This window comes from Suncus etruscus, chromosome 1, assembly GCF_024139225.1.
Source record: "Suncus etruscus isolate mSunEtr1 chromosome 1, mSunEtr1.pri.cur, whole genome shotgun sequence".
Taxonomy (NCBI): Eukaryota; Metazoa; Chordata; class Mammalia; order Eulipotyphla; family Soricidae; genus Suncus; species Suncus etruscus.
In genome coordinates, this window is record NC_064848.1 from 122132343 (window position 1) to 122204431 (window position 72089).

Genomic DNA, 72089 nt, shown 5'->3' on the forward strand with positions numbered 1-72089 from the left:
ATTTGACTTTGGTCAAATGTGAACACTCTGATTGTGAACACTTTTTGATCTGAATCTTAAGATTTTATTTTATTTTTTCATTCTAGTTTGATCAGATTTTAAAATATCTTGAATGTATTTTTCCAATATCTTTATATTTACAAAAGGCAGGTCAAACATTTTGATTAGATATTTTATCCAAGATACTTTAATAAAGGAATCTAAATGTTATGAGGAATAATCTTCTGTTATAATTTCATAAATTTATAATAATGAATTGCATATGTTGTGCTTTTATTGCATCATTATTTAATGAATTATTTTATATCCATAAAACTTATTAAAAGATCACTTAGGTCAAACTGTGCTTTTACCTAGTATCTGAAAGGTAGGTAGTGTGCAAGGCAAACACTCTACCCACTGTACTATGGCTCTGGCCTTAAGAAAGAAAGAAGAAAGAAATAAAAAAAAAGAAAGGAAGAAAGAGACAAGAAAAAAGAAGAAAGGAAAGAAAGAAAAGAAAGAAAGAAAGAAAAGAAAGAAAGAAAGAAAGATAGAAAGAAAGATAGAAAGAAGAAAGAAAGAAAAATTAAGAATATAATAGTGACAGGCTAGAATGATGGCGAAGTTGGGTAGATAATAAAAGAAAAATAAAAAGTAAATAATGCAAGGAGCTCATAAGTATTACAACAATTACATTTAAACTGTTGTCATGCTTTTTAAGCTCATGTTCTCTCTTGCAAACATAGCTAACTACTTATCTCTGTGTATCATTAATTGCTTTTTCCACTCTGCAGGTGTTCATGTATTCTCTTGAACATGTACATCGTCTTCTTTTCTCCTTCTACACCCTTATACATAAGTTTTTTTCAATAAAAATTATCTTTGTGGGGTAAAATTATCTTTTGTGGGGAAAAGGAATTTGGGCACACCCTAGGGGTATTCAGAACTTTTTAGGGATCATTCCTGGTGGGCTATGGGACCAGATGGGGTACAAGGATTGAACCTAAATTGGCCACATATAAGACAATTGCTCTACCAAATGTATTATCTGTCTGGCCCCAATTAAAAAAAATATCTTGAAAAAGAAATTATGCAATGATCTGAGGCTTGATTTAGAGAATAATTTTAGCATGAATTTTTAGGAATTCTCAACATTGGGAAATATAGACTTCAACAGACTTTCAAGATTTATGAAATTTAATTAAAACATCTCATTTTATGTTTGATAGACAAATGGTTTAAAGCTCTTATTAGATTCTAAAGGAATCTACATCTCAAAATATACTAAGCCAATTATTTCAGGGAAATTTTTTTTTCCTTTTTTGGTTTATGGGGCAGACCTAGCAGTGCTCAAGGTCAGAAGGCATCTATAGTCAAAAATCACCATTGGGAGGCTTGGGGGACCATATGGAATGCCAGATTTTCTGTGTGTAAGGCAAATGTCCTACCTGCTGTACTATTGCTCTGGACCCTCAGGAGAGTTTCTTATAAATATTATTTTTTAAGCTATATTTTATTTAGAATTTGAAAAAAGACAATGAATGAAAACTTACATTGGTAATAAACTAGAAATACATGTTTAATTAAGTATAGTATTAAAATGTTTAATAATAAATCTATTGCTAATATGTATTAGTCAGAGTTGATGACACAATCAGAATCAGTCTTGGCCATAACCAAGCAGTACTTCATTACTGGTGTACTGCATACCAGATTCTGTGTTGTGTCTAAGGTAAAGCATTATTTGTAACCAACTACAAAGAATAAAACTTTAAAATAAATTTGTAAAGATTTAGAACTAGAGCTGGAGAGATAGCACAGGAGTTAAGAACACTTGCCTTGAAGGTAATTGACCTCATTTCAATTTCTGGCACCAAATATGACTCTTCCCAATCACTTCAGTAAGTGGTCTTTGAAGAATAGTGCTTAGGATTAAGACCTTAGCAAAGCTGACTGTTGCCCCCCAAACAAATATGCAAACATATAGGAATGATGTCTACATATTAGATAAATTCATATTGAGTAGTTTGTTTTCTAAAAATTTCAAATTATGTAATATTAAAAATGATTAACACAATATAGACTGAGCCACAAAATTAAATCCATGCAAGATATGTTTCTTTGTTAGCTTTTACATTAAGTTTCATCCAACTACAAACCAAGTGTAACCCCTAAATCTTGCCGTGTGGCCTCAAAAAAAAAAAAAGAAAAGAAAAGTAGGGGGTCGGAGAGATAGCATGGAGATAAGGCATTTGCTTTGCATGCAGAAGAATAATAGTTTGAGTCCCGGCATCCCATAAGGTCCCCCAAGCCTGCCAGGAGTGACTTCCAAGCATAGAGCCAGGAGTAATCACTGAGCACTGCTGAGTGTGACTACAAAAGAAATAAAATAAAAAGTAATGGTCACTAATATTTTTCAGGTCCAAGCTGATACCTCTGCGGCATTCTCAGAAAGGGTCAAGGGTGGGGCATATTCTCCTTTCTCATGAACTACAGCTGCCAAATGATGCTTTTCTCCAGAAAAGTTCCAGCTCTATGACTTAATCTTATCACACTGCCACCTAATTTGTTTTCAATATATAAATCCTGAACCATTCATCCCTCTAGTGTCAGTCCAGTACTATCACAAGAAATCTGATGGGAAAGTTAAATAGTAATATGCTCACCTCAACGAGCCTAAACACAAATGGTTCAACTCTCATTAACCATAGTCTAGTAAATCCTTAGACATTAATTTTAGTAAAACCATGGAGAGATATATAATAATCATTTTAAATTGACTTGTTTTAATAATTCCATTTGCCTTTGCTTGTCACAAGCAATATTAAGTAAATTTATACCTGCATAGAAGCAGTGGTGGGTGTGTAATTTGGGACACTGGAGAAGGGAAGGTCACATAGTGGTGAAATTGGTGCTCTAACATTTAATACCCGAAATGACTATATTATGAAAAATGATAATAATGGTGTTGTAATAAAAATTTAAAAATATTTTTAAATTGTTAAAAGTAGAACTCATCTGGGTCTTTATTTAAGAGATTGATGAAATACAATGGCATTTAAGAACTTTGTTTTATATAAACATTTGTTTCAAAACCTATAAAATTATTATTAGGCTATTGGGGCTGGAGCGGTGGCTCAAGTGGTAGGGCGTTTACTTTACCTCGCTGATGAACAGTGGTTCGATCCCCCGGCGTCCAATATGGTCCCCCAAGCCAGGAGCAATTTCTGAGTGCATAGCCAGGAGTAACCCCTGAGCGTCACCAGGTGTGGCCCCCAAACCGAAAAAAAAAATATATATTCTTAGGTTATTTACAAATCTATTACCTTCTCTTATAATTTTATCTACACTATTAATTTGCTTAACAGTCATATTTTCATTGTATAAACTGAAAATGTAATGATCATCACTCTTAAATTGGTGTAATTTAAAAATGGTATAGCTCAAATTAATGAGTATTGATTTTATTTAGTAATGAACATTTTTGAATGAAAATCATCTCTAAATTGATGAAATGTAGATCTTTAGAAGAACATATTTTTATTTTAAAGCTTATTAAGATCTATCTCAACTGGCACAGGTTTGTGAACAAGATACATAAACTTAAGCACACCTTTTCTTCCAAGCATGCATTTATGTTGAACTATTCATTCATTCAATAAGCATTAATAATGTCCCTTGGGTTTCAGCCATTATGCTGAGTGCAGAAGATTCAAGAGGGAACAACATATAAATCTCTACTCTCATTGAAAGTGTTTCCCATTGAGAAGAAACAGATAGTAAAGTAGAGAAAGATAAATAAATGGGCACAATATGTTTGATGGTTATAAAGAAGAGGGCAAAGGAGAAAAGTAAGATTAATACATGGGGAAATAGTAAATAGATTAAAAAGGTAGTATATAGACAGCATCTCCAGGAAAGGATTACTAAAAGATGTATTTTTTTAAATGAGAGAAAGATGTGATTATTCTTAAGCAATAACCTTCTAGCATAGTAAACAGCAAGTGCCTCACCCACTGCACTATCTTTATGACTCCATTGTAGAATTTTGCATGGTTTATTAATATGGTCTGACTTTACTTTTGAGCAAATTACCATTATTGCTAACTAGACTTAGAATAGACCTAAGGGATAAAGGGTAAAACCAAGAAGATAAGCAGGAAACTATTATGATAATCAGGATTGAGAAAAGGGTGATTTAGTTTGAGAGAATAGCTTACAGGAGAATTGATTGGATTCTAATTATATTTTTAAATGAATGAACACGAGTTTGATGATGTATTAGACATGGGATGTGGAAGTAGCAGAGGAGACTGAATAGAATGAATTACTATATATTTAAAATGCACTTTTTATCTCAGAGTAGTAGATCTGCAAATACAGTTAAACTAGTTCACATACATCCTACACCTAATTTCCCCTAGTGTTGACATATTAGTATTATATGGTATAAATATTACAATTAATGAACCATTATCAAGACATTATTATTGGTTGAAGTCCATATTTTATTCATATTACTTTTTTTAGCCTAATATCCTACTTTTATTCTGGGATCCTATCTATGGTATCATCACATTATGTTTCCTTTAATTCTTCTTGGATCTGACAGTTTCTCAGACTTCCCAAATTTTTTTTTATAACTTTAGTAGTATGCTGGTCATTTTTAAAATGTCACTTATTTGGGATAGGCCTGATTTTTTACCATGGATACACTGGAGTTATATTTTATGGAAAGAATATTAGCAGTGCAGTACACATTATGCCATATGTTACATTCAGTAAATGACACTAATCACAACTGAAATTTAGCATAAGCCTTTGGCTAAGAGTAATCATGTAAAGTTTCTCCACTTCAAAGATGTTCATTTTCTTCTCTTACCATGTTACGCTCTTTGGAAGAAACATAGAATGTGCTATCCAAGTGTAAAGGGTAAGGAATAATGTTCTACATCCTTCAGAGAAAAATATTGACATAAATTATTTTAAATTTTTATGTAAGATATTAATCTCTTAATATTTTGGGGGTGATCAAGGCTTTCTCCTGGTTCTGCATTCAGGGCTTGCTCCTGATGGGGTTTGGGACCATATATGGTGCTAAAAATTGAATCTGGGTTACAACAAGGAAGGCTCTACTCTCTGCTCTATCCTTCTAGCCCTTTTTTATTTAATTATTTTATCTGTATTAGTATAGACACATGAATATTTATTTAGTAGGTTTGATTCAAAAATATTTATTTTACTGTTTATATTATTTCAGCTCTACCTACTAGGAACTTTTTAGGTTGACTCTGTCCCTTTGACATCTCTTTATATTTACTTTAGCGATCCTTTCTATTGATACAAGATAATTTAAGCTTATATCATAATTCTTGATTAATAGTGGAGTCAATTATATTTTCAATCTGGTTCTATTTTTCTATCATTCCTATAATTGGAAAATGAATTTAAATCAGATACACTCATATCAGGTGTCATTACATGTAGGTCTTCACATATGACAGAACAAATAAATAAATATGCTCATATTAACTACTCTTTAAATGAATGTCTTCATTTTAAGTTATTTTTAAAGAAAGAAAGTTTATATTAAACTTATTTAGAAAGATGTGAGGGAAAAGAAAAGGAGAAATGCATGTTCAAGAGAGAACATAGGATTCTACATAGTGGAAATAGACAAAGAAACAGAAACAAAGAAGCAAGTGAGATGTGTGTTCAAAGAACATGACTTATAAACTGTCATTAAATGTTTATGTATTTGGCGACATGAATATTTATTAGGTTAAATATGAGTTCACATTAACATATTCACCTCTTATATTAATATATAACATGTAGATTCCAGTTGATCCTCTCTTCAGCAATTGGAAACTAGATCATACTATTTGCCATCATATATATATGTATATGTTTATATATGTATATATATATACAGTCTCTGAAATATTAGTCTATACCAGTGGTTGGCAACCTGTGGCTTGCGAGTCACTTGTGGCTCTTTACACTTTTAATTTGGCTCTTCTGTGTGCCAGGCGGCTGCTCCAGGTGTCAGGACTCTGCTCCTAGCCTCTTTTAGTGCGCACCCTGTGTGCAGCCCTGGCGGCCTGCTCCACACAGCTCCAGTAGTGTCATGTGGTATCGGGGGGTGTGACTTTCTATGTGGCGCCACACAGCTCCAGTCAGGTCATGTGGTATGGGGGGGCGTGACTTTCTGTCTGGCGCTGCCGAGTTGAGGCAGCATCCTCTCTGCACTACAGACTGAGGAGCAACAGAGGAGAGAGCTGTGTATGGGTCAGTGGCTGTATCATGGTGCCAGGTGAGTCACTGTTCAGCCTGGACCCCCCCTCCCCTCCCCTGTGGGACAATATATGCATTGGAGTCCTGTGAGCCAGAGCTTCATGTATTTTTTTTTAATCTAGGAGCGAGCAAAATAAGTTAGTGGTTCTGAGGTCAATATATAACAGTACCAGTGAGGACTATTTGCTTAAAATATCCATGATGAACCCCACTAATTTTATAATACTATTTACACACACAAGATGCCATATATGCGTCATCCACAGATTCCCCCCCATAACAGTGCATCATCCACAGATCCCCCCATAACAGTGCGTCACCCTCAGTTCTCCCATAATAGGGCGTCATCCACAGATCACCCATAACAGTGCATGATCCACAAATAACAGTGCCAGTGTGTCTTCCACAGATAAATAACAGAGGATAAATAAATAACAAGAGGAAAACGTTTTGAAATGTTTTGCTTCCTTATTATCAGAAATCAAAGCATTTTCCTTGAGAAGGGTGTTCACGTTCCGAAATTAACAATCAGTGGGTTCAAAAACTGTATTTCATGGTGGATGTTACTTCACATCTAAATCAGCTTAATCATAAACTACAAGGGAAAGGAAACACAATTTTTTTTATGTTAGAAGAAGTTATTTCATTTGAAAACGAATTATCTGTTTTTGCTCAAGATTTTGCCAGAGAAACTTTGATTCACCTTCCAAGCCTGTTGAAACATAGCCAAGAAAATAATTCTGATATTGACATTACCTATTTTAAAACAGCACTTTTAAATATGAGGGAAGCTTTTCTCAAGAAGTTTCAGGATTTCAGAAACAGCAAAGCGACATTGGCCTTTGTTAAAAAACCTCTGGATGCCATTGTAATGGAATTAAATTTTCTTCCTTTAATATCAACATTGGCAACTTTGAAATGTAATTTTTGGATTTAAAAAACAAAGAACTGTGGAGCTCGAAGTTTGAATGTCTTTGTGCTAATTTAAAAAGATTGGAGAAACACAAATGTGAACTTAGTTCACAGCACAAGTGGTCTGCTTCGAAAGACCTGGAGAAGGAAGATATGTTGATTTTTAACACCTGGAATAGTATTCCTGACTCATATAATCAACTAAAAAAGCTAATGTTTGCTGTTCTTTCCTTGTTTGGGTCTACATATTCATGCTAACAATCATTTTCAAGCATGAATCTTATCAAGAGTAAATTGAGAAATTATCTCATCGATGAGAACCTGGAATTGTGCCTAAAATTAAGAACAACATACAAACCTGACTTATTCAAAATATTCAAGGAAATGGAAGGCCAATGTTCACATTAGTGTTTGTGACTTTGTCAATCATTGTCAGGATGTAATTTTCTCTACATTGTAAGGCAAATTTTATGGAATTTAATGTTTTCAATAAATAATATCATTCTAAAGTTTTTATTTTATTAGTTGTATTATTTGTATCCTCCCAACCTATGTGGATACGTCCATGCAGTATATTCTCAATAAAAACTTATTGAAACTAAAAACAGTGTACCATCTTATGTATTTTCAGTTTTAAAAATGTGGCTCTCAGGGCCGGAGGGATAGCATGGGGATAAGGTGTTTGCCTCTCATGCAGAAGGTTGGTGGTTCGAATCCTGGCATCCCATTTCGTCCCTTGAGCCTGCCAGGAGTGATTTCTGAGCATAGAGCCAGGAGTAACCCCTGAGCGCTGCTAAAGAAACAAACAAACAAACAAATAAATAAAAAATAAAAACAAAACAAAACAAAATGTGGCTCTCAAAATAAATTTTAATTGTGGTTTTGGCAAGATTTGGCTCAGTTGAAAAAAAAGGTTGCCGACCACTGGTCTATACTATTGTGAACTATAACTTAATAAAGAGTCCTGATTAAATGTAATTCTTGTGTCATTGATCTTATATGTCCTATGCATTTCCAATGTTATTGAAAGGTTTTTCTTCATTATTCAAGGTTATTATACTTTATAAAGAAATTATGTCAGTACCCTTCACAAAACTTGAAATAAGAGATAGAAAAAAAGGAAAGGAAAAAGGGTTATTGGACAATATGGTGCGTAAATGGACAAATAGATCAATGTTACAAAATGAAAAGTCTATAAAAATCTAGATGAGTGTAGTTATCTGGTCTTTGACAAAGGAACATCTAACAAAGATAAACTTTTTGCAAAAATAAACAGAAACGGAATCTTGTATCTTTTACACAAAAGAAACCTAAAAATGTATTTCAGACAAAATATGAAAAATAGAATTTCTGAAAAATATAAAGGAGAAAATATAGTTAATTTCATACTTACTAAAATTTTAATATGACACCAAGCTCAGGGAAGTAGTGCAAAAAGTTGGAGTGTGTGCTTTGTATGTTAGAGACCTGGATGTAGTTCCTGGCAATTAATGGTCTATAAAACACACCAGAAGTAGTGATCACTACTTGAGTTCCCAGGTTGGAATAGCCCTCAACACTGCTGGGTGTTAGCAGTGTTTGTTTTGTTTTGTTTTTGGGTCACACCGGTGATGCTCATGGGTTACTCCTGCTATGCCCTCAGAAATATCTCCTGGCTTGGGTGAACCATATAGGACGCGGGGGGATCAAGCTGTGGCCTGTCCTAGGCTAGCATGGGCAAGGCAGATGCCTTACCACTTGTGACACTGCTCCAGCCCCCACTGTCATATTTTTTGAGTTATTTCATTATGAAAAAGACAGTGAAATGTGTTACTCAAAGGCATTTTTACATAATGAGATAGTAAAGGTATTAAAAATGTTGAGATAATTAATTTACATGGTTTGATTTCAGAGTATTTAATTTACCATTACTTTATAAGATCCTTGTTTTTAATGTCCTCAAGTTCTAAATTATCTTAAGAAAATTATACATATATGAGAAAATACTATTATCTCAAAGTACCCCTCTAGCTCTAAAATTCAACAGAAACCAAAATATCAATTATAAAAGGATTAGACTAGGTATAATCCTACTATACTGACATCTAAAATATTACTATTTGGCACTTTTCTTGCATGGACCAAGTATAATGATGTGTGAAAAAACTTCATTTTTTTGAAATGCATTTCTTGGGAAAAAAACATCCCTGGTGCAATGTGATGATGACCAATGTAAAAATCATACTGTTTGCAAGATCTCTGATTTAGAATCCTCAATTGTATTTATGCTTATTAAAAAATTTTAATATGTAAATTTCAGAGCATTTGTAGGACATTCGATTTAAAGTGTATTTAAATTCATTACTTTTAATACTCTAAGTTAGGAAGGGTTACTTTTATAAAGAAAAAATTATTACAGACTTTTCTAGCTCTCCTACTCTAACCAGTAAATTAGTAATAATGAGGCTTTTATTTATCATTCAATCATTATATATGTTAGGGCTCTTTAACATAGATATTCTTTTCTATTTCTTATTTTGTAATTTTTATTGAGATCAATATGCATTACAAGTCTTCACAGTTATATTTAAGGTACAGAATGACAGTGAATTATGGCAATTCCAACCACCAGTGTTGACCTCCCTCTACCACTGTTACCAGCTTTCATTTTGTACCTCCACTCAGTCCCCTGGACTGCTAGTGTAACAGGTTCCTTTTGTGTATAGCTTTAACATAGATTTTCTATTAAATATTGATAGTATGTAGATAAAATCTGTATCTCACAGGATAATACAGTCATAGTTTGTTTACCTAATGGGAAGCAGTAGCTAAATTCATAAATGAGTAAATTTCACAAACATGAAACATTAATAAACAGATATTCCATAATGATAACTTGAACACTAGTAAAAACATAGGCAAAAAAATTCAATTATACTTAGAAATATTAGGAAAGATGTCACTGAAAGGTATTACAGAAATCTTGAATAACTTCTTAAAGAGAAAAAAGCCGTTTTCCACTTAATCACATAACTAAGGATTGAGTGGAGAGTAAAACTTTGAAATTATGCAAAATAGCATGTCAAAGTCTAGGAAAATATGGAGAGTTGAACATATGGGTTAATTTATACTATTTCTGGACTCATGGAGTGGTGATGCCTTCAGAATGGAAGGCAATCACATCCAATAATGAAAGATTTTGTTTATTATTATGATTTTCAGGCTTCAACTAATGGAAGTAGTAGTTCCCAGGAAACTTTTCAAGCTAAAACAAAGGATTTGATTTACATTTAATTTTAATTTCAGATATACAAAGATTTACATTTTATATATACAACTATAGCTTCATGTGTTGGTGAAGGCAAAATGGACAGGATTTATTCATTCTTTTTTCTACACAGTATTTGAGAACCAGCACTCCATTGAAAATAATGATGATATAATAATCAGCAGTCTATCTATTGGGTTTTACACTTCAGTGAAAGAGATACACTGAAATCAAACATTTACCTTAGAAATAAAAAAATAAATGAAAGAAAATATTTTTCAGAACCATCAGTGAAGGACACAACTTTCATGACTTATTAATAATACTTTACATGTGATAAAATTTACAATTATAGCAGCTAGATTGTCATGGTTCTTGAACTAAAAGTACTGATGAACTCTCATGTAGCAATCAAAATGAAATTTGTTCTTCTACATCCCAGCTCAGGAAGATGTTTAAAAACCATTTTCTGCAACTGTAAAGGAAGTATTTTGGAATAAGCATTTCATAAGAGGTGAATTAAGAGCCACATATCTAAAGATTATTGTACTTAAATTTTCAACAGAATAATAAACACTTGAAAGTAGTATTTTAAAGAATAGCTTTAAGCATTTAGAAAGTTGTAAAAAAATTACTCACTGCAGTTAGTTAACACATAAAGCTAAATATATCAGAATAGCTTGGCTGGTCTCTATTAACTAACAGAGATTATGATGATCCATGGGTCAGAATATAATGTGTAAGCAGCCATGATGAAAAACATCTCCACTGGAAAGATATTTAATATGTTTCCCTTGCCAATGATAGAGGATTTTAGTGCTTTGTATTAGAACTACAGTCCATTATACATATAGTTTATTATGTGCATGATTTCATGTTTTGTTATACATTTTTGTTGATCATAAATATATTTTGTTAAACTATGAACCTTAGATTTTTACATTTTATAATCCTCCTATTTAATATAATTTTTAATTATATTAAAATGACATTCCAAGTTGTTTATTAGTAATATGCTAATTGATTGGTTAGATTCTATGGGGAAGTGTAATGCTAATGAACAAAGGATGTTCCTATAAAGTTGATGCTTGTTAAATTAGAGGAACTTTTATGCTCTTTGCAAACTATCCTGTAATAATTCAAAATGCTGGCAAGTTTTTGGTGGTCTGAGTTTCTTCTATTCCTAATTTTTTGAATTTGTAGGATAAATATTGTCAAAATTTTTTTGCATCTATTGATATAGTTATATGATTTTGATTTTTCTTCTGTTGATGTATGAAGGTCTACAGTTATTATTTGAGTAGTATTACTTTTTTATAAGAAAAATATATGGGGCATAATTATTTTAAACATTTTTTCAAACAGGTGAAATTCTTTTAAAAGTTTGTGTTTTTTCTTTTACTATCAATAGCATTTTAGTTTTGCAGCTGAGAATGTAATCAATAAAATTTGACCCAAATACCTACCAGAAAAGCAAAGTATTATTAATACTATAAAATTTGATTAAACACTTTTCTCTGAGCTGATTCTCTTCTAATCTTTTCTTTTTATTCTTCTATTTTCTTTCACGTTTGATTATTACATTTTCTTTTCCACTTCCTAGCCATTAACAGTTAATTAATACACCATGACTTATTCACTCATTTTGCCCAAGATTGTTCTCTTACCATGAAAAATAGAATTTTAATTGAATTATGCTTAAGTGGGCATAGAGATGAATCTAATGCCTATTCATTTTAATTTAATTTAGATCCTGTTAGTAGCTAAAGAGTAATAATATATTTCATGAGACTTTTAAATCTATAAATGCCTTTACAGTTATTCCTTCAAATTCTACTTCCAAATAATGTAGGAAATGTTTCATTCTCCATCCAGTTTTAAAGAAAACAGTATTGAGCCAAATGCTGAATTGGAACTATAATGTTTATCATTGACAAATTTTCAGAACTAGATTTTCTGTAAAAAATGCTATTGTTGTGTGGAAAGACAATTATATTTTTCACCTTTACTTGACTCAATTCTTTTCTTCTGGAATCATTATTGTCTCTCTCTATTTACTTTTAGAAGTAGAACAACAACTAAGAAACACTAAACTATATGTATAACTTGCTGTCATAAGTTTATTTTTAAGAAGACATATATTTTTACTTCAGTATAGAAACAGATAATTTAGCTGTATTTTTATCCTAGATCTGTGTTACCTGAGTTGATGGTTTCTATTATTTATTTTATGAGTAGAGTATTGTTTTAAACTCAAAGACATGTGAACACATTGGTTGATATTAAAACTCAACACTTATAGCTATTATTTTCTGAGATTACATACAGCATTGAAGCACATAATTTTCTATTTCTCAAAACTGAATGTAAACATACAAAAGTTATATAATTGAAAACCACTTTTCCAAATTGATTTTAACAAAACAACTGGAACTACGTAGTTTTGAAGTGGATTATTTCTCCTTGAAGAAACTTTTGGGAATATTGCCCAAATCAAATGTTTTCATTTGGTTGAAATAAATCTTGAAATTTAGTAAAGATGAAATTCGTATCATACTACATCTCATTATAATTAAGGATATTACATTCTCTCCACAGTGCATAGATTCATAAACTTAATATGAAATTTTAAATTAGAAAATAAAATTTTCTTCAAATCAAGATTTTCCCTATAGACCTACTTACAAATTTTTTTCTTAAAGTTTAGAAGAAAATATCATTAAATGACAAGGAAACCTTTTTCTCAGAGAAAACATATTTATCATAATTGTCTCTTGTTTTTTTTTTGTTTTTTTTTTGGTTTTTGGGCCACACCTGGTGATGCTCAGGGGTTACTCCTGGCTATGCACTCAGAAATTGCTCCTGGCTTGAGGGACCATATGAGATGGCGGGAGATCGAACCATAGTCCATCCTAGACTAATGTGGACAAGGCAGGTGCCTTACCACTTGTGCCACCACTCCAGCCCCCATAATTGTCTCTCAAACTTACAAAAAGATTATTTAATTTTTACTTATTTAATAAGCAACAAACTAGCTTTTAATATTAATTTTAAGAATTTTTCATAATTATTCATATATACTTATTTCTATATATTTATCTTAATTTCTTTTTATTTTGCTCATTATGGCTTTAAGCACCTTATAATAATACCACAAAACTAAAGCGAATAATTTCAATATAGTTAGGTAGAGGTATATTCTATGATTTTTAATATGGTAATCAATATGTGAGATATTAAAATTATTCATTTGAAAATTTGAGAGTTTTGAATACATTCCTGGCAAGATTACATTTATACTAATTCAGTGTAGAGCATATTAAAATATGGTATCTGGACACCAGCATTTTTATTCTTATAGGTTATTACTTTTCCATTAGTGAAAAAGGCTGACATGAAGAGTCTCTAATGAAATTAAGTTACATTCTTGTGTAGTGTAAAACATAATTTCAAAACTTTTGCTGTGAAAAACAATTAAAATTATTAAACATATCATGTTTTACTTTTGCTTTGAAATATTTTGTTAACCCTCAAGATTCCAAAGGACAAAGATAATTGCCCTGCATAGAAAGAATTTCTTTTATGATATCCCAAATATAGAAAGAATTTTTATGATATTCCTAATCTGTGTATATTATTTAATATTTAATCATGTTCTCACTAGTAGCAATATTTGTTGGATTCTAAATATTTAATATACTATCCAATAGTGATTCATTATACTTTGAGAATTTATTACACCTACAGAATAAGGTGTAGAGACTTAGAAATTTAGTGCTAAAGATAATTTTGTATTATTGGAGATATTGGCATCTTTTGATTTAGGTAATCATTGATGATGATTTTACTCCTGAATTCCTTTCAAAAATAAACAATTTTGAAATTCATTATTATTAAAATAAAATATTGACATTCTTGAGAAAGACTTTATATAATGTCCTTACATTTCAACTAACTAAAGTCTCCTGTTTTATAGTTTTGGGTGTCTTTGGACCCCAAGAAATAGAGACATTAATTAAGATTCTAATTTCCAAAAAGGATTCTCTTCTCATCACGATGCTAATTTAATGACTTTTTTTTATGACTTTTGTTTTATACCTCAAAGATTCTCAGAATGAGATGAGGCTGAAGATTAGAGAACCTTTTCTGAAAATTTAGAACTGAAACTGTTGCCACTTATCTCTATTCTGTCATAGAAGATCAACATAAGTATCATCAAGTCCTGATTCACACACATATAAGAACTGCAAACAAAAAGAATTCAGTGAAATAAAAAAATATAAGAACTTCTTTAATCGTATACCATATGAGCATAAAATAGCATTTTAATTTTCCCAGCTCTGGTTGTTGTTGCTTAGTCTCTCAAAGCTAAAAAACCTTAGTTCCTAATATTTCCTAATATTTCTGGATTTCAAAGCAAATTAATTTTTAGTTTTTTATCTTTATTTAAAGAAAATGCATCGGGGGCCGGGCGGTGGTGCTAAAGGTAAGGTGCCTGCCTTGCCTGCGCTAACCTTGGACGGACCGCGGGTTCGATCCCCCGGTGTCCCATATGGTCCCCCAAGCCAGGAGCAACTTCTGAGCACATAGCCAGGAGTAACCCCTGAGCGTTACCGGGTGTGGCCCAAAAACAAAAAATAAAAATAAAAAAAAATTTTTTAAAAATTAATTAAAAAAAAAAAAGAAAGAAAATGCATCACATAGTTGGCATGGTTGACCATAATACATTTGTTTACAGATAAGAGCAAAGTTACTAAGAAAAAAAAAGAATAGAAAGAAAAAAGAAAGGGCCCAGAGAGATAGCACTGCTGTGTTTGCCTTGCAAGCAGCCGATCCAGGACCTAAGGTGGTTGGTTCTAATCCCAGTGTCCCATATGGTCCCCCGTGCCTGCCAGGAGCTATTTCTGAGCAGACAGCCAGGAGTAACACCTGAGCACCGCCGGGTGTGGCCCGAAAACAAAAACAAAAAAAAAAAAAAAAAGAAAGAAAAAATAAAAAAAAGAAAGAAAAAAGAAAAAGGATGTGAAGAAACCAATTTTATTTATTTTTTAACTTTGATTTTTTTGAAACAATTGTGATCTACAGAGTCCTTCATAGTTTAAGTTTAATTTCAGATATACAATGAGTCAGAGTTATTCCCAACATCAGTTTCAACCTCCCTCCGCCAGTGGCCCCAGAGTATATCCTATTTCACCACCCCTTGCCCCCTGGCCTGCCAGTATAACAGGCCCCTTTATGTTTGTTAAAGTTAGGTCCCTTGAGTCTATTATGACTTTGGCTTGGATATTTAGTTCTGTCCTTATTTCCTTATTTATTTTCCCATCAATGCATCTGAGACTACTTGGCCCCTTGCCCCAGTCTAAAGAAAAGAAAAAAGAAAAAGAAAGAAAGAAAGAAAAAAGTACAGTGACTGGCAAGCAAATTTGTGAATAGTATTGCAACTCCATTGAAGCCATTAAGACAATGGCAGAAGGTTTAGTAAATTATGGTTGTTAGCTGTCCATTCTGTTATTTCATTTGTGTTTTAACATTAAGTGACCTCAGCTACATACTAACATCTAAATTGATGTTTTACATAGGGATGATAACATCAAACAAATGAAGTTGTCCAGGAATTCAAAACACTATTTACTGATACTGTGGCTTTTGTAGAGTGTATTCTCAGCTTTCAGGCCTCCCAGAGAAGGAAGATGTGGGAAGGGGGTGGAAAGATACCCGTACTCAATGCAAAAAACCCCTGGCGATATCAGCCCAAATACCAGCATACCTAAATTTTGTTCAGATTGGTGTCTTCCAGGAGAATTGTAGAGGAGTGATGAGGCAGGGACATAGACAAAGTAGTGATTATGTGTGGTTGATACAGCATGAATGGCTTCAGCAGACTGGGAGCTTGATATGCTCTCCTCTCCCAAGATAGCCAACTTTTGGCTGCATGAACAATGTACCCATGATTTTTCATGACTTGGTTAATATCTCTTTTGAAAACAGAGTGAGTCTATGGAGTTGCCAAGCAGACATGGCAACTGCATTTTTATACTTTTCTTTTGAACTAACTTCACTCAACCAGGGCCACTCCGTTGGAGTTCTGAGTTCTTTGTGATGGATCCAATGAAGGCATGCATGCTAAACCCGTGCTTCTGGGAAACAATTTTTTTTTTTTTTTGCTGTTTAATCTTCTGTCATACACCACTCTTCCTTCTTGATCATAGTCCAGTGGGAATCAAAATCAGAGCTTGATTATGGGATTTAATAGTCAGAAGATCTCTATGTAGTGAGAGGTCTAGTTCTCCTGAGACAGGGATCTTGCCCATGCTAAGAGTTATGAGTGTAAACAGTTCTCTAAGAGCCATAACTCATTATAGAGTTTTCCTCTCTTCATCTTTACTATCTGGGCTTTATTGTTGAATGTCCTATTCTGTTTATGTTGGAGAACAATGTAGCATAGATATATTTGGAAATTGTTCATCAACTCAAATTTCTCTACGGAATCCATCTTTTACATATTTTGCACTATTAGGCAACTGAATCATATCCTGACTGATTAGGATCTCAAGCATGATGCTGACCTTAGCACATGAATTTATATTTGCATAAAAGCATCTTAGCCCTCTACCTTTTTTGTTCTAGCAGAAAATTATTTATTTGAGGTAATATTGTGTATACCTTTAAAATTATTTTAAAATGAAAATCTTAATACTTAACAGGCTAGGTGATGCAAAATATTAAGCTTTGAGTCAGCAGTTATAAAATTAACTCTGCACAGAAGCTTGTAGTCACCAGAATGTCATAGGATTGTCATAATGTGTAAGTAATTTTCCACTATGGAATAACAGAAAAGGTAAAGCACTGGAATTTTTTAAGTCATTTATAGCAATATAATTTTATTCAGTTAAGGCTATTTAGGGCCAAGTGTGGTAGTAAGATTTTAAAAATGCATCAATATGGACTACAAAAGAAACTAAGAACTTACAAGTCCATGGTGGGTAAAATAATATTAAAAACATGAAATAGGATCACCATAGCTTCATAGACTAAATGGAGCAGACAGTTTTTTGAGAACTGTGTCAGCTAGTGTAAGGGATATATTGAAAGAAGTGATCAAACATATAACTCCACTGAATATATTTATTTACTAAAGAGATTATAATGGTACATTAGTTTGACCAAATAGAAAAAGGAGGGCCTAGAGAGATAGCATGAGGCTGGGAAGATAGCACAGCAGTAGGGCTTTTGCCTTGCACTCAGACAACCAGGTACAGACCCCAAGTCAATCCCTGGAATCCCTTATAGTCCCTGAGCCTGCCAGGGAAGATTTCTGAGTGCAGAGCCAGGAGTAACTCTGAGCACTGCCGGGCGTGACCCAAAAACAAAAACAAAACAAAAACAAAAACAAAAAAAAAGAAAAAAATTGAACTATTAATCGTCCTAATATAAAATCTTAGTCAACATTCATAATAAATTCTTTGCAAGAGAGCATTTTTTGAACAAATTTAGAGTATAAGATATACAATATAAGTTGTATTAAAAATGGTAGTACAGGGGTTGAGGCATTATACCTAACACAATCTCTTGCACCATATTGTCCACTTACCATTACTGCATGCAGCCTTGGAGGCTCCTGGGTACTGAAGGACCTAAGCAGAATTATATTTTTAAATCTCCTATTGAACTGTTGGCCCTTGGCCATTTCAGGAAGAACTCAATATCCCATATCTCCTTAGCATTGTAAGGGAGCTCTTTACCCCACTAAAAGAATGTAATTTGCTTCCCAAAAAGTATGTAAGCTTAAAGTTGAGCTCAAACATTTTTAGTTAGGAATGTATTTATATAGTAATAATAGTGATAATAACAATCATTATTTAATGAGAGACCCTGTCCAACTATGCTGACACTACTGGTCAGATGTTTAGTCCTAGAGTAAGATGCTCTGCTGATGCTCTGGCCCTTTGGTACTCAGGTTCACCAAGATATTCCCAGAATCTGTATTTGAATGACCATAAAGCTCCATAGATTGAAATTAAGTTATTGTGCCTGCAGGGTGTGTACTCTTACCCTATCCCAGTTTTGTTACTTACTCATCAAATTATATTGCCTCTTTTGGCCAAAGGTCTAAGTATTTTTTTATTTACCAATCTTTTATGTAGATTATTGATATTGGGTATGAAATAAATTCTCACTGTGATTTTTATATGAATTTTTCTAATAAAATTACTTTGAGCCTTGTCATGTGACTTTGTGCCATCTGCTTGTCTTCTTGGGATTTGATCATATGATGGTCCCTCTCCAATTTATTAAAAGCTGGGGACTTGCTAACACTGCTTTGGACTTTGGAGGCCACTCTTGATAATACTAATCTAATTGCCTGGAAGTTCTTTCAGGCAGTCTGTCAGTTTCAGTGCTGGAAATCAAACTTAGAGTCTCACACATAGCAAATTTACCTTCTACCCTTTTTAGCTTTCTCCTGTGTTTTTGCTATCTTTTGTTCCTTGCAAGCAGCCAATCCAGGACCAAAGGTGGTTGGTTCGAATCCCGGTGTCCCATATGGTCCCCCGTGCCTGCCAGGAGCTATTTCTGAGCAGACAGCCAGGAGTAATCTCTGAGCACCGCCGGGTGTGGCCCAAAAAAAAAACAAACAAAACAAAAAATACAGTTCATAAAGTGCTATGAGATCTTTACATATTTGGATAGCACCCCTTTGTGAGATTTTTGATGAGAAAAAGTGAAATCCACTCATTAGTAAATTGCCTTTTTTCTCCTGTGAAAATTTATTTTCCTGTGTAAAAGCTCCTGGATTTGATGTATTACTATTTGTAAAATCTTGCTTTTGTTTACCATGCCAACGAAGTTGAGTTTCTGTATAGAATTAGGATTTTGAAGTCTTAGAGTATATCACATGTTTCTTCCATGTGTTTTATGATGTGGGTTCTAATTCCAATGTTTGATTCCAGTTTGAGATAATATTTATATTTTATGATAAATATTGATATAATATTTTTGGTATGCAGTTCTCCAATTTCTCCAGCACCATTTGTTGAAGTAGCATTCCTGATTCAATTGCATAGTTCTGGTTCCCTTTTCATATTGAATAGCCATATGTACCATTTTATTACAGAATATCCATTCCTTAACCAATATATCCGTTTGCTTTTGTACCAATTATACATTTTAATTGCTATTGTTATGTAAGAGAGTTTGAATTCAGGAAGTGTTATATCTCCTTTTCTCAGTGTTGCTTTAGCTACTTGTGTATTTCTGTGTTTGTAAATAACTTTTATATTTGCTTATTTATATATTCTTAAAATGCTGTTGGTATTTTGATAGGAGCTGTAACTTTTCTTGTGTTTTTTTTTTCAGTTCATTTATACAGTGTTATATGGTTCAGTATGTAAATGTCTGTTATTGTCTATTAGGTTTACTTCTGTGTATTTTATTCTTTTTGATACCATTGTAAATTGAATTGTTTTATTTTCTCTTTTTGTTTATTTTTTGTTTTATTTTTTTTGGGGGGGGCCACACCTGGTGATGCTCAGGGGTTACTTCTGGCTATGCTCTCAGAAATTGTTCTTGGCTTGGGGGAACATCTGGGACCCTAGAGTTGAACCGAAGTCCATCCTGGATCAGCCATGTGTAAAGCAAACACACTACTGCTGTGCTATCACTCTGACCCCTGAATTGTTTTCTTAAAGGTTCATTATCTCTAATGTATAGTCTATATATAGAAGTGAACAAATTTACAAATATTGATTTTGTGTCCTATCAATCACTGAGGTCATTATTTTTAATAGTCTGTGGTGGAAACTTTAGGGTTTTCTTGTACATGTCACTTTCAAGTAGTAATAATTCACTTCTTTCACAGTTTCAATTTCTTTCCTTTCTTTTTTGGAACTATTTCTATATTCCAAATTTATGCTAAAAAGTAGTTTTAAGAATGGAATTCCTTGTCTTGTTCTAAAGCTTAAGAAAGAAATTGCAATGTTTTCCATTGAGTATGAAGTGGCTATGGACTTGTCCTATATTGATATTTATTGCCTTGAAGTATATTCTTTCTATAACAATTTATTAAGTCTTTTAAATCATTACTGGATGCTGACTTTCATCGTGTCTTTTCAATATCTATTTTATGGTGATTTAATTTTCATATAGTGTTTGAGGATCCATGTTCTACAGTGTTTAGGGCTTGCAACAGGAATTAGAGGACCATATATAAGCTCCACTGTTTCTATATTATTAACCCAGACCCTTGATGAAGTTTTTTTTTTTTCAACACCACAGTGCCAAGGGTCACTCCTGGTTCTGTACTTAGAAATCACTCCTGGGGGCTCATGGGACCATATGGGATGCAGGGGATCCAACCCGGGAGGGCTGTGTTCAAGGCAAATGTCCTACCATTTGTACTATGCCTCTGGACCATTGATAGTGATTTTTTTATCTCTATATTACATGGTATCATTTGCATATGTCGCCCCAAACTTGAATCACTGTGATGAGTCATAAAAAATGATTCTCTTAACAAATTATGGATTTTATTTATCATGATTCTATTAAAGATTTTTTCTGTTAAGACTTCCTTTTTTAATTTTTAAATAATATCTTTATTTAAGCACCATGATTGCGAACATGTTTTGTAGTAGGGTTTCAGTTCTAAAAAAGAACACCCCCTTCATCAGTGCAACCTTCCCACCACCAATGCCCCCCCCCCCCCCCGCAGACCCTGCCTCCCCCATACCCTGCCTTTCTTCGAGACAGGCATTCTATTTCTCTCATTCACTTCCAGTAGTTATTTCTCTACTGCACTCACCACTCTTGTGTAAGCTTCATATTGTGGGCTGGTCCTTTCAGCCTTCATCTCTATATGATCACCAGAAATATATTTCCTTTTGTGAAAAAACAGAAACTTGAAGATTAGAGTAATGTGTTTGGAAGTGCTGTTGCTCTTCAATATTTTTGAAGTTTGTGTGGGATAGGCATTAGTTATTTCAAAGTATTAAGTTCCTCATAATAAATTCCTCTGGTCCTGGTTTTCTTTGTTTTCTTTAAAAGACTTAAATATTATTTGTATTTTTATACTAGTAGTTGCTATGGTCAAATTATTTCTTCCTGGTTGAGGCTTGGAGCATTTCATGATTTTATGTATATGGCCATTTCTTCTAGATAGTTCAATTTGTTTGTATACAGATGTTCACAGTGGTTCCCTAAAATCCTTGTATAACTGGATTGCTTGTATTTTTTCTATTTCAGTTTTTTTATTAAGAAAATTTATCTTTTAATATCAAAATTAATAAGTGCTTTATATTTTTATTACTTTTTTAAAATAGCTAATAGTTTTTGTCTTTTATGCCATTGTTTTGGTTTATATTTAATTTCCAATTATATTTTTATCCTTTTGCTTTTTTTTTTTGGTTTTGTTCTTTTTTTTTTGTTTGTAGTTTCCTTCAGGTGTATGTTTAGATTACTAATTTGAGATTTTTTCAGGTTCATTTTATTTTTTGTTTTGGGGCCATGCTTCGTATTGCTCAGGAATTATTTCTAGTTCTGTACTCCTAGAGGTGCTCAGGAGACCATATGGGATGTCAGAAATCAAAGCCAGCTCATCCACATGCAAGGCAAGTGTCCTATTGCCTACACTATTGCTCTGGTTTCCTTTCTTGTTTATTGAGGTTGATCTGGATTGCTGGTAACTTCCCTCAGTACTTTATATTCTACATGACATACGAACTTATCATATCCCTTTTTTATTATATGAATTTTTGTTTATTCTTTGGTTTACCATTAATGCAGTGTTATTTAGAAGCATGTTTTGACTAACCACTCTTCCTTGGACTCTTTACTTTTAGTTGTTGATTTCTAGTAACAATCATTATGATCAGAAAAGATGCTTCATGTCTTTTCCTAATAATTCTTCTGTGTCCCAAAAAGAATCTATTTTTAAGAATGTTTCATGTGCACCCAAAAGAGTGATTTAATTTGCTTTATTACCTCTCTAGTCAATTGAATTTAATGCCTTTAGCTCATTGTTAGATATTTATCTGTATGATGTGCACATGGATGTGCTTATTATGCTCTATTTTATTACATTTTTTTTATAAATTTCTCTCTTAAATTCCTGTTTTATATCTCAGAACCATATTTTTGGTTAACCATATATATGATATTTATATCTAAATGGAGTAGGCTCTTATTTTGTTTTGATCTAATTACTAAATAAGTATGCTTCCTGATTTTTAATTTAATTTTTTTTCATACCCAGCAATGCTACAGGTTTACTCCTGATTCTATGCTCAGGGATAACTTCTGGTTAAATCTGGGTCAGCCACATACAAGACAAATGTATCAACTCCTGCACTGTCTCTGTGCTCCTCCACCTTTTTCTAAAATTCAATTAACCACTATTTTCTGATTCATGATTTTCACATTTAATGTTGTTATTAACATATGGAAATTATGTTACTCTACTTTTTCTAATTGTTTTATATCTTCTGTTTTGTTTTTAATTAATTTTATTTCCATTTTCACTTGAATAGTTTCAAACTTTTTAATGAAGGAACAATGATGTACAAAGATGTCCATAATAGTGTTTTAGGCATACAAGTGATCCAACAATCATTCCTACTACAAATGTCAATATTTCTCTATCCATGTCTCTAGATTTTTTTTTACACCCAGCCTGCCTTCTTAATAGGCACATTTTCCATTTTATCATTGTGTTTTTGCTGTAATGTTTAAAGTATTGTGGCTCTGTGGTTTAGATACATTCATATTACATCTTCTACACCACCAATTTGTCCAATTTGTCTAACTCATACCTCTGTTACCACCAGGCCTTCTCTAATTTGCTTCCCCACTCCATCATTCTCTATTCCCAGTATTTTTATTTTTATATTCTAGGGTCAAGAGTTTTCCCACTTTTGATACTTTTAAATGGTCTTGTCATATTGTACTGTATCACAGATAAGTGAGATCATCTGATATTGGTACTTCTTCCAAATTACTTCAGTTAGATGATTATTCCAAGTCTATCCAAGCTGTAGAAAATCACCTGATTTTATAATTTCTTAAAACTATTCTATTGTGTATATAAACCAAACCTTCTTTATCTACATCTGGTTTTGGACATATGGCTTGATTCCATACCATAACTATTGTACTGAGTTGTAATGAATAGTGGACTGCATAAGTCTATTTGAATTAACACTTTGTGTCTTAGGGGGTAAATACTAAGAATTAGAATTGTGGGGTCATATAGTATCTCCATTCTTAATATTTTCCCTCCTGTTTTCCAAAGGAGACAAACTAAGATAACATTTCACCAGCAGTGGATGGGAGTCCCTCATTCCTTATTTTTGTCTGGCATAGTGGGCCACATTTGGTTTTGCTCAAGGTTTACTTCTAGAGCTGAGCTTAGTGATCAGAGTACCATTTGTGGTGTCAGGGTACAAACTCAGGTAAGCCATATTCAGGGCAAGCACACTACAGTTTGGTCCCAAAAGTTCCTTTTCAAGCATATCTCTACAACATAAATTTATCAGTATATTTTACATATTCCATTGATTGAGATGTTGCATTTCATTCGTGTGAAATGATATCTCATTTTAATTTGTTTTCTCCTGATAATAAGCTACAATAAATATTTTGTCATACACATACTAAAAATCTTAAGAGAAATGTCTGTTCATTTCTTCTCCTGGTTTTTGGTAGGATTATTAAATTTTTGGGGTTGGTGAACTTTGTATTTTATATATCTTGAATAGAAATCCTTTGTTAGATGTGTTAAGCACAAATATTTTCTCCCATTTAATATGGAGTCTTTACTTTTTTGCTCCCTTTTTAATATAAACTACTTAAAAAATCTTTGAAATTATAAATAGTAAGGCACCAAGTTTTTACTCACTGCATTCTAATACTCACTGTACTCTCTCTCTCTCTCAGAGAATTTCTATAATTGATCATTCAAAAAGTTGGTTGTGTTGGTTGGAATTATCCTTACTAACAGATTCAACTCATTACTAGAAGTGGGAAAATGAATGAAATTGGGGACTGTGTATGTAGGTCAAAGGATGGAGCTCATGATAGGTTTGCAGAGATTCTGCCATGAATCCCATGGTTCTCAGAAAGTCTGGGCTTGAGTAGCACTGCAGCACCAGATCCCAACACTGAACATTTCAGCTGTTGTGGCAGTAATAACTATTGCACACAGTGACTGCTGGGACTCATGTACTCTTCTTGTAAAGAATTTGTTTTTAATGTATAATGAATGAAAGTAAAGCCTTGATATTCTTTATTTCCCTTTTGTTATACATCTGTCTGATCTGTATTTAGCTGAACTGCATAGCTATGCAATCACAGAATGGAATCATATTTTATGATTTTGACTATTATAATGTATACTTCAGGGAGTTATAGGTAGTTTCTTAACTGACCTTGAAGCCTAGTGGAAAAGTTTTATATGCTCATCTTTTCATTTCAAAACTCTGTTGCTAAAAAATTACTTAACTGCTTTACTAAGAGTTGGCTTGATTTTCTCTACTCCCTGAGATCTGAAGACCTGCCAAGCTTGAATTTTATGGTTTGAGAAAATATATATGTATAAATTCTCTGCATGCTGGCAAAAGGTCAGTGTTCTTACCCAGGCCCATATTTCATAGATAATTAAGCCACTTAATTTAAAAATTATATCTAAATGTAAGTTGAAGTCACAAAATTCCATAAAGATGACATAAGCCAATTTAAAAAGAGAAAAACATGTATAAAAGTCAACATTTAGTTAATTAGTAATAGCTTTAGCAATTCTCATCTAATTTATATACTGTGTAATAACTTTGGTAACTATGGTAAGTATTGTGATACTTTAGAGGTGATCATTTGAGAAAGAAAAATATTTCAAGGGTTGGGTGATTATTTTGCAGAGGAGGAGGACAAAGATTTGATTCTAGGTTCTGTACATCTTCCACCCTAGTAGACTTTAGTGACCCCAGAATTGCTGGGGAGAGATCCTCCACCCCTTAAAGTAAAATGAAGTATCTTAAATTCAAAATAAAATATAAATGGTATCTTAATAGCTCATTCATTTTAATTTTTACTGCTTAGCAATGCACAGTTTACTTTTACCCTTAAATGGGTGATTATTTTATTCTTAAAATGATTTTTCTATAAAGGTTAATTAAAAAATTTAAATTTAAAGGTAACATGTAACCTTTACAATATGTTGTAATTCAAACTCTCAGAGAAAGAAGTCTGTTTTCTATTTTGAAAGCTAATAAAACAGAGTGAGCTACTTGTTTGTACATAAATGGCTTAGTGATTATATAAGGGCTTCAGTATTTTAAAATTATTTTTAATATATTTCTTATTTAAACACCATGGTTACAAGGTTGTTCATGAATGAAGTACAGTCAGGAGCAAATAACCTTGCCGTTTTTAGCATGTTCATGGTTATATGCTGTACCTATCAACAGCATAGTTGAAAGAATATAGGTAAACTTTGATTTATTTGCTTAGTGGGTGATTAGAAATTTAGATTTGAACATTTTGAGGGGTCACATCTGGCAATGCTCAGGGGTTACTCTCCCTATCGTGATTCCTCAAGAATCACTCCTGATGGTGGTTTAGCAAGGCAAGTATGTATCTACTGTGCAATCTCTTTGGCCCTTGAAATGTAGATTTATTGCTATCTTTTCTAAAAACAATATTATTTTAGTACTGAGTGATTTCCAAACTTGTTAATTGTAAGATTTCATCCATAATGAATTCTAAACTCATCTTTCACCAGAGTGTACCTCTCCATACCATTGTCCCAGTGCCCTGCCTACATTCATATCCTTTTTAGCCCCCAAGTTTCCTACTGAAGAACAATTCTATTTCTGCTGCCCTTGGGTATTTGTTATTCCCCTATTACATTTTTTTATATGCTTGCATGTAACAGAGGGAACTTCATCCATGTTTTTCTTCAGGCTCTTTTATGGTTTCACAATTCCCATGTTTCCTTGTTCTTCCTAGTATTTCCCCCAACTGGGCAAGAATACCTGGGTCTGATGTCCTGACTATATTTGGCTACTTTCATGAGTTGTCATAGTAACTAGATTGTCATGATGCCCGTGGGCATGACTTTGATTTGTTATGATGATTGCATAATAAGTTAGATTTCCTCAAGAGTCACCGAAATTACCTACATATTTCTACCCTCCACCACTGCCTTTGTAACAGAGGGAGAAACCTTGCAGGTTGTCAGAAGCTTTACTGGTCTTTTTACTACCATAAATTAGGACTGGTGGTTAATTTAGATCCTTGCTTGCAGAGTCTGTATTAATATCGATTACCTTCTGCACTTATCTTCATCCTATCTCATACTATTGAGATCTTACAGGTTTCATTTGCTATCTACCAACCTAACAATAGCCGTAGGGTGGAATCTTAGGATGCTATATGTGTGGGTGTACAAGGTTGTTGTTTGCCTTAAATAAATAACTTTTTGGGACTGAGGAGGTTTAAAATATGTAAGGCTGGATAAACAAAACATGAAGCAACTTCCTACAGATGTTGCAACAATGGAAGATGATAGGGATGGCTTTGAATTCTCAATGTCATCATTTATTTAAAAAAACACTATATCTTACTGTCTTTTAAAATATAAAGTAAGAAGAAAATGGAAAATTATTACATCATCTATATTTTGATATATAAATTATCTTGTATTTTTAGAAATAACCTTAAATGACTGATACAGTTAACTATCTAAGGATCATAAATTGATTTTATAATTTAATTATAATTTATGTAATCTGAATGTTAAAAAAGCACAAAAAATTAAGCAGTAAAATATTTAGTAATATATCATTGTGTGAGGTTTACTCTCAATAAACAAGACAAACCAAAAAGATCTAATAATACAGGGCCGGAGAGATAGCATGGAGGTAAGGCATTTGCCTTTCATGCAGGAGGTCATCGGTTCGAATCCTGGCGCCCCATATGGTCCCCTGTGCCTGCCAGGAGCAATTTCTGAGCCTGGAGCCAGGAATAACCCCTGAGCACTGCCAGGTGTGACCCAAAAACCAAAAAAAAAAAAAAAAAAAGATCTAATAATACTAACATTATTCAAGTAGTTGTAAACTTTATGACTAAATTTGATTTTTTAGTCAAACTGTACTACTCTATTAGTATTTCTAAGGAAAAATAAATCTATATACTTCTATATATTGTTCTATAATGTCAAATCAAATTCTCAAAATATTCCTGGTTAGATTTTTCAGTATTTTTAGAGACCACACTCACTTTTTGTTGGTTTGTTGGTTATTTCCTGAAGTTACTGGTAGGTACAGTAATGTTAAAAACAATATAAGTACAATCTATAACAGTATACATTCTCATTAGAAATGGTAAGTAATGATTTGCAATTATTCTCCACTCATGAGCTCCTGGCAGACATAGGTGATTAGTTGTAATGTGTTATCCAATTGTGCTTAAATATTAAAACATTTTATATGCACTTTAGTAAAAACATATTTGGTGCCGTGATGTGAATCACAATAGCATTTCCAATCCTGGTCAGATATCAGACATTCATAAGGCCAGGAGAGAAAGTGCAATTGAGGTTTATATAAATGCTTTGCCTCTGCCTGGAAATCAAGTCTGAGAGAGAGAATGCACTGCAAAAATATAACCAAACTGGGGGCCAGAGAGATAGCACAGCGGTAAGGCGTTTGCCTTGCACGGAGACAGATGGTGGTTCGAATCCCCGCCTCCCCCGAGCCTGCCAGAAGCGATTTCTGAGCACAGAGCCAGGAGAAAACCTGAGCGCTGTCGGGTGTGACCAAAAAAAAAAAAAGATAATATATATATATATATATATATATATATATATATAAAACCAAACTACCACTATAATATGAACAATATGACATTATGAGTAGTCCCAATGAAGAAGTCTTTATGTGGGGCAAGATACTTGCATGAAACTAACTTACAGAGGACTTTGTCTCACTTTTAGATCTGCCAAGATGTTAGGGTAGGGAAAAAGGATCCCAGCCCCATTTATCAAATGATTGCGTTGACATTTGAGGCCCACTATTGAAAAAAAAATAAAAGAAATTCCTTATGGCAATTAAGTTTAATGCTTAAATTATATTTTAACCAAAAATATAATGTTTTAACTATCACTTACTAATTTTTTTTTTTTGTTGGGTCACACCCGGCAGTGCTCAGGGGTTACTCTCGGCTGTCTGCTCAGAAATAGCTCCTGGCAGGCACGGGGGACCATATGTGACACCGGGATTTGAACCAACCACCTTTGGTCCTGGATCGGCTGCTTGCAAGGCAAACGCCGCTGTGCTATCTCTCTGGGCCCTCACTTACGACTTCAATGATACTTGCTACTTCAATGATAGAAATGGAAGTTTAGAACCAAAACTATCTGTGACTTAGATATTTTATGCCCCATATTTTATGTCCTTTCTGGTAAAATTGCAATTTTATGTATGCTAACCAGATGCTAGCTAGTAGACTCTGGGTACTCAATCAGTGTTATCATATGAGAAATGTCATTACTATATTTATGTTTAGTGTATTTTGGCTTCATGCTTTCTTCTTCATGAATGTTAGCACGTTTAATAGAACTGACCAGGACAGTTGCATTATCTATAATCATTAGCTTCTCTCTGATTCACTGCTTATAATTGACATTACTACATCTAGTTAAATTAAATTTGAAAAAAATGTCATGATTGAAAATAGTCAGTTAAGTGAACCAGCCAGAATGAACAGTGATTAGCAATGAAAAAAGATAATGACATGCATTGTGATAATTACTGCAACGCTTTCCTATCAAATGATCCTTTAAATCTTTTTCTTTTTAAAAAAATAATTGGCAGCCTCCTACTATATTTTTAGAATGAGTATTTTTAAAATAAGTTCAGTGAAACTAGTTGTGACATTAATTTTTATTGATCTTGACAATGAATGGAGACAAATCGACAAAAAATTGTATTTTGAAAGGATTTATTCCCTCCCCACCCATCACACACATACATTCTAATCACAGTTTCCACTCATTCTGTAGTCACTAAACATCACCTGACAGTCTGGACATTGGCTCCTAGCAAAATTTTCCACAATTGATCCATCGCACTTTAAAATGAAATATAAATAGAGCATTACAGCCTATTCAATAGACTTTATTATGTAGTATAAAACTTTTAATATGAATTATTTTCATTGTCACAGCAATGTTATGATTGGGGCAAAATAATATTCTTATTAGATCATCTATGAAAATTTAACCTGTTTTTATTATTGATTATAATGTTACGGCACAAAGAGCTCATCTAAAAGTTAAATCTTGGGGGCCAGAGTGATAGCACAGTGGTAAGGCATTTGCCTTGCACACTACCCAACCTGGGCTGGACTAGGGTTTGATTACTGGCATCCCATATGGTTCCCCAAGCCTGCCAGGATCAATTTCTGAGCACAGAGCCAGGAATAACACCTGAGCATTGCTGGGTGTAACCCCAAAACAAAACAAAATAAAAATTGAATCTTAATGTTAGACCCTGAAATGTTCCAGACATTTTCATCTTTTTTGGGGGGATGGGGCACACCCGGTGATTCTCAGAAATTACTCCTGGCTATGTGCTCAGAAATCGCTCCTGGCTTGGGGGACCATATGGAATCCAATCATGGTCAGTCCTAGGTTAGTGCAGGCAAGGCAGAAGCCTTACTGCTTGTGCCACCACTCCAGCCTTCATTTTTATCTTTAATTTGATTTTCTTTAATATAAGAGTAAGCAATTGCAAGATTGTATAGTTATTCCTGACATTTTAAATTGGCATTACTGATTATGTCCCATAAGACTGAAGCAATCTACTAAAAATGAATAAATAACATTTGAAAGCTGGTTAAAAAAATGACAGGTTTCTCTCAGTATTTCTAGAATTATTGAATGTGAGACTGGATTAGGATCATTGAGCAACAAGTATTTAAGTAAAGTAATAGTAATGGGTTGAATTTAAAAAGGTAAAATGAGAATCACTTTGAATTATGCAGGTCAAAATGTTTTATAAAGAATCATTTGTGGCTGATGTTATGATATTCAAATGCACATGCTCATCAGAGATCAATTGAGAAAATTCCCAGTAATTGACTGGCAATTCTGTCAGGATTGTGAGTAATTGTTTTAAGATTGGAAGCAAAAGAAGACTCCATTGAGTTCAAACGAATGCAATAAAACTGTGTGTCCTGAACTTATACTCCCAAACTGTGTTGTTTGGCCAGGATAATAGTTTTAGTGGCAATGCACCTTGCTTAATTGCTATTTAATCCCAGAATGTCAATTCCAAAAAATACCTTAGAAATCAACTATATATTTAGTTGCAAGAGAGATGTGCTCTTCTCCTTTAGTAAAAAGCCTAGTATAATTCTAGGAAATAGTACACGCTACAAAAAAATAAGATGCCAAATTTCAAGAACATTTATATGTTTAAAATACTGAGAAAATCCATATAAATATATTAGCTCTTGAAAAATATTATCTAGTACCTGCCACTAGCTCTTGTCATGATTTGTGCAATTTTAGAGCTATTACTTTGAGAAATACATTTGCTTCTTTTCATAGAACACCTTTATTCCTCTTACCAATGGCAATGAAATGATCTCTTCTTCATTTACTTGTATCTAATTTCTAACATGTTCTAGTTCTTTTCTGAAAAAACTTCCCTTCTCTTTGTTAACTAAACTATAAGTACTTCAGAATTAATGTGCCTGTTCTTGAGACTATGCTCACTTTTGTTCTATACAAATGCAAACATTATCATTCCAATTTAAAAATATGTATGTATATACAATATTTACTCTCTCTGAAATGAATGAAAGCTTCTTTGAAAGGCTATCCTTTAAGTTTCTTTTGTAAAAGCATGTAGCATGTACTGTGTTCATGAGATTCTATTAAGCTCAATCCAAAGAGACTATCATCTATTGAAATGTTTTTTTTTCCCCACAATGGCCAGGGATTTTTTTTCTTTGAATTAAAGGAAACTGACTTATTATTAAAGGAAGAATTGGGAAAGACCATCGGAAAGTCTCTAAAATCTTGATCTCACTTACAGGCTTTATTTGATACGTGGAAGTGGGGGAGTTGGCTCACACTTGGGGTACTCAAGGCTTTCTCCTGGATCTATTTAGGAATCACTGCTGTTAGGGCTTTAGGGACTATTTGGGATGCTGGGATTGAATTATTTTGGCCACTTGCAAGCTAAGGGTCCTACCTGCTGTACAATTATTTTTGCACCTTAATGACTAAGTTTTGAAAACACAGCGAGAGGAGGCATGTTCTGTCATGTCAAGTCTATAATCATTACAATTTTATTTCTGATTATAGCATCAGTCACATATATCTATTTTTGCTTTATGAATCAGATACTAGCACCCTGATGACTTAAGTTTTTCCAAAATCCTGGACCTATTACTGTTTGGCATGCAATCTGAGCAACTATGGAACCCACTTCTGAGTCCAGCCAGTAGGTCAGATTTCTGTAGAGATAAGGCTTTTGTGGTATATCCCTGAAGTGAGGAATGTTCCTTGACTCGGACAGAGAAGATAGATAGGATTCAACCTGCCAGAGACATTACTGCTAAATTTGCTGGGGTTCAGAGTCTAGTCAAAAAACTAATTTCTATATAGCCACGTGGGTTTTTCTTTGCACAGTGAAGAAGCTCAAGGAAGTCCTGGAGATTAATGTGCTCCCAGGTCCTGTCCTTTCTCTTGCTTGATCTATAATTGAGATTCCTATGAATATATGCTTTACTGTGGTTGTGGCTAACCCCCTGACCTCCCAATTCTTTATTATTATTAGTTATTATTATTATTATGGTCTTTTGCCCACCCATCTCTAAAAATGTAGGTGATTGAATTGTTCAGATATCTCCTTATAATAAGTTGATTTGCATTGCATGAGATACATAGTTTTAAGATTTCCCTTTATGCATTAGATTCAACAAAATGTTATGAAGATACTCAATAGTCTATAAGTGATCAGTTATAAAATACAAAAATAATAAAAATAATAAACTTAAGGAGAAATTGATCTTTTAAGTTATTACTACCAGTATAGGAAATATATTAGAAAGAGTATTTGAGATATAAGAACTTTTCCCCTGTGTGATGCCAATGTATTTAGTTTAGGCAAAGAAAAATTTGTTTAAACTAATCTTGATGTATTATAATAGGGAAGAGCAGACAAAAATCATGGCTTATTTCAGTTCTTGTGAATTATACAAAGAATGATTTGTCATTTCTTTTTAACAAGGACTAGAAGCAAAGTACATTTGCACAGAATATCAAATTTCCAGATGGAGAAAAAAAATACGTGATTGGGTTTTGTAAGATATTTTTTTCTCCATTTTAATGGAGACTGTGAACATAAACCATCTGGTTCATAGGTCATGATTGTGTTTACCTGACTAATGACAAAAGAAAAGCTTGCTTTGGGTAATCATATGAATAGAAAAACACTTGTAGTGCTGTGGATATGCCCCAAGTAGCATTTTTAAGGTGATTCTAACATATATTTTAATGGGTATTTAAAAAAAAAAGATTTCTCTGCCTCTATGGCAACTCTTTGTGGCACTATAATGACATTCTGCAAAACATGATTAATGAGTTTCTCATTTTATTCCCTTTGTGTAGCAGGAAAATAGTCCTATACATTTTAATTATAAAAATGTTTTAAAGGTTTAAATGGGTCCTTAATATAAACATGTAGAATAATTTTTCTATAGTCAGTTTTCAATTTTGAATTGTTATCATAGAGGAATGAGCTAAAATAATTAAATGATTTAGATAAACCAAATATCACCTGCCATGATGCCAATGCCATAAGGAGGGCATTTATTCCAAAATATCTATCATACTAGTTAGATATACACCATACTTTGAAAGGAATTAGGAGAGATCGAACTTCAAACACTTGAACAGTTGTTTTTTTAGAGATCTTTTAAAGAAAATTAGAACAATAAAGTATGGTGAAGAGTACAAGTTAATATGTGATACCTTTCTGGGTAAGTTAGTGTTAAGATTATCAGAGATGAATCGCTTCTCGGCCTTTTGGCTAAGATCAAGTGAAGATTATCAGAGATGGTCAGAACTCCCTTGGGTTATATGCAATGATAATCACTTATAAACTATATGGCATTAGTATATAATATTCTTGACACATAATTAGTAGTTAATAAATGTTTTGAAAATAAAAGAAGAATGTAATACACTCTTAGGAAATAGGGTTAATGTTCCTTAGGTTTTAGTTTTTAATTAATTGTCATAAATACAAGTAACTTTTACTGAAGGCTGAGAATGAGCTTGTTTCATTTGTTCAAAAATATCAAGAACCTAAAACTATGTAACTTAGGACTAGTCATTTAATTTTTGATTTCTAAATCTCTATTTGAAAGAGCAAAATTATATTAGATACCAGAAGAGGACAAAGAATATGTAAATTGTTAAAAGGGAGGTTTTTAATATTTAAATCAAAATTGCTAGAGCAAGATTTTTAGTTTGTCTACTATGTCTAAGCATCTTACTTATTTTAATGACTTACCAAAATATAGTGCAATATACTTTTTTTTAGTATTGAGTGACTCAATTTTTTTTTTTGCTCAAAGACTTTTTTTGATTTAGCAAGAACAACAGCAATAAATTGTATTCAAAAGCTCTTTTGTTCCCTTTGCAACACTTTTTACTAAGGGTAGTGTCTATATAAGAATCTTGCTTTTTATCTGGGCCAATTTTTTGTGGCTTCCCAAATAATCCATATCTATGTTTACATTCCTGGAAACAAAAGCTTATTCAAATTCTAGAGCCTAATACTCGAAGCTTATACTTTTAGAAAACAACTGTAGCACTAATTTGAATGTTTTACTTTATTGAAATCTTTAGAAATAACACAATCCCAGATCATATGTAAAAACATTCCATTAAAATTGCTAATACATTTTGCTTCAGATTTTCAGAATTATTTTATTGTTTTCTTTTATTCTCCTTTTTTAATTTAATTTTATTTATTAATATATTTATATTAATATATTTATTAAGTACCATGGTTACAAATATGTTTGTAGTTGGGTTTCATAAAAAATATACCCCCCTTTACCAGTGCAACCTTCTCACCACAATCTCCCTCTTCCCTCACCCCTTACCTGTCTTCGAGACAGGCACTCTATTTCTTTCACTTACTACCATTATCATGATAGTTGTTGGCATCGTTATTTCTCTAACTGCACTCACCAATCTTTGTGGTAAACTTCATGGCTGGTTCTTCAAAATCTCATTTCTATTGGCTCTGGGTATTACAACCATAATATCTTTGATTTTTTCTTAATCCCACAGATCAGTGAGACTATTCTGTATCTGTCTCTCCCCTCTGACTCATTTTACTCAGCATAATAGTTTCCATGTCCATCCATGTATAGGAAAAATTTATGACTTTATTTTTTCTGACAGCTGCATAATATTCCATTGTGTATATGTACCACAGTTTCTTTAGTCATTGAGTGACTCACAATTTTAAGATAACAATATGTATTCAATTATTCTGCCCATAGTTGTTTGTAAATGAACACCTGAAAGACCACTTTTTTCTATATTGTGTCTTTTGTTTCTCACAGATTTCTAAATCCTTTCATTTACTGAAGGTTCAGAAATGATCCATTGCAAAAGGGAAATGTTTCTTGATATTCTCTGAGACTACCTAATCAAAATACCTTCCCTAAAAATGAATAAAATTAATATAATTAAGTAATTGATATTGTAGTATAAAGTTCATATTTTGTTGAACTTGCTCAATATTGCCCCAATATTTGCAATATGTATTGTAACTGTACAGTCCTAGGACTTAGAACCTTTTATACTGTGATCCAGTATAGAACCTTCCCCTCTCTACTGAAACTCTATATAATACGTGTTTTCTGGTTTTGGTACTTATGTCATGAATCCATATAAAACTGAGTTTCATCTTTGCTATTCTAGTGAAAAAATATGTTTCAGTTTTTATTTCACTGGACAATGTAATTTGGAAATTGACAACTTTGAAAAGAGATGGTTTAAATAAGAATAGTTTTTTTGAACAAAAAATTCAGAATAGTTTTATTTATTTATTTTTATTATTTATTTATTTATTTATGATAACTGATACTTTTCTAGGAATATAGTCAATAATAATTGATGAATGTAAGTAAATGTCAAGCTTATATTGAATACACAGGCTTTTGTCTGTTAAATTTGTCACAGATGAGATAATAGTTCAGAATGTAAGTTTTACTGGATTATCCAGATGACCACCAAAATCTTCCAATTCTTAAAATCGAAATAAAGGGTGATAGACATTTCTCAAGCTCTATTTTCCTCTCACAAATTAGTTTGTCTCTGGATCACATTGAAAACTCACATATACTTTCCTTTTCTTTTCCATGACATGCTCCAAAAAGTCTCCTCTTCTTTCATTAAATTACAAACATACATTCAAAAAATCTAATTAGAACAAGGTTTTAGGTATAGAAACTAAATTTTAGTAATTTGAAGAAATGAATAATTTTAAAGCATAAGGTGAGGAACTTATAACTGGATACAAGATATTTTTGTCCTTTAAGTGTTCTTTTCTTTCAGTTTTTCCCTAAATTTCTTTGATCTTCTGATCTCACTGATTTTTTTTTTCTTTTTGGGCCACACCTGGTGATGCTCATGGGTTGTTCCTGGCTATGGGCTCAGAAATTCCTCCTGGCTTGGGGGACCATATGGGACACTGGGGGATCGAACCATGGTCTGGCCTAGATTAACAAGTGCAAGGCAGACTCCCTACTGCTTGCTCCACCACTCCAGAACCGCTCTCACTGATTCTTAATAGAGTAACTCATACTCTTTATCCCTATCTACAAGCTTAATTTTTGTATTTCTCTTTGCATACTAAAATTTGGTGAGACTATTAAACAATGGCTCTTTGATCTGAATCTTCTTTTTCTTATTCACTTCTACAGAAAGAAGAAAAAATATAGAGACTTGTTTTCTCATTGATATGAATTACAGAGTAGCAATCTGTTAATGGATTAAGATAACATTAATAAACATATTTCTATGTATTAAATAATATTAGTTGAAATTCTCGCAGTGTTGTTAATGTTAGATTTTCCAGTAAGAAAAAGGGAACCTTTTGGAAATTAAATCAAATTATTTTGCACTTTTAAAATATGATAGTTTTTTCTATGTTCCTTAAACAGAGTAAAAATTATACAAGAATGATTTTGTTCCAAACTCTGGGAAATTGATAAAAGAAATAGAACATAGGTATAAAAAAATAGAGACTCAAGTTAGGGCTATTTGACAGAAATGTAGAGATAACTTCATTGTTCATTTTCCTCCAATCATATGTAAGAAAGAGTATCTTGAATAGCTCCTCTATCCTGTCTTGTAAAGCTGCAGACAGTCAGCTAGATTCTGCTCACAAATACATTGCCTTGGGGTCCATGGTTACCATGGCAGCAATGAGCTGGGACCTTTCTTTGGGTTTATAAAAAAATCTGTTGCTGAAAGTTGATAATTTTTGAGCATTTCATGAGCTTCTCCCCAAAAGGGATTAATATGGTAGAAAGAGACAATACACCAAATATTTGAGTCTCTGCTCAAATATTCACATATCAAGTGATGCTCCTTGGTTATTGTACCAAACTTCACATAAATAAGAATGTAACTCGAAATAGTTGCTTACTATAAATAGACACTTACCTATATAATGATTGATTGTGACCTAGGAAAGTTCTTGTCTACATAAATTTAGAATAAATGGCATTTGACTCAATGTAAACAGTCTGAAATTATACAAGAGTTTAAAACTGTTGGAATATTTCTTTTTTAAAAGCATTGCTTTGGTGTCATTTAAGAATAATTCAAGCCAGGGGTTGGAGAGATAGTGAAGCAGGAAAGACATTTAGCATGCATGTAGCCAACTCTGGTTTGCCTTTTAGCACCTCACATACGGTTTTCTGAGGTCTGGCAAGAGTGATCTCTTGGCACAGAGTAGTGAGTAAGCTGTGATGAAAACTGTAGCCCTCCCTGAAAAAAAAATAACTCAGGTCCAAAATTTTATCCACTCAAAATTAGTGGAAGCAAAAATATTGGGGTCACAATCTCAGATTCGGGAGCCATAAAGCCTGCACTCAAATATAAATCGTCATGTCGTATCTGGATAACTGGGAAAATTTGCATGCTAAGTTACTTTTCTTCTTATTTATGTTTAGGTTTTGGCCTTGGGTTCACTGCTCAAAGTGCTCAGGGGTCTATATGTGGTTCTGGTATCTAATCAACCTACCACTCTAATTGGGGTGGGGGTCCACCCAGCAGCGCTCAGAGGTTACTCCTTGCTTTGTGCACAGAAATCACTCCTGGCAGGCTCGGAGGACCATCGAACCTGGGTCTGTCCTGGTCTTTCAGCATGCAAGGCAAACGCTCTACCACTGTGCTATAGCTCTGACCCCACTCTCTAATCTTTAAAACTAAAACGTGTTGTTATGAAGCTGTTGTTCTGGCAAACAGAAGCTTAAAAAATATTTTCTATAATCCATTTACTTAGTGTTAAATCTGCCAAAAGAGTTGCAGAAATGAGTAATAAAAACATGACAATTCTTTTTTTTTTAAACTTTATTGATTGATTGGTTGTTTTTGGGGCCATACCCAGTGGCTCTCGGGGCCACTGCAGAAGTCATCCTGGCTTCTGCATTCAGAAATCGCCCCTGGCAGACTGGGGGACTTTATGGGATGCCGGGAATTGAACCGGGTCCCTCCTGGGTCGGCCGCATGCAAGGCAAAAACGCCCTACCGCTGTGCTATCTCTCTGGCCCCACATGATAATTCTTGAACATTTTAAAATTCTCATGTTCCTTAAAAATGAGTATCAATATAGAATTTTAAATGACCATAAATTAATTAAGCAATTTTAAAACTTTTGTTTGTTTGTTTTGGGGCCACACCCGTTTGACGCTCAGGGGTTACTCCTGGCTATGCGCTCAGAAATCGCCCCTGGCTTGGCAATTTTAAAACTTTTGATTATTTTTGGTTTTAATAGTATATATAATATTTATTATAGCGAGTGTAATAGTATAGCAAACATTAAATACATAGACAATAAATTCATATAGCAACAAGTAAAATTCAGCTTGAGATTATTTTTCTGATATATATCTATATAAACATATTTACGATGAATTACTACTTACAGTTTTTAATTTTTAGTATTTTAGTATTTAGAAAAATACTAATTTAAGAAATAAGAGAACCCCCCCCCAAAAAAAAAGAAAAAGAAAAAGAGAAAAAGAGAAAGAAAGCTTTTTTGATGGGAAGGTGTTTGGGACACACCCATGAATCTTAGAGCATACCCTTGGTGCTCTCTCTATTCAGGGGTCATTCTTGATAGAGCTCAGGGGACCATATGTGGTGCTAGGAATTCAACCAATGTTGGCTGCATTTCAAGAAAGAATTTTAAACCCAGTCCTATATCTCCAGCCTGAAATGAGAAGTTTTAAGGGCAATCAATAACAAGGAAAATGTTTTTAAAATCATCATGAGAGTAAAGTTTTGATTTTAAAGCTATTTTTCCATTTGCTTTAAAGTTTGGTTCAATTAATACAGGACAGAAGGTATTTTAAAGTAAAATATTCTAAGTGACTTGATCTGATGAGATAAAGTAGCTTCAATGGTCTCAATAAAATTACTTATTTTTTTCATTTTTATTGTGACCGAAGTGCACTACAAATCTTTCATTGCATCATTTATGGTACATAGTGACAATGAATGAGGGGCATTCCCACCACCAGTGCTGTCCTCCCTTTACCCCTGTTCCCAGAATGAATCCAATATCTCCCTCCGTTACCCCCAGAATGCTAGTGCAACTGGTCTCCACTTTACTGTTTGTTGTAGATTGAGCATCCATTCCACCGTCATTGGAGATAAAAAGAATAAGAAAAAAGGGAGAAAAAAATGGTAACAACTACCAAAAAAAAAAAAAAAAAAAGAAAGAGGGAAAAAAATGGAAGAAAAAAGAAAAAAAATGGACCCAGCAAATAAAAATAAAAATAAATCACCAAATAATAACCACAAGAGTGAAAAAGAAAGAGAATAGTGGAAGGAAAAAGAGAAGGAAAATAAAGTAAAAAACTAACAAATCAAAACAAAACAAGAAAAAGTAGGGGTGCTGGAGTGGCAGGGTTTGGTTTTCCCACCACTTTTTTTTTTTTTTTTTTTTTTTTTGCATAGGCACAGTAAGCATTGGGGAAGAAAGGGAATTCCCGTGGTCTAAGAGATTCAGGGTTTCTCCATCCTTGAAGCATACCATCATGGGATCAACCCCTGGGTTACCTCATCCCAAAGGCTTTTTTTTGTGATGCCAGGAAACTTTCCTTTCACTTGTGTGTGAGAAAACCAAGCCACTGTAGCTAGCGATCTTGATATTTGCGCGGGTTATAGGTCAGGGTCTAGGATAGAGTCTTTACGGTTCTAGAGATTCCTATCCATCATTGTTGTGTTCAGTCTTCTTATTTTGTAAGATTAAACTTGTGACAACTTAAGAATGTCAATTTATTGGAATTTTTATTTAAAATAATGCATACTAATCATAATTAAAATTAGTAAGTACAAATAAATAAGGCAACTAAACATTGTGGGTATATATACATATATAATATGTCTTAGGACAGGAATTTTTTTTTATATCAGCTTTATTGAGAGGACAAGACTGAAGCCCAAAGCCTCAGCATCTGTTCCAGCCAAAAAGCCCCCAGGACAGGAAATTTTATCAAGAGTGACCCCTGAGTAGAGCACCAAAGTCTGCTCTAAGATTCATGGGTGCAGCCCAAACACCTTCCCACAAAAAGGCTTTCGATCTCTTATTTCTTTTTGGAAGGGCGAGGAAGACGCGGGGTTGCCGGCGGCCTATCCTCTCACAGGCCCGCATGAGGGGGTTGGGCGCGCCCCAATCCCGCTTGCCTCTTTCCTCCGGCGGGTCGCAAGGTTGACCAGCACTCCAGTGGGCCGTGCTGCAAGGTGACTCCCTAGGGCGGGCGAATTAGTAATTTTCTAAATAAAATTAAAGCCTCTAAGTAGCAATTCATTGTATATATATATATATATATATATATATATATATATATATATATATATATATATATTGAAATTGGACTCAATTATGATTTTATTTCCTTGAGATAACTGGACTTACAGAAGTAAAAATATTTGTTTTTGAAATATTACATGCATTGAACCCTTCTCTAAGATTTCCTTACTATATATTTTGTAACTTAAATAACTATTCTTAACTACTCATTTTTTAATTTCTCAGAACTAAAAGCTGTTGAATATTTTTAAGTAATATTAAGAAATATGTTTTGGGGCCCGGAGAGATAGCACAGCGGAGTTTGCCTTGCAAGCAGCCGATCCAGGATCAAAGATGGTTGGTTCGAATCCCGGTGTCCCATATGGTCCCCTGTGCCTGCCAGGAGCTATTTCTGAGCAGACAGCCAGGAGTTACCCCTGAGCACCGCTGGGTGTGGCCCAAAATCTAAAAACAAACAAACAAAAAGAAATAAGTTTTGAATTTTGCCTATACTTTAACCCACCAAAGTTCCTTTTCTACAAATTATCATAATGGAATGTGGATTTCTGTCTCCTGTGGCTACTCACTTTGCCTGTCAATTCACCACAATATGATTTATTAACTCAATGATATCCTATCACAAGTTTTCAGAAATTGACCTATGCCAAATTAGTTCCTTACAATATGAAGTTTATCATTCCTATTTTTACACTTTACAAAAGCATTTAAAAATTGAGATATAATTGATTTACAACATTGAATAGATTTCCCATATAATATTGACTATGATTATATGTCATTTATTATATATAAATATCTTCATTTCACTTTTGAATATTTATGATGTATATGATTGTTTTGTTATGTAACTATTTGCATCTATAAATGGTTATAATTTTATTATTTTTTGATGTTCTATATTGTGTATAAGAGATTGTGAATGTTGAATTGTCCTTATGTCTTTGGCATAAATCTCACTTGTTTATATTGCATAATTTAATTTGGTTAACTACTAAATTGTTGAGCATTTTTATGTACATATTATTGAAATATTGACCTGAATCTATATTTCTTTGTCTCCTTGTTTTTGTTCCTTTCCTTGTTACTTTTTTTCTTTTTGTCTAATTTCTTTCTTTCTTTCTTTCTTTCTTTCTTTCTTTCTTTCTTTCTTTCTTTCTTTCTTTCTTTCTTTCTTTCTTTCTTTCTTTCTTTCTTTCTTTCTTTCTTTCTTTCTTTCTTTCTTTCTTTCTTTCTTTCTTTCTTTCTTTCTTTCTTTCTTTCTTTCTTCCTTTCTTCCTTCCTTCCTTCCTTCCTTCCTTCCTTCCTTCCTTCCTTCCTTCCTTCCTTCCTTCCTTCCTCCTTCCTTCCTTCCTTCCTTCCTTCCTTCCTTCCTTCCTTCCTTCCTTCCTTCCTTCCTTCCTTCCTTCCTTCCTTCCTTCCTTCCTTCCTTCCTTCCTTCCTTCCTTCCTTCCTTCCTTCCTTCCTTCCTTCCTTCTTTCTTTCTTTCTTTCTTTCTTTCTTTCTTTCTTTCTTTCTTTCTTTCTTTCTTTCTTTCTTTCTTTCTTTCTTTCTTCTTTTCTCTTGACTATACCTAACTTAAGTTGCTATTTACATTAAACTTTATTTATTTGTTTTTGGTTTATGGTCCACACCTGCCAGTGCTCAGGTATTACTTCTCACTCTGTGCTAAGAAATCATTCCTGGGCTGGAGCTGGAGTGCAGCAGTCAGGAGTTTGCCTTGTACGTTGCTGACCCAGGATGGACCTTGCTTGATTCCTGGTGTTCCATATGATCCCTCAAGCCAGGAGTGATTTCTGAGCACATAGTCAGGAGTAACCTCTGAGCATCACCAGATGTGTCCCCAAAACCAAAAAACAAAAATCATTTCTGCATTCTTGATAGGCCATATGGGATGCCGGGGACAGAACCTGGGTGGGACATATGCTAGGCAAATACCCCATCCTCTGTTCTACCATTCAGGTCTCTATATTAAATTGTTCTAAATGAAAAGTTAGTAAGAATTTATGACTTTTTTGATTTTCAGCATACTTTGAAAAATATAGGTTAGAGATTTACTAATTGCTTGGTAGCAGACAAGAGATTTGGTCTCAAACTTGTTTGGGGGCAATCTTTAAAATTTTTTTCCCACTTCTTTATGCAGTTTTGATTTGCTCATATAATCTTTTTTTTTCATGATTAAGTCTTTGGAAGCTTTGAAATTCAAAGCATCTATTTATTCCTTCTAAATTATCAAATTTGTTGGCATACAGATGTTCACAGTAGTCTCATGATCCTTTGCATTTCTAAGATATCTATTGTAATATTTTCTCTTGTTTCGAATTTTGTCTTTGGAATGATTTTATTTTTATTTTACTTAGTAAATCAAATAAAAGGTCTGTGAATTTTACTGAATTTTTTATGATTCAATTACTTATTTCATTGTCTAATCCATCTGAAGTTATATAAAACAATGGATCACCTGGTGAGTCTAATTATATTGAATATTTTAGTATTTGCTAAAGATTTGAAGGTGATGGGGTTATAGTTCCTGATTTTTAATTAATATTGCTTTATAATAAGGAAATAAATTTATCTGACCCAGATCAAAATAGGAAATACTAGTATCATGATTTATCTGAAGTATTTATTTACTTTTAGAAGTATTTAAACAGATTTTGTTCTGTTCTTGAAATTCTTGCCAAAATAATTGAATTTTAGAAAATATCTATTTAAGCAGTCTTTCAATGTTATGTATAAATTTGTTAAAACTTATTTCTGAAACTGAGGGAATCTGGTTTATTTTAATTGATGATGACATTTCTTATGAGTAGTATTTTATTTCTTCTGCTCTCTAGATCCATCTTCCTTTTTGCCTACATTTGGTGTTATTTCTTTTCTTGTACAGAGCTTACTAATGTATATTTGCCAAAATATTTTTTAATTTTCCAAACTAAAATTGCATAAATATACATATTTTTATTGCTGACTAGAGGAATATTTTTATTGATGAACAGAGGAAATGTATAATTTCTGTCTTTTAGAAAACCAGTTTGTTAAAAGTAACAGACAAGAATGAAGAGAATTATAGAAAATTAGAGTCAGATCTGTGGCACAGCCCAGAGATGCCAAGTGTTGTTGTTGTTTGAGTTTGGGGCCACACCCGGTGGTGTTCAGGGGTTACTCCTGGCTCAAAAATTACTCCTGGCAGGTTCAGGAGATCATATGAGATGCCAGGGATGGAACCCAGGTCAGCTCTGTACAAGGTAAGTTCCATATCTACTCTGCTAATACAGCCCCGAGATGCTAAGTTTTACAGATGTACCAAGAAAGCAAACTTTGCATCGATGTTTCCATATAAATTATCATAATAGTCATGCATTGTCTACCTAGCATGTTTTTTTTTTTTTTTATTTTGGGCTACCCAGCAGAGATCAGGGGTTACTCCTGCTCTCAGAAGTTGTTCCTTCTGGCAGGCTCAGGGGACCATATGTGATGCCAGGAATCAAACCGGGATAATCCTGTGTTGGCCACGTGCTAGGCAAATGCCCTACCACTGTGCTATTGCTCCGGCCCCTACCTAGCATGTTTAAAGGCACCTGGCAGAGGTCTTCTACAAAGTAGTTTATGTACATTATTTCATTGAAATCTCCCAATACTCTATGATTTAGAAACTATTTTTCCTGTCTTTTATTGATGAGTCTGTGAGACTCAAGATAGAGTAGTTGTCCCAAGTCTGGTGGCAATAAGATAAACAGAAGCTATGCTGTTTGTTTATCCTAAGTAGTGTTGAAGAGGTAATGTTTGGTTGATGGTCACTCAATCAGAAAAGAATGGAAAAGCAGTAGACAATATAATTCAACTATGGTATTAGAGCAACAAAACAAGGTAGACAGTATTAAATGATACACACCTCCTGGATTTTGTAAACAAAGCAGATGATCAAGCTAAGGAGGAAAAAAGAAGGGTCAGACTAAAAGTGACAAAAGAACAATGTATGTGTGAATAGTAAAGGGTGGTTCCTTGGCAAGGTGGTGGTAGTAAAGGTACAGTGATTTTGTAAATCAAACCCATAAATGTTATCACTACTATAACCATATTACTTAAAAATGATAAAAAGAAAATATAACATTAAAAGCTGTTCTTTTAAAAGCATAGATTTTTCCCCAATGCTTACTTGTGAAAAAGTCTAGCCATATGGATTTGGGTCAATTAAGATTTTGTGTGTGGGGGTATAAGGTGGGTCACACCAGACTGTTTACTCCTGACTTTGTGCTCAGGAACCACTTCTTATAATGCTCAAGAAGACCATATGAGGTTCGAGTGATCAAATCCATCTATACCACTGTGAAAGACAAGCACCTTACTGTCTTCTCTCTCCAGCATTAATGAAGAGTAAAAAATAATCAAACTTGGATATTAAGAAAACGAAAGATTATTAGTGTTGTAGAAAAGATGATTAGACAAAAGAGAAAACTGTGTGATAAATGATTAAAGTTAGAAATCATACAGCAGAAAAGTAAATCCATGTAATAGATTTACAAAGGTTTATGTAATAATAGAAAGAAGACATTCTTGTTTTATATTTCTCAACAAACCATTTAAAAACCATGAGACACATGCATTAGAATTTTTATAGTAATGAGAATTATCAAATAATCTCTAAATTATCTGTAACCTGTTGTATACATCCCTTCTCCCAGTTATTCAACTAGTCTAGGTCTCCTATGAAGGAATTTTTGCATAAGTAATTGAATTTCCAAATTATAAAATTTTCTTAAGATTGTGAGATTGAAATCAGTATAATGAAATGAATCAGTAGAATTGATACAGCTGTTTGTGAAAAATCACTAAATGTGAGAAGTATTAAATGCAAAGAAGAATCTTTTTTGGTTTTGACAGTGGAGGAGCAAGTCACAAATAATGTGGCTGGGCTCCAGGAACTGAGAATAACAGCTGCACACTAGCCAGCAAGAAGATGGGGACCTCAGTCCTGCCACTGCAAGAAGTTGTATTTGCTAAGAATCTGGATGAGGGTATAAGCAGGTCTTCTCCAGAGCCCAATAAAAATCACTGCTTGGCTAACACTTTGGGGTTTGAGTATATGACCTGCAAGCCCAGCCAAGTTGTTCCTGGATTCCTGACCAACACATCTGGGAACAACAAATGAATATTATTTTAAGCTGCCAAGTTTGTGGTAATTTATTGCAAGTAATAAAAAATAAATACATTAATTTATAGGGAGTGGCACAACTAGTAAAGATTCATCAAAATTCTTTATCAGTACTGGGGGTGGGAAGAGCATGAAGTGCTCAGGATTAAATAAACCCAAGGTTTTGCACATCTAAGGCCTCTGGTCTATTACTAGAGCCACATGTTTATGTGGTGAAAAAAAAGTCTCAGCTGCCTTTTGTGATTTTTCAAGTTTACTCTACATTATTGAAAACATAGGCCTTTTCTATCAAAAAGCATTGGCCCTTATTTTCAACTTATCTTATCACTTTTGACGATAGGAATTTGGTAAATTAATTATTTATAAGCCTTAATATATTTATTAAGTGTCTATTTCTGGGCTTAGGAAACCTAGTCATCTTAGTCCTTTTATATACAGCAGTGCACCTATCTCCTTGATTATTTTAGCTGGCTGTTAAAATTATTTTCCTGAAGAGCAGTGATTAATCCTGAATAGGAGTATATGTGGTAGGATTTTTTTTAAATCTTATTTTGTCCCTTTTTGCCCCCCCCCACAACAGAATATTATTTCTGAAGTAAAAAAAAGATGTTTAGAAAATTAGTAATGTAAGTAGTATATTATTTCTCAATAAAAATATGTCTATTATATCTACTACAATACACATTTTGCATTTATTAATATTCTTTTGGTAGGAACATATCCATTGACTTTCTCCATTAGAGTATAAAGTAAATATATAAAATCCAAGGCCAAGTAATAATAGCAGATTCTAAAAACCTATATAGAAATAAAGAGAAAACCCACATACACAAAGGAAAGAAAACGAATAAAGTAAAATGAGTCTAACCTATGTCAAGAATCTAATTTGTTTTTTTTTTTGGAAAGAAAGCTGTAATGGAATTACGGTGGAACTGGCATCAAAACGCTTTTGGTTTTTTATGTATTACTTCTTTCACAGAATTTCTTTCTTCATGCTTTCTTTCATGTAACTGTGCCTGGCAGTGCTTCCTGATAGCTTTCGTTTCTAGAATGACTTGAGCTATAATTGACCTTAACATAAAAGAGAAGTTACCTTTCAGAAGATGGTTGAAGAAAGTATTAAACTAAAAGAAAAATTTCAATTCAATATTTATGTATTAAATACAAAATATAAAGTTAATAGTAATGCTGCTGTATCTTATTTTTGTATTGTAGGAGTGGCTGCTAATTATTCAGCTTAATAAAGGTCAAAGAATGAAAAGGCTTTATGTACTCTATGTACAACAGATTTTTTGTTTTTTCATACTCAAAAAACTAAGTGCAAGAAACTATTAAATAATTTTAACCATTAAAATGATAAATTGTTTAACCATTAAAATGATAAAACAACAGTGTTTTTTTAATTGAAGTAGATAATGCTTTCTATTCTGTCTAAACAAAGGAATATGAGAGATAGCTTTATATACATTTATGCAGCCTATGTGAATGATCTAAATTCTCAAGTAAATATAATTCTTCCAGTTAAAGATTTTAACTAACTAATTAATTTTCAATAATAATTTATTTAAACACTATGGTTACAAAAATTTTCATAGTTGGGTTTCCATTATCAAATGTACACCACTCTTCATCAATATAACTTTCCCACCACCAATGTTCACTATTTCCTTTCTCCTCACCCCCTGCTTTTCATCTAGACAGGTATTCTATTTCTCTCTTCCACTATCTTTGTCACAGTAATTGTTAGCACAGTTAAAGACTGATGGAACAGTTTTACTTTGTTCAATAAGCTGTGTTCTAGATCTGAGGAGGTTATCATCTGAAAAATATATACAAATAGTATAGACAAGATACACTTAAAGAATTATAGAATCTAAGAATTTAGGTTTTGGAAGATGCTTTTGAGATTATGTGCTTCATATTTTCATGTCATGGGGGTGAGGAATATATATCCTAAAGTTCTATGATTTTCTAATCTTGCATATCAAGTAGCAGAAAAAAATTCACAATCTAAGATCTTTATTTTAAATTCAGAATTCTGTTTACTAAAGAGAAAGGCAACTCTTAAGACTGAAAAGGAAAATTGTAATTAAAAACTTAAAAAAGCCTTGTTTCTATTACAGTACTATTATTTGCCTCTCCATTAATATAGATAAACAAAATAGTAAATATATAATCAACATAAAATAAAAAGAAAAGTATACATTTAAAATTTTTATGGCACTGAAAATTAACTTCAAATTGCATATTCAGACTTTAGGTCAATTAATATTAATTAATTTTAATATATTAATGTATTACAGCTATGACTAAAACATTTTTATAGTGAAATATTCACAGGCAGTGAAAATATTTACAGATAAAATGAAAAGTATAAATATATCCATAAAGTGTTTTAGTGTAAGTTTTGCTGGAAAGAAACATAATGTTTGTCTAAGAACTTGAAGCCTGCTGTGTAGGCAGAACCTTAAAAGAAACAGCCTTGGTGTGTCCACTAGAGGCCAGGATCTGTTTTCAGGATCCCCTGTTATATTTATTTATCATACTCTGGGGCAGGGGTGGTGAACAAGTTTGACACAAAGAGCCAAAATTTTAAACTGTGAGAGTCAGAGAGCTACACCATGCAATGACCTGCCAAAACAGACAAACACTTACACAAAAGCATATAATTTTAACAATAATATATTAAACACATACTGCATTTTGTCATTTTGAGTGAGGGTCAAAAACCTGTTCACCAACCCTGCTCTGGGGGATTACTTAAGACTATGCAAACTTGGGGCCAGTGAGGTGGCGCTATAAGTAGTGGAATAGAGGTGAGGGATATAAGAGCACACTAGAGGTGACACAGGGACACCAATGGAGGGTCATAGAGACATTTGTGGTGGGTGTAGTAATTTTTACATTGATACCATAAATTTTAAAACTATAACAGCAATCTAAAATATAATAAATTATTTTTATGATGGAGAAAGTCAAATATCAGATGATCTTATTATCTGTGGTAAATAGAGAAAAAGAGTAGATCAAGAGACTGCAATGAATAACAAATTTAAATCTCAGATTACCAAAAAAGTAGGAAGTTGCAGTGTGAGGATGGGGGTGTGTTATAATGAAGTGGACTTGAAGTAACATATATCTGGATGGAGAGTATTGAGTTTTCTGGGGTGTTAAAGTGTGGTAACTTTACATCAAGACTGTAAAAGTAAAAAATCTTGTAACCATGTTTCCTTAATTACAACAATAACAAATTTCACAATGTAGCAACTGAATAAAAAGTATGTCAATTTTAAAGAATTGTTTATTTAATGCTTCTAAATATATTAAAAATAAAAAATATTTTACACCAGGTGAAAGTATATGAAGTTAAAATTTCAGTGTTATATATAATTTTTTATTGCAATATGGATATTTTTACTGAGTGGCTGCAATAGACATTGTGCTTGAAAATTTTAATATTCATTATTTTATCCTTTGCAGAAAAAATGTGCCCATACTGAACTATATATTAAATGATGACTTGAAAAATTTAAAAAAACTTTTGAAATGGGTTATTTTTGGATCAAATTGACTAATTTTGAAGGATGAATATTATTATTCACAATATCTGGAAGATCTTATTTATTTCACTTATTTATCCAGTGAATCATTCAATATTCAGTGTACTTACTATAAGCAGTTATGGTTTCATATTCCAGTCAGTTTTTCAAAGTTAGGTTAACATTTTATTTATTTAGTTAATTTAATTAATTAATTTTGTTTTTTTTTTGGCCACACCCAGCAGTGCTCAGGGGTTACTCCTGGCTTTGTGCTCAGAAATTGCTCCTGGCAACCTCCGGGGACTATATGGGATGCTGGGAATTGAACCTGGATTCGTCTAGGGTCAACCTAGTGCAAGGCAAATACCCTATGGCTGTGCTATCACTCTAAGTCCCCAAATCATTTTATTTTTATGTTAATTTTTTAGTTTTAGCATTCGAAAGAAACACTCTTTTGCACACTGTCTGAGTGGGACTATGAGAAGCAGCATTAGATCTGATGGATCAAGAGTTGGACTTAGTTGGTTGACTTCCTATAGTTCCTAAATTTATGAATAAGATTTATATAAAACTGCTACAATAGCAATGTCTGCTCCTTTGTTTTTTTTATATTGCTTTATTTAAGCACCATAATTACAAAATTGTTTACAATTGGGTTTCAGTCATCACCCTTCACCAGTACACTTTTCTTACCACCAGTATCTTTTATTTGCCTCCCACCTCCTTACCCTTGCATATTTCTGGGGCAGGAATTTTATTTCTTTCTATCTCTAAAGTACTCTCTCTCTCTTTTTGGGGGGCACACCCGGTGACGCTCGGGGGTTACTCCTGGCTATGCACTCAGAAATCACTCCTGGCTTGAGGTGGGGGGACCATATGGGATGCCCAAGGATTGAACCACGGTCACTCCTAGGCTAGCACGGGCAAGTCAGATGCTTTACTGCTCCGCAGCACCTTTCCACCCCCCTTTTTTTGTTTTAGTTTTTGGGCCACATCCAGTGACTTGCAGGGGCCACTCCTGGTTTGGGTACCATATGGGATTCTGGGAATGGAACCCAGCTTTGTCCTGGGTTAGCAGTGTGCAAGGCAAACATCCTACTGCTGTGCTATCACCCTGCCAGCCCCTTTTAACACTGTGGTTTGCACTATTATTAAAGAAGAGGTGTCATGCATATTACTTTATCACCTTTCAGCACCCAGTTCTTGTCCAAAGTGATCAGCTCTAACTATCATTGTCATAATAGACCTTTCTCTACTCTCACTGCACTGATCTTTGTGACAAGTTTTCTACCATGAACTGGTCCTGATCCTCATCTCTATTGTCTCTGAATATTATTACCATACTGTCTTTTATTTTTCTTATATTTCACAGATAAGTGAAATCTATGTTTAGCTCTCTCCCTCTGAATCATTTTACTCACCATAATAAGTCCCATGTCCAACCATGTATAAGCAAATTTTACAACTTTATTTTCTTAACAGCTGCATAGTATTCCATTGTGTAGATGTGCCACAGTTTCTTAAGCCACTTATCTGTTGTTGGGACCCTGGATTGGGAATACAAAAACACCATACAAAAATGCCATCTGTACTCCTATGCTTATTGCAGTACTATTTACAATGCCAGAATCTGTTTCTTTCTTTTTTATTTGCTGGTTTAGTTATAGTCTTTAGGGGAAATTAGAAGTGGAAAAAGAAGCCTGAAATTTGAAAAAGCAAGTTTTATGAGTCAGTTCTACAAATGTTTTGTCAAAACACATTAATATGAACAATAAGTTGAGTTAAAACTTTTTTCAGTACTTCTATAATATACCCAGAGTAGTTTAACCATTGCTCTTGGTTTAATGCCATCAAATAAGCTTTCCATTTTAAGAAAATTCTTAATCACTTTTATGATAGCACACCAAATGCAAAATAAATTTATATAGGGAAAAATCAAATCTGCATTATCCAATTTTCTAAACTTCTAATCATCTAGCATATACTTCTCAAAAATGAACTGTTTAGAAAGCATAATTGTTTGTTTTGGGAATGCATGCAATAGTACTCAGGGTTTACTTTTGTCTGAGCTCAGAGATCATGGATCATAATCATAGGATTATGTTAGAAATCATGTTCTGAGTGGCAGTGCTAAGGGAGATTACCCTAATAGCTGTTCTATATCACCAGCCTTTGAAATTATAGTTTTCCAATATTGAAAATGTGGTCCTATGATATCCATATGACTATGGATCGCTTTTAAACTTCATCTACTTAATATTCCTTAATGCAGAAAGATAATTTATAATTTATTTTACCTAAACCATGTCATATTTTTCCTTCAAACTTAATAATTGAAATGATGCATAAGGTAAAATAACTAGTTCCTAATTCTTCCAATAAATTCTTCCTTGGCTTAAAGGTACAGCATGGCCTGCCTCTTACTGCTTAGGATTTCATATTGCTCTCTGTTGTCTCCTCTCTGCCATATTGTGTTCACCATAATCTTCTATTGCATAGAAAATCTCTTCCAAACTCACTGCTTAGTGTTCTCTGCACCATGGGCCTGAAGTGATCTCGCCAAGCTATTCACAATGCTGCCATTTTTTGCATCAGTACCATCTCTTCTTGGGTGTTTACCCTTCACTCACTTAAAGTACATGTTACAGTTGCCCTTTCCTTCTATACTGAGAAAAAATAATGGACAAGTTATACAGGCAGGGCAGGATTGACTCAAGATAGATATAGATAGAGGCAAGAGCTTTAATCCAACTTTACTGAGACAAAAAAAAAAAAGGGAACAATAAAAAAGTACTGGAAGATCTTATGGAAGGAAATTGGTCTTTATGCTATCTGCATTTGCTCATTGTTGACATTACAAATTAACTCTTGCCCTCAGAGACTAGAAGATCTCACCCTATCATTTCTAAGATTCAACCCAATTCCTTGGTAAAAAACACTATTGGGTTGTAAACCTGGAGAAAATTGGTTCCAAAGAGAAAGTAGTTGCAATTGCAAATTTTCTAAAGTAAATTCTCTAAGAAATCGTTATTAAAATCTTAAATTCAGGGGAAAACAACCATGTTAAAATTGCTCAAGTGAGGGATATATTTAAGGTCACTAATAATGCTCTTTACATCATTCCAGTTATTTTAACTCTAACTAAAAGTTTTATAAAAAATCAAGGATTAGTAAGCAGGTTTAGCACTATGTGTATATGTTTTGTATGTGTGTCATGAAAGCAAGTAGCTTGTATAATTATTTGTTGTATTCTCAATTTCTAGGAGAGGATCTAGAACATAGTAGATGATCAAGAAATGTTAACTGAAAGGTCAGTCAAATAAGTTCAGGCACAGAAGCAAGTAGTCTTGGAGAAATACCTGGAGCTTATTGATAATAATTACTGGGTTGAAAACTGAAAATTGTTTGTTTCTGAGTCATGCCTGGTTGGTGCTAGGGGCTAACCTTGAATCTCAGTGCTAACCACCTCGGTCTTTTACAAGGCAAATGCCTTATGTCCTGTACTCTCTATGAAGCCCAGCAACTGGACATCTTACTCTGCTGTTGCCTAAGTAAATACCTTTTTTAAATTTTTTTATTTTTAATTATGAGAACAAGGATGCAAAGAAAGAGGACAAGGTAAAGTTACAGTGGAAGGACAATCACCCATAACATAATTCTCAGAAGAAGTCCCCTTGCTGATATATTAACTTTGAACTTTCAGCCAAAGAACATTAAGATAAATAAAACAGAATCCATGTACAATTACTTTGTCCCTCAAGTCCCCAGATTGTAACACATTATAATATTTCTTAACAGCACACAAGGCAATATAAAGCCATAAAACTTATATAACTCCTTAAACATTAGAGGCATACTATTTTTTTACATTTCCATGTACATGCATATTAGTTTAAGTTAACCTCAAATTTTAAGTGAGTTTTTTTTTTAAGGATTAGAGTCAAAGGAGCACAGTAAAAACGGTGTTAGAGTGGCAATTGTTGTTTGCATAGGCCCACCAAAATATGAGGGGCATGGAAAGGAATAACCTTGGCCTAAATACAAAGAGACCCTACCCCTGAAGTTTCCTGGCATAAGACCAACTCTAGGCTCCAGGCAAGCTAGATTGTCCAATCCAAGGCATTGTCTGTAGTACCAACACACTTTTATTTTTCACACAGTCTCTGTTGCTGGTATCATATTTCTGTATTAAAGATCCTGGAATCTGCATATCTTACATTGAAGTCAGGATGTGGAGCTTCCTCTCGTTTCACCTCATCAATAAAGGGCAATGCAGGGAGCCCTGTCCTGCAAGCAGGTCGTTGTTGTTGTTAAGTCTTCTCAGTGTTAAGGGAAGTCTCTTTAGAGCAGGTTGATGTCTGAGCAGTGGTAGGGTCTTCCGTGGTAGAGGATTGCTTCCAGGTGATGTTATAGACAAACCTGGATGTTTCGTGGATGGCTTCCCTGGTTCAGGGGTGAATGGAAAATACCCTTTTTTTTGAGGCCTGTGCCAGGTCGTTATGTCAATGTTCAGGGTGTAAGGTCCTTTTGCACTACAAGATTTATGTGTTCCAATCTCTATTAGATAGGATCTTATTTGTATGTATAGTATTTTCCCATTTTAATGTGCCTATGCAAAAAAGGAACAATGCCATGTGGCGTTATTGGCGCATATGGGGGCCATAAGAATAAGTCCAACAATCCCCATGACATGGTTCAATCATAAGAATTAAACTGGGGGACTCTTTCACCAAAATTCCTTGTTGAACAGCTCATAAAGAGAAGATAAAAAGTGGTTAGAATCATCAGTGTATAAGAGAATATTTAGTAAGACTTATAGCTCTCAGAGAAAAAACAGAAAATATTCGAAAGAAATACGTGTCCATTTTATGTCTTTTGAAACAGTTTGGGGTTGTTACACACAATGCACAGCTTTGGTCTGTGATTAGGATTGTGCAGGAATGAAGTTGAAAAGAGTAATGTGGGTTAGTGATGTGTGAAGGGGTGAGAGAGTTAAGGAGTAAAGATGAGCTTTGTAGGGGTGTGGGAAAGGGCAGAATACAAAATATACATTCTGGATAAGCAAAACATAACATAAAGATAAGGAATACTCTTAATACATACAATATGTAGACTGGTCAGAAATTGCCAGTGACAAATTTAGTGCAACAGAGCAAATCTCAGCACACCCCAAGTTAGGACCCACCATTTCTGGCCTGGAGGCCGGGAGCAGAAGAGGGGAAGGCTGGGGGCCTATCAAGGTTCCCAGCTCACCCAAGTCAGGGAGAAGGCCTTCCACATGGGGTCTCCCCAAACCCCATGCCGGCTAGAGCTAGCCTCCAGCTCAAGAGAGGATCGATAGAGAGCCAGAAGCCAGTAAGTACATTTTTTAAAAGTATTGAGACTGTGAGTCGGGCAGTACTAACTGGCAGCTAGCTTGAGTGAAAACAAATAAATTAGCAGAAAACTATTCAATGCGAATAATTGTACAATAGATTTAATTATCTCATATAATTCTTTCATGTGCTAATCCATGTTCATCCATGGTAGCTTTGTTATACTGATAGCTTTTATACTGAAGTGAGACCTTTTCTGCTCTCATTCATGTTAAACACACGTCTATTCTAAGATTCAGTCAATATTAACATAATCAAATACAATTAAGAAAGTTTCTCTATACAAGAAAAATTACTTTTCTATGCCAGAGGTAATACCCTTAAAAAACTTGGATTTAATCCAGATTCATAAAATCACCAAAGCATCAGTATGACTGTCATAATTAACTAAATCACAACATTCTAGTTGTAATATATTCATTTATGGAAATGCATCAGCAAAGAGCAAAATGCTACAGTGCTAGAAAATCATGTTTTTCATGAAAACAAGAATGACTCATTAGGCATGCATCCCACAAAATCTGTTTTGTATTCAAAGAGCCAAGAAAATATAGATAAGATCCCATTTCTGAAAATTTTATTTTATTAGAAACACTGGTTCTGGCTGGCTGGAAAGCTGAGATAATTAATCAGAAAATCATGGCATTCTTTTCTTAAGGTTAATTCTACTTTAAACTGTCTTAAAAAGTTCAACATTTTATGAAAATGAGGTAAAATTCATGATAAAATATCAGATCACTTATATGAAGTTTTTACCAGAAATGTGATGCCAGAAAAATACATTATTTTATATTAGTTAACTGCCATATATCATATTGTTTGCCTAAACATGAATATTTGGCTAGAAGTAGAGCATAATCTTTAATGTCTAAAAAATCCTAATTTAAAGTAAAATTGTTTGAGAGTGTATTTACCTTTAATTAAAAATGAATAAAATTTAAAGACATAAAATATTTATAATATATTCACTTATAAAGATCTTTTCTTACCTTAACACACAATCAATCCTGAATACACTCTAGTTTAATAATTCATTGATATTTTTTCTTTCCTTATACATAATTATTTTGAGGAATTATTTGAACATGTAAGTTTCTATTTTTATTAGTCAGATCAATATGTGAAGGCTAGAAATTGTGGCACTAACAATTAAAATTATTTGTTCGGCAGGATCTTATTATAATGTGATATAAGGACATTGAAATCAAATGAATAGGATATCTGGAAAGATAAGCAGCAGACACTATGTGGTAATCAGATTGGGTAATTTGCATAAAAAGGGGTGGGAGTACAGCAGGCATGGTTTTGAGACAGGCACTTATTTATGAGCACTGGCAGCCAGGTCAGGATTTCTTTTTCATTCAACAAATGTACAATGAAGCATTCTGAAATATATTCAGTTCTTTTTCATATGCTCTAATCCTGAATAATTCTCATGTATTCATTTACATTTTCTGCTGGTCATTTGAAATACCCTGTTCAGCACAGATCACTTTGTTCTAGAGTAGCCTATGCAACTATTGGCTTGACATCTGCTCTTGGATATCTCATACGCTTGTCAAGTTATTGTAATGGAACTCTTCACTCCTTCCCACTCCACCTCCCCTCCGAACCTGTATCCATCTGTTCCTCCCACCATAACACATCTTCCCTATCTTCATATTCTAAATAGTTTCTCAAGCTTGAGAGTTATTCTGGACTAATTACTTTCTTTGTCAATGCTTGCAGTTCAGATTGTTAGTACATATGAAGTAAATGGCTAACATACATTTTGGATCTACTTCCTTTTCTTCATATCTTATGCCTTTATCTTGGTTCAAGTCTTCATCTTTCATTTAGGATCTTTAAAGAATCTTCCAATTCTTTTTCTATACCTATGTATTTCTCACAAAAAAAATCAGCTTCATAAGTCACCATCTTACCAATAAGACAATGGCCTTCTATTTTACTTAAAAAAAATCCGAGTGCCTTACCATGATTTCCAACATTGTTTACCTTTTTACCTTATCCCAATCCATGCTGCTTCCATTCAATGCATACATGATCACTGGCATTTTCAAGTTCTGTCATAACTATGTATTTTCTGATACATAGCCAATGCACATATTTTTCTTCTATTGAGTTAGCCCAACTGTAAATGTACACACACACACACACACACACACACACACACACACACACACACATTTTGCATGAGTGTTTATTTTTCTTCTTTCAATTTTTTTTCAGAAACAGTTGCCTAGATTATTTGCAGTAATATTTTCTGCTATTTCCCATTTTTACATCGATCTGTCAAGAAATTACTATAACCTGAAATAACTTAATTTTGGTGAGATCACACAAGTCAGACTCAGTAGTTCCAGAGATGATTTCCAGGACTATTAGGCCAACTAGACATTGCTGAATGGTAGGAGCCAAAAATGAAAAGCTACTTTAATTCTAATCATAGAGACTTAGAGGGCCAATCTAGCTATGCTTAAGTGAAAAATTATTTTTCTGTTTTATTATTATTTAACTCTAGTATGTAATCTCTAGAAGGCCAGAAATCATGTTGGTGTTGTTTACAAATGGGCAACATGGGTCTGACAGATGATACTTCATAAATATTTTATGATTAAACAACTTGTTATGTGATGAAGTCAAAGTCTTTGTACTCCTAAAGAAATAATACCCTACATTAATGCTGAATAAAGATCTCTGTTCATGCTGAACAAAGGTATGTAAGGAACACCAAAGGAAAACCAAATATATGGAGTAGGAAGAAAATAAAGAAATCAAAACAACTTCATTAATAAACTAAAAATTTAAAAATTATTGACTAAGATTCAGTCTGAAAGATTATAAATGATTTGTTTACAGTCCCCTTCTAACTATGTCCACTTCAGTCATAGGAACATACAGGAAGTAAAAACTATAACTATGAGTACCTGATAAGTTACTGTAGAATTGATCTCATTTTTGTAATTCTTCCGTAATCCTTCTTGTCTTTAGAAATTTTCATAATAAGTGGGCAGCTGTTATTTCTTATTTAATTGTTACTTCCTTTGAAAACTTTACCTTTCGTTATTCTTTCTGTCTTCGAAAGAATATCTTTTTAAATATTTTCAGGTTCAGTAACAATGGACTCATTTATATTTTTCCTTGCTACTTAGAATATCAGACATTAGACAGACAATATCTGCTCCTTTGCTTTTTAAAATTTGTTCTCCTACATTTGTAGGGAAAAAGTATTGATACTCCTCTCTTTTCACTCATTTTTCTTTCTACACTAATAGACCAGTATGCTACTGGATCTAGACTAGTTGGTATAATAACCCTGAATTAAACATTTTATTGGGATACAGTTAATTCAGAATCTAAATTTCTTCATCTAACAGCTTTCACATACCTAGAAGGACTTATTTTAATTTTTTGGCCACACTAGGTGTTGCTCAGGGGTTACTCCTGGCTACACACTCAGAAATCGCTCCTGGTTTGGGAGACCATATGGGATGCTGGGGGATCGAACGGTGGTCTGTCCTAGGTCACCTGCTTGTAAGGCAACTGCCCTACCACTGTGCCACCGCTCTGACACCCCCTAAGGACTTTTAATTCAATAGACAGATAGTGTACTGTTAATACTTGTGCTTCAAAAAATTTAGTTCGAAGTTATTTAATGAGAACTAAATACAGTTTTTAAATAAAGAAGTAGTCTGGGAAATGTGGTTCCTAGATGAATCAGTAATTTATAGCAATGAATGTTCTATATGGAAGGGAAACATGAAAATTTGTTGACCACCAGTCAATCATGCTACGTTAGGCAGTAGTATAACAGAAATATTGACTTCCTTACTGCAATATGATTTCTGCATAGCAAAATTATCTATAGCAAACTTCTATTGCTAATTTCAACAATGAATTTTATTAACACCCCCCACTACCTTTACATCATTTTGTGATTATCTCATCATTGCTTTACAGGTCTGGGGAATACTTTGCTAAATTATCTTAAAAATATCAAAAATGCTAGGAAGATTGGTTGATTGGGTCTGCTCTTGCACAGATATGAATGAAATGTTTATTATTAATATATAATATATTGGGTACATAGACCCATTTTTGCTTACTCCCTCTGGGTAAAATAAGCCAACTGGTTAAGATCACACAATTCTGGAATATTTTTTCCACAAGAACAAGCCTGCTTTATTACTTTGTGTTCCCTGCTAGTTACATGAACATTTATCCTAAGAAGCTATGCCATCATTTGAAAATATTATGCCTTTCTGTTGTCTCCCAGAAGTCACTGAATCAGATAAAGTATCATGTGCTTGCTTTGATTAAATTGAAACACATTTGGTTTATATTTTGGATCACATTGTATTACACAAAAATACAATGAAATTTGGGGAGATTTAAGTCTAAAATTACCATGATTTAGAGAAGCACATCCTGACAATACTTACTCTGGCCTCCATGATCAGGGATCGTGCCTCAAACTTGGGTCAAGTACTTTACTGGCTCTACTCCTTTGGCCTCAAAAATCTCATAATTTTACAGAATTTAAAAACAAAATGTAAGACAATTAGAAATCAAATGACTTTTACAAAGTTTTCATTTTCAGTTATGAATAGACAAAAGAAAAGAATATGGCAACAGTTTATTTTATTAATTGCTTTACTTAAGCACCATGATTATTATTCATTAATTTTAATGAATCCTTCCAGAGAGCTATGTCTTCCATTTTCCTTCTACCTCCACCCCTTCTCCCTCTCTGTTTCTGAGGCAGGCAATTTGCTTCTCTCTCTCTCTCCATCTATTTATATCCATATCTATATATTCATATTCATATATATCTATATACATAGATATAGATAGATATATATCTTCCCTTTTGACACTGTGGTTTGCACTACATTTGATGGAAGTGTGACTTGCATGTCACTTCTTCCCTTTCAGCTCCCACTTCTGGTCCAGAGTGATCATTTCTAACAATCGTTGTCTTCTCTACTTTGCATGACTCACTGCTTTTTATGGTGAACTCCCTACCCTGGGCTTGAACTCATACCTTTATCTCTATTGCCTCTGGACAGTATTACCATACTGTCTGTTGTTTTTCTTATATCTCACAAATGACTGAGATTATTCTATGTCTATTCCTTGTCCGTTGACTCATTTTATGTAGTATAATAATTTCCATATACATCCATGTATAAGCAAGTTTTACAACTTTATTTTTCATAATGGCTGCAAAGTATTCCATTGTGTAGATGTGCCATGGTTTCTTTAGCCACTCATCTGTTGTTGAACACCTGGGTTGTTTTCACATTCTGGCTATTGTAAAAAGAGCTTCAATGAACATAGGAGTGCAGAGGGCATTTTTGTTTTCTGATTTTGTGTGCCTGAGGCACACCACTAGGAAATATATTGCTGGATCATATGGGAGCTCAATTTTGAGTTTTTTGAAGCATGTCGATATTTTTTTTTTTCAAAAAGGTTGAACAAGTCTGCATTTTCATCAGAAGTGAATGAGTTCCTTTCTTTCCACATCCACATTCTTTGATCTTTGAGATGTGTGCCAGTAACTGGTGTGAGGTGATACCTTAACATTGTTTTGATTTTCATATCCCTGATGATTAGTGATGTGAAGCATTTTTTTAATGTATCTTTTGGCTATTTGTATTTCTTCTTGGAGAAAATGTCAGTTCTTTTCTAATCCCCATTTTTGATGGGGTTAGCTGTTTTTTCTTACTTACAAAGACCCATAAATGCTTTGTATATCTTAGATATTAACCCCTAATCTGATGGGGTTTAGGTGAATAGATTCTCCCATTATGTGTGTAGCCTTTGAATCCTGGTCACTATTTTCTTTAAAGTGCAGAAGCTTCTCAGTTTATATAGTCTCATTTGTTTATCTTTGATTCCACATGCTTGGCCAATGCTATTTCATCCTTCAAGATGCCTTTAGGTTCAATGTCATGAATTGTTATGCCTACATTTTTTTCTATGTTTCTTATGGTTTCAGGACTGATATCAAGATCGTCAATCCATTTTGATTTGACCTTTGTGTGTGATATAAAAGAGAGGTCTGTGTTCATTTTTTTTGTATGTAGTTAACCTATTTTTACAGCACCACTTGTTGAAGAGGCTTTTATTGCTCCACTTTGTATTTTTTTGCCCCTTTATCAAAGATTACTTGATCATAAACCTGTGGATAAGTCTCAAAATATTCATGTCTATTCAACTTACCTGAAGGTCTGTATTCAAATATCATACTGTAGTAATGACAACTGCTTTATAGTACAGTGTAAAGTTGGGGAAAGTAATTCCTTTAATCTTCTTTTGGCCAAGGATTGCTTTATCTATTAATGTACATTTGTCTCTTCATGTAATTTAAAAAGTGTCTGATAGACTTTAGAAAATTTCATGGGTATTTTTATAAAAATTGAATTAAATCTGTACAATGCTTTGGGAAGTATCAACATTTTAATGATATATATTCTCCCAACTCATGTGCAGGATATATATTTCCATATCCTAATGTGCTCATTATTTCTTGAAGCAGTGTTATATAGTTTTCTTTATATAGCTCTTTCACCTCTTTAGTTAAGTTGACTCCAAGTTACTAAATTTTCTGTGGCACAGTTGTGAATGAAATTATTTTTAAGGGGTATCATGCATATCATTCTACTTCCTTTCAGTTCCCAGTTCATATCCAGAATGATCATTTCAAACAATTATTGTCATAAGGGCTCCTTCTCTGTCTTAACTTCACCCCTGCTTGCAAAATTTCTATTGTCTTTTGGCATTATTATCATATTAACCCTTTATCTGATCAGTATTAGCTGATTAGTTTCTCACATTCCGTGGCATGCATTTTTATATCTCACAGATGCCATGCTCTCTCTTTAGCATGTTACTCTCTTTTTCTTTTGGATTATTATTATTATTATTATTATTATTATAATTATTATTATTTGGTTTGGGGGCCACACCCAGTGATGCTCAGGGGTTACACCTGGCTATGTGCTCAGAAATCGCTCCTAGCTTGGGGGTCCATATGGGACACCAGGGGTTTAACCACAGTCCATCCTAGGCTAGCATGAAAAGCATATGCCTTACCGTTTGCACCACCACACTGGCCCCTTCTTTTGAATTATTTTAAAATACATTTTCTTCTCTTTCAATATTTGTTTATAGAAAAGCCATGACTTTTGCATATTTACTTTATAGGCTGCCACTTTATTATACAAGACTATTGCTTCTAGAAGCTTTTTTGTGGTGTCTTTAGGATCTTCTATATACAGTATTATGTCATCTACAAAGAGCAAGAGCTTCACTACTTCCTTTCCTATGTGAATGCACCTGATGTCTTTTTCTTGTTTAATTGCTTAATTGCTATGGCAAGTACTTTCATTACTATATTGAATAGCAGTGGCAAGAGAGGGAAACTTTGCCTTGTGCCAGATCTTAGTGGTAAGGTTTTTAGTTTCTTTTTCTACTGAGTATAATGCTTACAATGGATTTGTGCTAAATGGCTTATTTTTTTTTTTGAAGGGGGGTGTACTTGGCAGCACTCAGGACATTTCTGAGAGGCTCTGCACTCAGAAATTGTTCCTAGCAGGCTCAGGGACCACATGGGTTACAGGGAATTGAACCCAGCTCTGTCCTGGTTCAGCTGCGTGCAAGGCAAATGCCCTACCTACTGTGCTATCGCTCAGTCCCTAAATGGCTTTGACAATATAGAGGAAAGTACCTTCTCACTTTCTTGAGAATTTGTAGAATGCTTTCTAATGCTTTCTATGATATGATCATATGGTTTTGTTTATTCTTTTATTGATAAGGATTATTATACTGTTTGACTTGTGTATGTTAAATGATCCTTGCTGCCCTAGAATAAATACAACTTGCTCATAGTTTTAAGCTTCTTGATAAATTCTTGGATTATATTTGCTAGTTTTTTGTTGAGGGCATTTGCATCTGTGTCACTAAGGATATGGGTATGTAGTTCTCTCTCATGTGTGTGTGTGTGTGTTTGTGTGTGTGTGCGTGCGTGCTATCTTTATCTTCTTTTTGTACAGGGTGATGTTAGCTTCCAGGAAACTATTTATGAGTGTTTCTTTTTCTTTAATTTCCTGGCAGAGCTTGAAGTGGACTGACAGTAGATATTCTTTAAAGGTTTAAAAGAATTCACTAGTGAACACATCTGGACTTGTACTTTTGTTTTTGGGAAGCCTTTTGATTATTATTTCAATTTCCTCAATAGAGATAGGTCTTTTTATGTATTCCAGATCCTCTTGGTTCAATCTTGGAAGCTTGTAGGAGTCCAAAAATTAATCTGTTTCTTCCAGCCTCTCTTGTGTTGTGGCATAAAAATTCTCAAAGTAATATCTGATTACTTTTTAAAGTTCTGGTATCTGTAGTGACATTTCCCTTTCACTTATTATTCTGATTATTGTTTTTCTTGCTTCATTTCTTTGTGAGTCTTACTAGTGGTTTATCAATCTTGTTTAATATTTCAAAGATCAACTCTTGCTTTCATTGATCTTTGGGATTGTTTTTTGGGTGTTCGGTTCATTAATTTCTGCTCTAAGTTTTATTATCTTCTGCATGCCTACTTTTGACTCATTTTGTTGCCTTTTTTCCTGATGCCTGAAGCTTTTAAGTTATTTATGTAGGCCTTTTCTTCCTTTCTGATGAATGCTTTCAAAACTATAAATTTCAGTCTTAGTACCACTTTTGCTGTGTCCCACAAATTCTGATAAGTTGTGTCTTCATTCTATTGTTTTCCAAGAATCTTTCAATTTCCTCTCTAGCCCAATGGCTGTTCAGTAGTGAGTTGTTTAATTTTTAGGTGCTATAATTATTTATCCATGTCCATAATTCACTTTTATTCTTGGTACTATCTGAGAAGATAGTAGAAATAAATTCTATAATATTGATTCTATGCAGATATATTTTATGGTCCAGTATGTGGTCTATTTTGAAGAACGTCCCATGGCATTGGAGAATGTATATCCAGCTATCTGAGGATGAGGATATATATCTGTATCTTATATAAATATATATCTTATATAGGTCTTATATGTACATATTTTATATATCTTATGTGTGATATATATTATATATATCTTATATATGATATGTCTTATATATGATAAATATATAGTGAGATCATAGATTCATTGATGCATATAAGACACTTGCTTCTATACCTTCCTTGACAGCCAGTATATATTTGTTAAGTTTTAGCCTGGTTGACATATCAAGGGGTGACAAGGCAGTGTTGAAGTCTCACACTATTTTGTGTTGCTATTGATGTCTTTCTTCAAGCTTATCAGCCATTTTTAAAAGTATTTTGCTGGCCTATCTTTGGTTGCATATATGTTTAGAAGTGTAATTTCTTCTTGATTACACATCCTTTGATTTGTAAGAAATTCCCAGATTTCTCTTATAAATGTTTTAAGCGTAAGTCTGTGTCTTCTGATATTTATTTGGCCACTCCAGACTTTTTAAGGGAGTTGTTTGTTCAAATGATTGTCCTCCATCCTTTGATTTTTTTGAGTCTGTTTTCTCAACTATTCAGATGTGTTTCTTGCAGGAAATAAATGTTGGATTCTGTTTTTTTTTTTTATCCATTTTGTCAGTCCTTGTCTCTTTTTTTTTTTGGAGGGGTGTTTGTACCACATCTGGTGGTGCTCAGGGGTTACTGCTTTCTCTATGCTCAGAAATCTCTCCTGACAGCCTTAGGTGACCCATGGGGATGTCAGTGAATAACCCCAGGTAGGTCCTGAGGTGGCTATGTATAAGGCAAATACCCTATTCGCTGTGCTATAACTGTAGCCCAACACTCTTTGTCTCTTAACTGGGACATTTAGTTCATTGAAATTGAGAGATATAATTGTCATAGGATTTAGTGTCACCTTTTTGTAGAAGTTTGATGTGTTTGTTGGTTTTTGCCTTAATTTAGAAAAAGATCTTCTTTTAAAGTTTTTTTTCCCATGTGTGTGTGCATGTGTGCATGCATGTGTGTGTATAAAGTTCTGAGCTGTTGTATCTGAGAAGATGTGTATCCTTCCTTTAAATGTGAATGAAAGTCTGGTAAAGTACTAGGATGCACCTTGTGGTGCTTTTCTTCAGATTTCTTTTAGCTAGTACTCTTCAGGCATTCAGGGTATATTTGTATGCACTCATAGCTTTGTAAACTTTTCAGCAATGATGTCTTTGACTATTAATTATTCATGGTGGTTTTTTTCCTGGGTCTCTGGAACTCCAATGATTCCTATGTTGTTTCTATTGAGTTTATCCCAGAGTTCTATAGTCATTTGTTCACTTTCTTGAAACTTTTATCCATCCTCTTCTGTTGCATGAGTTGTTATGTAGGTCATCTTCCAGATCACTTTTTCTGTTCTCAGCAGCTGTTACTTTGCTTTTGAGACTTTCCATTTCACCTACCAAGTTTTTCAATAATGTTATTTCAGTTGAAGTTTTATCTTATCCTTTTGAGTCTTATTTGTAAGTTTGTTTGGTTCATTTCATGATTTGTTTGAGTTCTTTGAACATTCTCTAGATTTCTTCTATAAAGTCATTATCAGAGAGTCCATATGGGTGGTTTGTACTTGTCGGGTTTTCAGCGCTACCATCTTCCTTCTCTAAGCATGTTGGTGTTTTGCATTGTTTTCCCATTGTATCCTTTGCAGTGTGTTGTTTTCTACATTTTGTGCTGGGGCTCATTGACTAAAAGATATGTGTAGTTGTGGAGTGGCCATGATTTTCTCATTGCACATTTCTCTGGCTTCTGTTTTGGGGCAGGGCATGTGCACACCCCTTACTAGTTACTAGGGGCAGGGGCAGCTCACCATGCTTGTCTGAAGGTCTCCTCAGTTCCATTTGCACCACCAGGGTGTGTGCATTTTATTGCTTCATGCAGAGTGTGGGGGCAATTTTTTAACCTGTTCCTGAGACCAGAAATTCTCATTTAATCCTACTGAAAGTAATCATTCTAATGTTTATTTAAACATTAGAGTGCAACAGAATATCTAATCATAAGTGTGTTATTTTAAAGTTTCTAGTCATTTGCTAAATTCCTAAAATATTTTATTTGCATATTCTTTTGTTACATACAAGTTATCAAAGCATTTTGAAAGCTGCAAAGTGTAATAAAAGAAGTTAATTGCAACTTTTATCTTTTGTCAAGAAAAAAGAAAGTAAAGATAGAAAGAGCCAAATTCATAAAAATAATATGCATCAAGAAATTTTTATGTCTTCCTAAAAAATATAATTTTGTGTCCCCTAAGTATGGTTGAATATATTGTTATATGATTAGGATTCACTTTCCAATAGCATTTTAAATTTCTTGAATTAATATCACAGAAAGTGAGACCATAGTCTATTGTTTTCTGAATTAGTCATTCAGTCTTGAATGATCAACAAGAAGCAATATGTGTCCTGAGGGTTTGATTCTTTGTTTTTAATGTCAGCACTTAAAAAATTCTTGGCTGCTTTTCTTCTATTGCTATTACCAGTGAGCTGGATGAGCTTGGATCTATTGGGGTGGCTACTCTCTGAAGAGCAGTTCGGCTGTGTAAAATTACATAAAATAAAACCTGTTTTGGCAATAGTAAGGAATGCAATTGCTCAACAGTAAGCTTTCCTAAGCCTAAACAGATGGAAGAAAAGTAGAGCAGACTGCTACACAGATGAGGATAAGCAACAGTTAGACCCAGAGATGGGTGGCTTGATCTGAGTAGAATTAAATAAGTCATTTGCATCTGATGTTGGAACAGTTAAGCCAGGTTTGAAGTAACTAAGTCAGTGACTGTCATTGGAAACTGCTTTAAATAATATGATACAGTGTAGATATTTTGTTTTTGCAAAATCATTTGGGATAAAGAGTATGAATTTTAGAGGGGACAAATTTACATCTTAAAAATATTATATATGTCTAGGTCACACTAAACTGATGCATTATGGAGAAATAAAATAATAGGTTCAGGAAAGAAAAAATATTCAATTATTAAACAAAAATCCCATATTTAAAATTTCACATGGACTTGAGTTTTTATGCAGCTTATTGACTACACTAAACAGAATACAATTTTCAATTACTGCCATTCTCATTTCTAACAAAGATAATGGTAGTTGACAGAGGTACATATGAATGTGTAATTTGTCTCTATCTATAGCAGATATCATCCTTCATCACTATATCTATAGAAATGGTTAGAAAAGAGATGTAGATAGGCCCTACTTGAACTTACATTATTTAAGATGTTATGAGTATCTTGAAAGAACAAGCATACAAATAAATTCAATTTATTTCAAAATATTTTATTGATAAACATTTGATGATACTGCTGAATAAATTCTTTATTAATATCTTAATTCTGTCTTTTTGTTATTCGTTTTCTTTTGGGGGGGCCACACCCGGTGATGCTCAAGGGGTTACTCCTGGCTTTGTGCTCAGAAATCGCTCCTAGCTTGGGGGACCATATGGGATGCCAGGGGATTGAACCGTGATCCACCCTAAATTAGTACATTCAAGGCAAATGCCTACCACTGCGCCAGTTATCCAGCCCCTTAACTCTGTCTTTTAAAGCTTGTAACTTAAATATTCCTTTCTTAAATCATTATGATTTGCAAAATTATTCATAGTTAATGTTTAGACATACAATATTTCAGTAATCCCACTCCCAATGTCAATCTTCTTCCACCAAACTTCCCAGCATCCATCCCATATACCATGTCCCACCCCAGCCTGCCATCATCACAAGAACCTTTTGTTTAATTGTTAAAATTTGGGTTTCATGATTTCATTATTGTTTACTCTGTGGCTTGGATATGTTGTTCTGTCTTATCTTGACACCAGCAATACACATAAGTACTGTTTGCCCCATCCCCATTTTTTCACACCTATCTTTCTGCTCCTCCACTTGATTTCTTTCCTTCTCCTCATTCTATGCTGGGGTTTTGACAACTCACATGTAATCCACTGCATTTCTTCATGCACTTATTCAAAATATCACAAGTAAGTGTTATTATCCTATATTTAACATCATTTTCTGGCTTACTTTACTTAACACATGTTCAATTTCACCCATGTTGCAGCAAATTGCATTATTGTATCATTCCTTACTGCTATGTAGTATTCTATTGTGTATATGGACCACATCTTCATAATTCCCTCATCTATTGTTTGTGATCTACACTGACTCCAACTCTTAGCTATTATACTAAGTAAAAGCTTGTAGCTAAATTAATTTTTTAATAGCTTGGATAATTTGCCAAATAATTGTTAACATTTGTCTTTTAATCTATCAATCATATCTTTTGATATACGTAACAACATAATTTATTATTAATCTCTTGAGGTGCTAAGAAGAAAAGTAAATGTTCAGAGGCAACATTAGATTGCAAGATGATACAGGAATGAATAAAAAAGTATAAAAATTTAATAAAGCTAACATTTATGGTTATTTTTAAGCAGTTGAAATTCATATTGATAATAAAAACATTATAGCATACATAGAAACATTTAAAATTTTTTATATGGCTAAGCAGATTTTCAATAACATTGGGGTAATGAGAAATGGAAATTTGGTTCTAGGAAAATTTGGATTCTAGGAAAAATTTTTTTCTGGTATTTTATCTATGCTTGTTGCAAATGGTGATCAAGGCCTTATCTCAACCTCATTTGAGAGGCTATTTGTTAGGAGTCAATAAAAATAGAAATAGAAATTATTAAAAGAATAAATAATCTAACATGGAAAAATAAAAAAGATCAAATGAAAAAATTAAAAATTGTGAAAGGATATGCATTAGCTATTTCTCCCAGATCTCACCAAATTTCAACCCCCATTAATAACACCTGGTCAAAAAGGATCTATTTTAATCTTCAGGAGAGTTGCAAGTCAGATTCTGCTTGTATGTGAAGGAAGTTAGTCTCATCACGAAAGACAATGCCCTAGAAGAAAGACAATGAGTGCTTCCATCCTAGCATCCAAGAGTTTATCATTGGTCTAATTTGGGAGGAGTTAAGAACAAATTCTGCCCATTATACTTGATTTTGATGTGAAAATTATAAATTAGTTATTAGTTACCATGTATGAAATACATATTTTAAACCTTATAACCTTAATGAATAGCTTTCTTCAAGATAAAGAGCTTTTAGTTATTTATAAAGATATCCTATTTCTTAATTTTTTAAATTCTTACTTATTATAAAATTTAGAAAAATTGTGTAGAAGCCACTATCTTGAATAATAAACCTAGAATAAAGATTATATGTGTATATATAGATATATATCTATATACTTATATATATATATGTATATATATATTAGATTTTGAGCTACACCCGGTGATGCTCAGGGGTTACTCCAGGCTATGCACTCAGAAATCACTCTTGGCTGTGGGGGACCATATGGGACCCAGGGGATTGAACTGGGATCCTTCCTGGGTCAGCACATGCAAGGCAAATGCCCTACAGCTTGTGCCACCACTCCAGCTCCAAGAGGTAATAATTTTATAATAATATACAGATTTATTTTAATATTCCTTATTTCCAAGAACTACAAATATAAGAGCATAGGATAAGTAAAAGAATCAGTAATAAACTTTTTTGCCCTATCCTGTGTCTTCCCAATGACAAATCCTGTATATATACCTCAAACACTTACTCTATTAGTTTAAGGATTGCAAAATTTTTAAGTTTCATGAGAAGAATCTGAGGCTTTTGAAAGAATAAAGACTTCAATGAAAAAGATAAGCAGTGTAGGAGTTTAAAGTGAAACTAGCATATGAACTCAAATCCCAGCTTCTATACTTGCAAGTTATAAGGAAAAAACATTTAAAAATAAAAAAAGAACTGCTTCACTAAAATCACACTTAGAGAAAACATGAATAAGGAAATAAACCTAATAAGATTGTGTCACAAAGATTTACTACAAGATGAGAGATGGATTATTGTTTTAGGATAGATGGCAGATGTTAGAACAAGAAGACATTCTTATCTACATTTGAAATAGTGAGATAATGGAATAAAGTAAGGACTCCAAATACAAATAATATCTTTCATTATAACATCAGGACCCTCAATAGCAGATGGCACTTTAGGAAGAAAGGAAAAAAACGTCTCCTGTCTAATAACTGCTGAGAATAAACATAAAATATTATTCTATAATTATTTAGAATTTACTTATTATTTATTATTTAGAATTATTTAGAACATATTTAAGTAGCCTATAGTTTTTAGTCAGGCATATAGAAGCAAAATTAGATAAAAAGTGTTTTTGCCAATACTATTCTTTTTTTTTTTTGGTTTTTGGACCACACCTGGTGACACTCAGATTACTCCTGGCTATGTGCTCAGAAATTGCTCCTGGCTGGGGGACCATATGGGATGCCGGGTGATTGAATCACAGTCTGTCCTACGCTAGTGCCAAAAGATAGATGCTTTACCGCTCTACACCACCACTCTGGCCCCTTGCCAATACTATTCTAATCAATTTTATTGTCCATTTCTTGGGCAAACACAGGAATAGCAGCATTTAATTTATATGCAATTTTAAATACTTTATTTGTATTCATGAACAATGTGATTCTATTTACCTATTTGTAGTCAGAGGTTGAAGTTCATTCACAAATACAAATGAAACAATATTTAAATTTGGGTTTTATACAATTAGATAATAGTATTAATATTAATATCTAATTAATTAATATTAATGTTAATATTGCAGGGACCTGTATTATCAATATATAATTATATAATATTGTAGGTAATTGGGATTTTAAATTTATAGAGATGAATTTATATAACCAATATTTCTTTCTCTCCTACAAATTAAAATTAGTTTTTGTAAATTGGTTTTAGTCATTATGAAAGGAAAGAAAAAAGAAAGAAAGAAAGAAAGAAAGAAAGAAAGAAAGAAAGAAAGAAAGAAGAAAGAAAGAAAGAAAGAAAGAAGAAAGGAAAAAAGGAAGGCGTATAAAAGAGAAAAGAAAAAAGCAAGGAGGAAGGAAGAAAGAATAAAAGAAGAAAGCAGGAGAAATAAAGGAAGGATGCAAGGAAGAAGGACGAAGGTATAAAGGATGAAAGCAAGCAAGTAAGAAGGAAGGAAGGATTGATGGAAGTAGGAAGAAGGAAGGAAGGTAGAACATAGAAGAAGAATATATAGAGAAGGAGGGACATATAAAGAACCAATAAGTTATTTGAATCACTTTATTACTTTTGGGCAACCTCAAATAATTTGTGATAGACTGGTTATTAAAGAAATCAAATCACTTTGCTTATTCAAATGACAAAGTCTTTTATTTTACTTTTATGTTTGGTTCGGGGCCCTCTTGGCAGTCTTAGGGGTAGCTCCTGGTTCTTCATCAGAAATTACTTTTTATTGTATTCAGGGGTCAAATGGGATGCCAGGAATCAACCCAGGTCAGCTGCATGCAAGGCAGGTACCATACCTACTGTACTATCTTTTTGGTACCAGAGAATATAACTTAATGTCTTGTGCAAATGCTTCTGTTTGAATATATTTATTTTTATTTATTATTTATATATAAATATATTTATATATTTACTTTTTTAATATTTTGAGTGAAAATTTATCTTTGTTTATATTTTTAATATATCTTTATGCATCATAATTGCAAACATGTTTGTAATTGGGTGTTTGAATTTATTTTAAAAAGTGAAGAAATAGGGGCCAGAGAGATAGCACAGTGGCGTTTGCCTTGCAAGCAGATGTCCCAGGACCAAAGGTGGTTGGTTCAAATCCCGGTGTCCCATATAGTCCCCCGTGCCTGCCAGGAGTTATTCCTGAGTAGATAGCCAGGAGTAACCCCTGAACACTGCCGGATGTGGCCCAAAAAACAAAACAAAACAAAACAAAAAATAAAAAACAAAAAAAGGGAAGAAATAGCTTAGAAAATAGGACATGAGTCTGGTGAGAGAGAAAATTCTAAAACTTCAAGCAATCCACTACTTTTATACTCCTGAAAGTATAAAAACATACAGAGAGATTTGTAAAATTTTTTGCAAGATTTGTAAACATGTACTACCTGGTCTTAGATTGAATAGGATATGGTGAGCAAATTTCTTCACATAAAAATTGTAGGAAATCTGAAAATTGAGAGAGCTTTCTAGAAGAGAGGAGGTAAAGCTATATTAAAATGTTTGGATGTCAAGTAAGTAAAACAAAAACATTCTGTTGTACAAAGCCTTTAGTGTTGAAAGCTATTACTCTCTGTGGATGCTTTTAATCTGAGTAGCTTGAGATATGTCAGAGAAAAGGCCTGAATTTCATAACTGGGCATTTACAGGGGTGAATGAAATGAAAGACTATGAGAGAGGATCTTGAAATACATGGAAATTAAATAAATTCAAAGCTTTAGGTTGTCATAACAATTTAGGGCCTGGAAATTCTCAGAGAACAAGAGAAAGCATAACTTGAATTATAAATTTTACTCAAGGACAGCAGT